At 37.1% G+C, this 69,632-nt stretch overlaps 4 protein-coding genes and 1 long non-coding RNA gene across 5 annotated transcripts in view; 4 read left to right on the forward strand and 1 right to left on the reverse strand.

Moving 5' to 3' along the window:
* LOC121739718 overlaps positions 1-11,658 on the forward strand; it is a 12,353-nt gene extending 695 nt beyond the window's left edge. Inside the window, exons 2-3 of the long non-coding RNA XR_006037485.1 lie at positions 10,497-10,500; positions 11,648-11,658. This is a non-coding gene — a long non-coding RNA (uncharacterized LOC121739718). The remainder of the gene's footprint in view (positions 1-10,496; positions 10,501-11,647) is intronic.
* Positions 11,659-42,121: 30,463 nt separating this feature from the next.
* LOC121739690 (histidine-rich glycoprotein-like) lies at positions 42,122-42,832 on the forward strand. The gene has a single exon (XM_042132225.1). The coding sequence runs from the start codon at positions 42,122-42,124 to the stop codon at positions 42,830-42,832; it is 711 nt and encodes a 236-aa protein (XP_041988159.1).
* A 2,194-nt stretch (positions 42,833-45,026) lies between these two features.
* LOC121739896 (histidine-rich glycoprotein-like) lies at positions 45,027-45,758 on the forward strand. The gene has a single exon (XM_042132495.1). The coding sequence runs from the start codon at positions 45,027-45,029 to the stop codon at positions 45,756-45,758; it is 732 nt and encodes a 243-aa protein (XP_041988429.1).
* A 2,529-nt stretch (positions 45,759-48,287) lies between these two features.
* LOC121739839 (histidine-rich glycoprotein-like) lies at positions 48,288-49,007 on the forward strand. Its single transcript, XM_042132426.1, has one exon. The coding sequence runs from the start codon at positions 48,288-48,290 to the stop codon at positions 49,005-49,007; it is 720 nt and encodes a 239-aa protein (XP_041988360.1).
* A 16,809-nt stretch (positions 49,008-65,816) lies between these two features.
* LOC121740048 (histidine-rich glycoprotein-like) lies at positions 65,817-66,596 on the reverse strand. The gene has a single exon (XM_042132761.1). It carries the CDS (start codon positions 66,594-66,596, stop codon positions 65,817-65,819), a length of 780 nt encoding a protein of 259 aa, XP_041988695.1.
* Positions 66,597-69,632: the final 3,036 nt, after the last annotated feature.

The following is a 69,632-nucleotide window of genomic DNA, read 5'->3' on the forward strand; positions in this document are numbered from 1 at the left end:
TTTTATCATCTACTTTGCTTTAACATCAGTTAAACCAAGAGAGTGACGATGAAAAGATTGGTAATTTGTTTTAGTTAATAAATGTACTTACATAGACTTATATACGAAATTTGTTGTGAGAGCAGTAAAATTATGATAGTAGCTAACACGGATTATGGTATATGAGTCGGCTAGAGTATGTCCATCATCTTTTTAGCTTCCACAAACGTTAAGCTAAGAGAGAACTTACAAAGCCAATGTAAACCTTGTTTGTAAGTGACTCAGGGTAAGTTTTGTGAAGTGTTAGGTGTCAATATCATAATTATAATATTGAGCAGAAAGTGTATTAGTATGTGAATAAAACACTATACTCCCCGGGTTTTTGCAGAATATCAGGAACAAAATTCATCCACTTTGATTTCGTAAAGTTCGTTAGCTTGCCGTCAGCTGTCACTTTAGAACTCCTTGGAAGTCCACATTAAAGTTCATTATCTAATAAAATTATTATTTTTTCTTGAAGTTTACACACTAAGCATTAGTTTTACAAACAATTTTAACACGAATTACTAATTTAAATAGTTTTATTACAATTTTATAATCGGGAGATACAATTTGGCGTATTGTCACAAATGTTGCCCAACATTTGTGTCATAATATAATGTACCATTGAAGAAATTGATCAATGACGGACCTGCTTTCTTTGGTAGGGTTATATTATATCAATTCAAAGTTAGCCGTATAGCATAGCGCGTCATCTGCCTATAAACCAACTTATCTGATAGTACACTCCGTTTTAAATTATTTTGGCCTAAATCGCAGCGTAGGCGGCTACTGTTCCACCAAAAGACTTCTATTTGTTTTAATAGAATTATATTTTGGTTCCACCAACTGAAATGAAATTAAATGTCACGTATAATACGTGACATTTAATTTCATCGCCCGCGCAATAAATAGTACATTGGATTTTTTTTACATTTAGATGAAAAAAAAATAAACGAAATGCACTTGATGTCTTATTTCGTGTGAAATAAAATATTGGCGCAGGATCTACGATCAGATTAATAAACAACTAGAGATCGCCCAATGGTCGAAATTCGACCTTAGTTTCAACGACATTAGTACTACCTATATTTTGTAAAAAATATTGACTATCATTTTTTTTCAACTCTTGTATCTGGGACTCAGCTGTCTCAGACTGGCCGTGTAAGCATTGTTTAATAGTATCTTAGATTCAATAAAAAAACTATAATCCATTTTTAATTTCTCAACTTGTTGTCAACATACTTCAACCATAAATAAAAGAGTATAATTCGTATGTATAGGCACGTATAGGCTTGTCATGGGCTTGCCACTCAAAAATCTGTTATTTCTCATGTGTGTGCACTGATCTCCATTATACAAGTACTCTGGATGGCTGGATCCATAAACTTATAATATACTGTCGTATAGACCACCTGACAACCCGAAAATGCGTGACCATTTTTGATCTGTCAATGTGTGCGTGTGTTAGTGATGTATATTTTACTATCGATAGTGTAGTATTTTGCTATCGATAATTTCCTGTCAAATAAAAGTTGTTACAATTTTCATTAGACTGCCTCTCTCTTTTCATCTTGTTATAATTCCATAAAGGATTTTCTTCTCTCTCACACTCTTTGTTGGTCTATGCATTATAAGTTTATGGCTGGATCCATGATACCCACTTTTTTGTGCCATTTGAAATGGAATCAGCGCCCCCATTATTAGGACCGAGAACTAAATTTGACGTAACCATTGGTAACCATGTATGTATTTTAATTCTCTATGGCTTAATCGTTCAAATTGTTTTCGTGTTCTATCGTATCGTAATCGCGTAAAACCTTTTAAAACACTTTAAAAAGTGTTTTAAAAGGTTTAACGCGATTAAGTAATATATAAATAAGTGGTGGTAGTTCATAGTTAAACTATGAAAGGGTGTATGCTATGTAAAACACGGTACAAAAAGGTATGTTGGGTTACATTTTCACAAGTAAGTGATTTTAACAGCTCATTTCTACGATATTAAACTTTTATTGATAATATAGGCACTTAAAAATGTGGCACTAATCTTATTATACCGTATTCACCACATATTTACCTTTGTTTTACCGATTTTTGATAAACAATAAAATTCAATAGTGCTGGAGTTTTCTGTCGATAAAACTTATCGATATCTATAAGTAATAATTGTATTGAAATCTCCAATAACCGATTTTTACTATAAAATACATATTATGCTCTTAAAATAATTGACAGGTTTCCGTCTGACGAAGGAAGACTAGAATTATGGTTGAAAAAAATTTAAAAGCCTGGTTGGCGTCCGAAAATTGCTACTACCGCTTGCCGTTACTATTAGAAGTGTACAAACGTTCTCTGTGAAAATACAAGGCGCAAAACTACCATTTGATCGTGATTATGTTTGTAAAATTTATTTCAGCGTCTACTCTTTCTTGACAGACTGTAACTGTGTAACGGTAACTAATAAAATATAATGTTAAAGTATCGCACATATATTTTTATAATTTATAAATACCTTACCTACTCCACCACAATAAAAAAATGTATTCAAACGTTCCATATTTATTTATGGATCGCATTATCCATTTAGTTAATTTCCCTCGCACTTCTGCAACCAGCGCCAAAATGGCGAAAATCAAATGAGATAAAGTAAATCGATAAAAATTGGCTTGCTAGATCCATAAATAAATAGGGAACTTTTATAATATTACTAGACTTTCCGCGCGGCTTCTCCCACGTAAATATCTAATTACACAGACAAATTGGTCCACAAAAAATAGGCTATATAATCCTTCACGTTATACATTCCCCCGCTTTTTCCACATTTTCCTCTATTTCTTAGCTCCTATTAGTCTCAGCGTGATAAAATATATAAAATGGGCTGTATAACACTGAAATAATTGTTGAAATTGGACCAGCAGTTCTTGAGATTAGAGCGTTAAAAAAAACACACTCTTCCGCTTTATAATATTATAATATGATGAGATTAATTAGGGTCTAATCACACAGAACACTTATTCAGCTTTGTTCAGCTTTAATACGATACACTGTAGCACTACTTTGACAATATTAGAATTTAGAAATGAAATTAGAAAATACAATACAACAAAGTTTTCGTTAGAAGCTTATCTTCAGTTTTGTTTTCAATTTTTCGTAGTGCTAACTGGTAAAAATAAATGAATTATAGATAGGTACTGCTACTTCACGTTATCTACGTATGAAATCGTTGTTAATTTATTACGCCTATCTAAATAACGGAGAGGAAGTCTGTAATCTTTAATACAAATATGTAGCGTTTGTATTATTCAATTTAATATTTTTGTCCTAATGGTCGACATTATCTGAATCTGGAAACATTTCATCGATAATAGAAAAGTCAGTTGTACATCACTAGTATTAGTTCCAAATACTCCCACTACTGCTATCAGCCAATATGGCGACATGATGGCGACTTTCGAACGTCATTTTTACGTCAAATTTAGTTCCTATCCCTAATAATGGGGGAGCTGATTCCGCTTCAAATAGGCACAAAAATAGCTGTCATTTCAAAGGGTATCAGCAGTCCAGCGTGCTTGTTTAATGGAGGTCAGTGTGTGTGTTGTAGTGTGTGTAATGTTTTATTTGTTAAAAAATGTATGATAAAAGCATAATTTCAAAATAATATTAGTTCGATGCACTCCTTCACCATATAAACTACAGCTGTGCAAAATGTCATGCACGTACGTTTCCCCATTTTTCGTAAAAAGGGTTAAGTACAAAGTTTTTCACTTGCGTATTAATATATAGATATTGTTTTGATTAGCTTACGTATTCGCCATTAGCGATGTTATAAATTATTCCAGATAAAAGAAATGTAAATATTTTTTGTTCCGAAAACTGTCTTGAATAAATATTTTTGTAGTGTTTAAATATAGCAGTGTTTATACTTCTATTTCGATATAAATAAAATATTCTGGTGATGTTATTATTCGCCGAGCGTGTGTAGTTTGTTTGGCCGATCTCCCCCCGGGGCCAGCCCGCTGCCTCAATCCAAAAACTAGTTTGCATACGATCCATGGACAATGATTTATAGTTCCAGAGACGGGACCTGAATGTACCACGTGCTTCTCGACCACACGGATAAAAACTTGTTAATTCTTATTTTAAATGTTGATGTTCTAACTCGAAAACTATAGTATACCGAGTTTAATTCTATTTTTGACCAAAAAGGAGTAAGTTCGGCTCTAGGTATTTTTAAGCCATCGTTATCCACTATAATTAATTAATAGCAGTAGTATGGTACAAAGAATGTTATATGTTTGCGTAGCTCGTCGTGCTACGACATCACGGCGTCGTAGACAGCGGCGTAGACAGCGGCGTAGACAGCGGCGTAGACAGCGGCGTAGACAGCGGCGTAGACAGCGGCGTAGACAGCGGCGTAGACAGCGGCGTAGACAGCGGCGTAGACAGCGGCGTAGACAGCGGCGTAGACAGCGACGTAGACAGCGGCGTAGCATAGGATAACGGAACTACGGACTTCGTTAATATTTTTAGTTTCAATTGAATGGAAAGCCATATTATAAGTTGAACGACATTTCTCTTCCGGTATTTTTATAATATAAACTTTTTTTTTGTTAAATAAAACTGTAATCCGTGTGCAATACAAACTCGTTGAGTAACTAATTTAGTTTTCTAGTTTCCACAATAATTGTCTAGACAGGAATCAATACATAATATTGTATGTATACAGTAGTCACCGGCAGCACTGGCGCGACGGGCGCTCGCTCACTCCACTGGTCCGGAAGGCACATATAATTGATTTGACTGTACGAAAGTGTAATCTGTCATGTGTGAATTGTTATAGTGACGTACAAAACACACTCCTATATTCCTTTTCCCCGACGGCACCGGGAATCATGGAGATTGTGTTGTTGCTGCCCAAACTTCTAATTTGGTTTCATAAAGAATTGCGTAAATAATAATAACTTTACAATCGTAACTCGACTTATGTTCAGTTTCAGAGGGTACTAGACTTAATCATTAACAAAACTTAAACCAAACAACGACGCTGAAAGATAAAGAAACAGATGTCGATACCTTCTCTGCACTTTATGTATTCCATTGAATTGATTCCTGGGAAGATTACGGACCTACGTCACTAGCGGCCAAACCGCAGCGGCCAGGTCGCGATGGCCATCGAGATAATCACCTTAGTATGAAACCGCCATAGACCACGCGCACCTGGCCGTACGGAGGCCAGCGGCCACACCATACTTTCAATGGCCGCTGCGGCGGCTGCGGCCTGGCCGCTAGTGCGGCGTCTGGTCTTGGGATTAACGTTAGCGTTTTGATCAGTCGGATGGGTTTGACGTAACGCGACCAAATTAATTAGGTCCGCCATCTGCCTAGGAATCAACTTCTCTGATAGTATACCAGTATATCGACTGTACTGTATACATTTTTTAATTTCGTTCTATGCTCCACCAAATAAAATATTTGAATTGAATTGACTGCTAAACGAATACATCGTGATGAACGAGAGCTGAGCTCAAATATGAAGTATAATGAGGGTTATATTTTAATCCTATTTTATGAACGTTTTAACGTAAGGCATTATAATTCGTAGCGCCGATCCCGACTCTGAAATAAATAAACGGAAATTAACATACAAACTAGGTATGTAAATAAGCTATACAATAATGGCGCAACTATTTCCAACAACTTAATTAAATTAGACCTCAACTTCGACTAATAAATACACGAGGGCTTTTTACAAATTAAATTATCGTTCGCTTCATGCTACAAGTGCGTTTTTTATGTAGGTCCTGTGGAGTAATGTTTACTATAAACTTTTTTCTGAGTTAATTCCTAGTGTGAGTGTTCTGTAATGGGTGAGTTAATAATAAAGGTAAACACTAGACATGTCGAGGCGAAAATCAGTGAAATAAATGACCCCATTACATAATCCTGCTTGGGACTATTTGTCCACACCACCGCCGCGAGAGATTTTTAATTACAATTCGAATATTAATGGGATGCATTTGACAAAAAATTAACTTTAATGGAGTCTACAAAAATATTTTATTACACTATTAAGTACACTTCCAAGAGACAGTTATTATTTTACGTCTACACAAACGCATTTAGCTAGCGTCTATATTTAAAGTAATCAGAAGAAAAGGCAGTGTTATAATTTTAATTCACAATTGTGAATCGAGCATTCGAGCACCTTTCTTTCCGGACTCATTAGGGGTATAAATGCGAGGTACCCCGGCGCGCACTCCTGCCCGCCGCCGCACCGCTCGCCGCGTAATTACACTAATTATGATAAAGTTTAATAATGATCGTCATCACTCTCGCGGATGCAGTGGAGTGAAGTCAGTAATGGTGAAACTTCGCGCCATTTGTCAAACAAAAAATATCGCCCAACTTTCTGGTCAGAAACGGCAGACGAGTTGTATAAATAACGTAGCACCGGCCCAAGATTTTCTTTATGAGACTACTTTTATTGAATACGAGTAAAGTTTCGGCGAGGCTATAACTCTGGCGCCTTCTGCGATAATAGTTGTAATTATGATTTAAACGTTCGCCCGACTCGTGTTTTGTGTTAGAAAAGTTTAGGTCGGGTCGTGAAAGGTGTTCTTTATGTCGCGATATCGACGCGTACTTTTCGCCATTTGTTTCTCCGATCTTTTTAATTTCGATCATTTTTCGCATTATTTTGATACATACTCATATAAAAAGACACAGCTTTATATTAGATTTTATTATCGTTCTGAAACAATTTTTAATATACTTATCTATTCATAAAACTCTACATACTATTGTAACATTTTAAATCTCGCCAAACTAATAGTTGTTTGACGGCGAGAGAGAAAGTGGTCCACAGTAATTGTGTATAATAGATATGTAAGTAAATATCGAAAACAAAATATTATATTATGCACTTAATTTTCATTCCAAATGAAATGTTTGCACAAAATAGGGTAAAAATTTATACTTAAACAAAATATGAAATAGAAATCAAAATCAAACACACAGTTTGTGGAATCACCTAATAACTCTCATTCACATATTGTTTGTAATCTAATAAACTATAAAATTCTCGTGTCACAGTGTTTGTGCGCGAAGTCCTGCAAAATGGTTCAACCGATTTTAATGAAATAATGTATGTATGTTCGTTAGGACTGAGAGTGGGTTTTTACCTACTTCTTGAAACTAGAAATAATTTATACGACAAAACAACGTTTGATGGGCAATGATGGGTCAGCAAAGCAAACAAAATACAAATTAAACGATGCAAATGATAATTTATTTTAACGATAAAATAAGGCTTCGAATCTTAGCAAATAAACTAGATAAATCGGGCGGGAGCCGGCGGCAATAATTCTTTCAAATATCTCCGGCTCAGGCTCCTTTGTCCTCATCTTTGATAGAAAGCCTCTCGGATTGATGGCCGCCATTTGCGATCGTCGATTGTTGCCGTTGTCATGGCGACGGGGATGTTCCTGTAACAAAACCTGCGTTCCACTAGCTATACAAACGCTAACGCTCAAGACCGTAGTTTTTCCCGTTCCACTTGCATGTGAGCGTCAGTGATACAAACCCAAGTGGAACGGATTATGGAGCGTTTTAGAAAAGTTAAAAAAAAACATAATATTAATATTTTTTTTATAGTATTGAACAGAACTTGGATATAATTACGATCCTTTTCTTGAATTACGATCCTTTTTTTGAAGTCGTAAATTAAAGTAATTGTTTAAAGTTAAGTACATTTCTTTAACAAAAAAAATAGTATTTGTTTCATTTTTAGTATTATTTTTAATGTTTACTCTTATTTTTACTAACATTTTTATGAATATTTCATCTTATTATTTTAATATAGTTAAACTTTCATCATATTATTTCACATTCAATCATATTTTAATAACAAAACCACATACTTTGCATATCTAATATATAAAATTCTCGTGTCACAGTTTTCGTTGCCATACTCCTCCGAAACGGCTTGACCGATTCTCATGAAATTTTGTGAGCATGTTGAGTAGGTCTGAGAATCGGCCAACATCTATTTTTCATACAAAAAAAAAATATATGGCAAAACAACATTTGCCGGGACAGCTAGTTGTCACATAAAAGTTAGGTAACAACACCGCGTAAGTCAAATTTGAAAAGTTTACAGGAGTGACGAAAATTATTATTTATAAGAAATCATTTGACCTTTCATTTAAAACAATTTCTTTTCAATTAAAATATTTGATTTAATTTTAGTTAATATATTTCAATTAAAATTATTATTTCTAATGAAATAATATGAAGTTTTTTGTCTCTACTCTCTCCTGAAAACTTTCCGAACATGGCTTTCGCAGTATTGTCACGTTAAAATAAAAAATAAAACTAGAACCAACGCTCTCTTCGACCCACCTTCTATGATGGGTCGTTTTGAGCGTTGTCTGAGCGAAAATGATGACGTCATGAGTGACGTATTCACCGCGATCAAAACGACCGCGGTCTGGAACGGCGGAAGGGGGCATTTTGAGCGTTTTGATCATTTTTATCGCTAAGTGGAACGCGGGGAAAAATTACACATGTACGGTATACGGCTGGCTAGTAACTGTAGGTTTAGCGGTCCCTTAGATGATTAATTTTATTGCGCAATATCACGTATTGTGCAATGTTATTGACAATCTAGAGTTAATATTGAACGCGCCCGACTTTCAATCTTATTGTCAAATAAATTGTTCAATAATATTGTTCAATGATATTTCACAGGAAAATTTATCCTCTAGGGGCCCACTAACCGGCTCCCAGTCAGGGTCAGTTCACAACGGAACGTGACGAGGCAATGCGATACATTTTTAAACGAATTTAAAAAAAAAGGTTACAAATTCGACCCTAGCTCAATTTTATTATTAATTATTAAACTGTAAAATTCGACCCGTATGTATGTAATATTTTCAGAACTGCCCAGTTTTCGTTTATCGACCGCCGAGACGAGCCAAGCGAAGCGCAAGGGCACTACCTACCTTTTCTCGAAGTGTTTCGTCGTTTTTTGAACCCTCATAGAGTTGGTTACCGATTGTATCAGATAGTTCATATTCTTAGGATATGATGTCATAGTAAACTAATTAAACATACAAAGTCTCAATTGAATTGCTCTTTTAATTTAGATTTTATTGATATCAATACACCGATTTCGTCATTGACTCACTGACACACTCATACACTGACACACTGATGATCATCAAAATGTTCGGCTACTTCCTAAAGTGTTAGAAAGTTGGGTATGTACCTAATCTAAGTTTAGTATATAACCAACAAAAAAAATTATAAACTTAACTTTCGCCCTCCATCCCCTAACATAGGGGGTGGAAGTTCATATGAGACTTTCACCAATTTTATGAATTAGGACATGAAAGTTTACTTGAGACTGTAGACAGTAACTAAATTTATATATTAATACGTGAGCGAAACACTTTGGATCCCTTTTGACGAAAAATTCGGAAACGTAGGTGAATGAAATTTTTCACAGTAATTATCAATCCCCAGTTCTTCAGCTACATTGTAACTACTATATGCCGATCTTGCTCCACTTTTAAAAAAAATGGCATCAGTTTTGTCCGTAACAGGGCGACCAGAGGACGTGCAACTTTGATATCAAAATTTCCGGATTGTAAACGCTTAAACCTGCGCTACTCTTACAGATACTGCATTAGGTCCATAAACATCACAATTTTTTTCGCGAATTGTGCGTTGTTACCTTTTTTGTAATAAAATTTTAAAATGTATCGAACTTCTTTACGGTATTGGAATCACTCATTTTAACAATAAGAAAAACAAATGAAAATCTCACATTTACCTAATTTGAATTTGGAATTGACTTCTATAAAATTAAAACTTTTTAACGATACCAAAATCAGTCAGATACAATTGGTATAGCCCAAGAGATTGTATGACAAGTTCATACATACTATAATGCGAAAAGACTTTTTCCCCAACCTATTATTTCCAGAACTGCCCACTTTTCGTATGTTATTCTATATCAGCGTTTGAACAAAAATGTACTTGAAATATTTTTGGTGGGATATGTCTGTTTATATCAGCTTCTGAACAAACGTAACCAAAAGTGTATGTACGTATGTTTTTATTTGTGTTCGCATATCTTCGGAACTACAAGTCCAATTTAAGTGATTCTTTTTTTGTTGCTCTACGTCAAAATCGGTTCAGTAGTCTTTGAGATAGGGAATTTTAATTCTTAATTATGTACAATTTTGAAGTCGGTTTTATCTTTTTAAAATACTATTAGGTATTTAATACACGACTTAAATGAGACGTTACTTTTATTTACATATATAAAATTTTCATAAATCGACAGGTACTTGAATTTAACCGGGTTAATTGTTAGTTAAGAGGGTGACTAAAGCAAAATTATATAATATTATAGAATATGATCTTATAATTCATTTTTAGGGTTCCGTAGGCAAAAAACAGAACCCTTGTAGATTCGTCATGTCTGTTTGTCTGTCTGTCCGTCCGTACGTCACAGCCACTTTTCTCTGATTATTGAAACTTGGTAAGTAGATGTAATCTGTGAACCGCATTAATATTTTGATACAATTTAAATGGAAAAATTAGTAAAAATTGGAGGGATCCCCATAGGTACAACTTAAACAACATTTTTTTTTTTTCATCTAACCTATGTGTGTGTGGTATCTATGAATATTGAATAGGTCTTCAAAAATCATATTGAGTTTTCTAATATCATTTTTTTCTAACCTGAATAGTTTGCGAGAGAGACTCTTCCAAAGTGGTAAAATGTGTGTCCCCCCCTCTAACTTCTAAAGTAGGGGCATGATAAGTCTAAAAAATATATGATGTACATTACTATAAAAACTACCAACGAAAATTGGTTTGTACAAAATAATATAAAAAAGGTTTTACAAAGAAGTCTAGTAATGTACACTACAAAACACACGTCTGACACTTGACGCGCACGTCCCGCTTTGCCGACGAGATCATCCCACGTTGCGGTCGCGCAGATGTGCACAGTGCCATAAGATTACATGGGCAGCGTCCGCCGCGCGGTAGACGCTCCCGCTTCGCAATCGCTTTGGTCGCGTAGGTTTGACCTAAGCCTTATTCGCCCTCTTAATGTAACCTTGTATTGCTTATATAACTATTACAATTAAATTAAGTATAATTTTACCCGAGAATATTTCTAAATTGAATTTCGACTCTTTATTAATGTTTATCTGAATTATTTTATTTTTAGGGGCTTCAAATGAAATTAAATATTATGACTAGGGTATATTTTACACAGTCCCTTCGCCTAAGGCCTTATACACGTAGGTACAAGTCTAATACAATTTTAATTAGAGCTAGCTAACCACAAATCGACCATTCATCCTTTCGACGGCTTAAAAGGAGAGTTCTGCTAAATAATTAATTTACTTAAAAAAATAATAAAAAAATCTCCACAGCCGAACATATAACCTCCTCCTTTTTGGAAGTCGGTTAAAAATGGAGACAAAGAAAGTTGGTCGTCGAGAACGGTCGAGAATTGAGATTAGAAGAGTCTCTTACATCAGCTCCAATTGAAAATAGAAATGTTGGATCTGTACCCATATAATATTATGTCACACGTTTTACCAAGTAAATATTGCTGTTGTAGTTTAATCAAACTTCTAACACCCCTTATTTAATCGGAGGTTAATTAAACATGCATATTTTTAAAGTGTATGGTAGGTATACTTTCTTCTTAAGCGAATTGAAACGCCAACCATCGTCACGTATTAAATCTTGTATTGCATTTTCAGTAGAATGTTCCTTAGTATAGTTTCAGTATTTTTAAGAGCTTATACTATCCCACTGCTGGCCAAAGGTCTCAGTTACCTCTGGCCCTGAAATTCAAGGAGAATAATTGAGTTAATCTAAAGACATTCAATAAAACAAATGGAGTTACAGAAATGTAACTCCGTGTCCTCGAGGCAGTGGCAGGTGTGTCAGCGCATTCAATAACTTGAACAAACATGTTGTTGTTATTCTATATCAGCGTTTAAACAAAAATGTACTTGAAATATTTTTGGTGGGATATGTCTGTTTATATCAGCTTCTGAACAAACGAAACCAAAAGTGTATGTACGTATGTTTTTATTTGTGTTCGCATATCTTCGGAACTACAAGTCCAATTTAAGTGATTCTTTTTTTGTTGCTCTACGTCAAAATCGGTTCAGTAGTCTTTGAGATAGGGAATTTTAATTCTTAATTATGTACAATTTTGAAGTCGGTTTTATCTTTTTAAAATACTATTAGGTATTTAATACACGACTTAAATGAGACGTTACTTTTATTTACATATATAAAATTTTCATAAATCGACAGGTACTTGAATTTAACCGGGTTAATTGTTAGTTAAGAGGGTGACTAAAGCAAAATTATATAATATTATAGAATATGATCTTATAATTCATTTTTAGGGTTCCGTAGGCAAACAACAGAACCCTTGTAGATTCGTCATGTCTGTTTGTCTGTCTGTCCGTCCGTACGTCACAGCCACTTTTCTCTGATTATTGAAACTTGGTAAGTAGATGTAATCTGTGAACCGCATTAATATTTTGATACAATTTAAATGGAAAAATTAGTAAAAATTGGAGGGATCCCCATAGGTACAACTTAAACAACATTTTTTTTTTTCATCTAACCTATGTGTGTGTGGTATCTATGAATATTGAATAGGTCTTCAAAAATCATATTGAGTTTTCTAATATCATTTTTTTCTAACCTGAATAGTTTGCGAGAGAGACTCTTCCAAAGTGGTAAAATGTGTGTCCCCCCCTCTAACTTCTAAAGTAGGGGCATGATAAGTCTAAAAAATATATGATGTACATTACTATAAAAACTACCAACGAAAATTGGTTTGTACAAAATAATATAAAAAAGGTTTTACAAAGAAGTCTAGTAATGTACACTACAAAACACACGTCTGACACTTGACGCGCACGTCCCGCTTTGCCGACGAGATCATCCCACGTTGCGGTCGCGCAGATGTGCACAGTGCCATAAGATTACATGGGCAGCGTCCGCCGCGCGGTAGACGCTCCCGCTTCGCAATCGCTTTGGTCGCGTAGGTTTGACCTAAGCCTTATTCGCCCTCTTAATGTAACCTTGTATTGCTTATATAACTATTACAATTAAATTAAGTATAATTTTACGCGAGAATATTTCTAAATTGAATTTCGACTCTTTATTAATGTTTATCTGAATTATTTTATTTTTAGGGGCTTCAAATGAAATTAAATATTATGACTAGGGTATATTTTACACAGTCCCTTCGCCTAAGGCCTTATACACGTAGGTACAAGTCTAATACAATTTTAATTAGAGCTAGCTAACCACAAATCGACCATTCATCCTTTCGACGGCTTAAAAGGAGAGTTCTGCTAAATAATTAATTTACTTAAAAAAATAATAAAAAAATCTCCACAGCCGAACATATAACCTCCTCCTTTTTGGAAGTCGGTTAAAAATGGAGACAAAGAAAGTTGGTCGTCGAGAACGGTCGAGAATTGAGATTAGAAGAGTCTCTTACATCAGCTCCAATTGAAAATAGAAATGTTGGATCTGTACCCACATAATATTATGTCACACGTTTTACCAAGTAAATATTGCTGTTGTAGTTTAATCAAACTTCTAACACCCCTTATTTAATCGGAGGTTAATTAAACATGCATATTTTTAAAGTGTATGGTAGGTATACTTTCTTCTTAAGCGAATTGAAACGCCAACCATCGTCACGTATTAAATCTTGTATTGCATTTTCAGTACAATGTTCCTTAGTATAGTTTCAGTATTTTTAAGAGCTTATACTATCCCACTGCTGGCCAAAGGTCTCAGTTACCTCTGGCCCTGAAATTCAAGGAGAATAATTGAGTTAATCTAAAGACATTCAATAAAACAAATGGAGTTACAGAAATGTAACTCCGTGTCCTCGAGGCAGTGGCAAGTGTGTCAGCGCATTCAATAACTTGAACAAACAGACGTCATCCCGGACCCCGGTATACCGCTGTAGATTTTTCACACTCACACACAACAAACATAAACCTGGTTAATGCTTATTTTGCGAGTTTTTTAGAGTAGAAACTTTAAATTTGAGTGAAATAATCGGCCAAGTGCTAGTAGGACTCGCGCACGAAGGGTTCCGTACCGTTAATATAGAGCAAAAATTGTGTTTTTGTATGGTTAATTATTTATTATATTTAAATTATATTTTTGATTAAATAAGTATTAAGGTAAAAGCACTAATAGTAGACTCGGAACTAATAGATGACACTTACGACAAAAATACCATAAAAATAAGAATTACTCTATTTTTTTTCTCAACACTATAAATTTTATAAGCTTCTCAAGCTATCTGTTGATGTGAAAAAATATATTTGGAACGCCTTCGGGAACAAAATTTTAAAATGGGATCTGTTTTCGTAAATAATGTGACCACGTTAACACGCGCTCGGCAATTCCTTAGCAAATAGGTTAAGGAAGGCGAAATTTTGCACGTAAGTTTTGAATACATTTATTTGATTTTTTGTAATTTCTATTGATTTCATTGGATTAATGATCATGTTGTATACACTAATTAATGTTTATTTATGATTTTTTATCCATTTTCCCTAACAATATAAAGGGTGTCTACTATTAGTTCTTGAAAATGTGAAAAACCTAATAGATGACATGGAACTCATATCATCATTTTGCAATACATAAGTACTAGAGTTATTTTGTAGTTTATTCTACTGCAAATATCATCAATACTCGTATTCTCTGAAAATATAATTATTTTAACAAGCCAACAAATTAGAACTACTGTACCTTAATATTGACATATTAGACCTTGTACTGATCTAAAAATCGATTGCTTTAGTTTTTTAGCAGTAAAAAGAAGAAAAAGGAGATCTGAGAAAAGAAAGAAGAAAAAAGAAGAGGCAAGAGAAGCATGGAGGAGAGAGAAAATAAATTTGCTAGGAAAAAATATATTAAAAATAAAAATAAAAGGAAAGATAGTTTTAGCATGGAAGAAGAATGGATAGAATCTGGAGACAACGTGGATAATATTTCATATGCATGTAGTTACTGTGATGAAGTAAATGAAATCTTTTGAAAAACGGCAAATAAAGACCTAATAATAGGAAAAATGTTAAATGTAATGTAATGTTTTATGTCAACTATTAGTTCATATTGGTGTATACTATTAGCGATGTTCGTTTTCTGTGATGTCATCTATTAGTTGTTATGACTAAGTTTACAAAAAGACCAATAATATATTTTTTAATTGATTTGTCGGTGAATAATTATAATAGTTTTATTTTGTAAGAGTTACTGAAGACATGGAAGAAGTTATCAATCCTTTGTTTTCATAAATATATATTTTACAACATAAAAATGTTCTATGTTTCCTTAAAGCGTCTGCCATTAGTGCTTTTACCTTAATACAATTGAACATTTTTTTAACATTTCAGGCTTACCTGCTACCCATCACGTTTGTTGTATAGGAGCCCCTCTTAAATATTTTATTTATTTTGTTTTTGGAACGAAGTTTCTTATCGCGCGTTCGGCGTAAATCTGAAGATTAGACCATAAAGTTAATACACCTAAGGTATATTAACTTTATGGGCTAGACAGAACGATATTTGACCTTGATTTGACGTCGACACTTTTTTATTAGTACCTGCGTCCTGCATATTAGGGGCAGAGGGCGTTGATAGTAAGTATTTTTGGCGTTTTTTTTTTTAATAAACAGCGACGCGTTGTTAATATTCCTTTGCGTCAATAGATGGCGTTTATCGTAAAAACTTCAGAAACAGATTGGTCATGGGTACTACGGAAACATTAAAAAGATAAAAATATGTAAAGTATGTAGTATAAAATATTTTGATTGTATCATCATTCATAATATTTAGATGTCATAAAAAACAGCTTTTGTCAGCGACAGACGATACGATATAACGGACACGCGTCCAATGTTTTGGCTCGTATATTTTAATTTGTGTATAAGTGTTGACATAAAGTTCATTGTGCTATGTACAGTTTCGTTTCAAAAACGACACTTCTAGAATTTTTTTGTATAATTTAATAAAATACTAGCTATTTGACCGAGCTTCGCTCGGTATTCGATACAAGAAGTTTTCACTTCAATACACATTTGACAACTTGACGCAACTTGACGCTCCGTCATTGACGCGTAGGTTTGTTCTAAGCCTAATTGTCCTATATAATAATTCATAATCTATACTAATATTATAAATGCGAAAGTGTGTCTGTCTGTCTGTCTATTACCTCTTCACTCCCAAACCGCTGAACCGATTTTGCTGAAATTTGGCATGGATATACTTTGAGTCCCGGGAAAGGACATAGCATACTTTTTGTCCCGGAAAAATGTACGGTTCCCGCGCGAATCGCGATAAACGAGATTTGGCGCAACGGAGTTGCGGGCGTCATCTAGAAACGAAATACGGCAGATTATTTTAGTAATGGCGATTTTGCTGTCAAATTGATTTTTTATTTATTTATTCATGACCATGGATACAAAGTCCTTCAGCAGTATACAATGTCGAATTGAAACTCTTTTCAGTGTTGTCAGTACAAGGAAGTTCCAATTTTATTACACATCAAGAGGGGATGATTTTTTTTCGCGTCCACCCGACTGTGTGGGGTGTCTAATGTCTTTGAATAGGTTTCTTAAAAGTATTACAAGTATTCATAGATCATTTTCCGATTTAGGGATGCATTTGTGAAATATAAAGTTTTAAAGTGGAAAAAATCGTTCCTTCCTTCCTTCTCCCAGCTAAACGGGTGCTTCTGGAAATGTGAAAAAATCCACGGGAGTACGAAATATTAGGCTGAATTTAAAACAAAAATTATCATAGCTAAGAAGACTTCATAAGTTATAGAGTAATAGTCGATCAACTAAAAAAATATTCCGAGAAGTATTAAAGAACTTTTCGTTCGAATTCCTTTGAAAGTAACAGAGATGATGTTGTTAGTAGTGTAAAACACGTTATATAATATGTATATGTACATTCATTGACCATAAAAAAATATCAAAAACTAGCGGTACTATGGAACCCTATATTGCGCGTGGCCCGACACGCACTTAGCCGGTTTTCAAATCTCGTTTGCAGACTCAATCATTTACATATTTTTAAGAAACGTTCCAGGTTGCCCATTATGTTAAATAAGATTGTTTTGCGAAGTTTACAGAATTTTTATCAGCTACCTTTAACAAGGAGCAACAGTATTGTTGAATATTAATATGTTTGTAGGATCCTTGTAATACATCACAGGAGTTGCGAACTATGTCAGATTATATTTCAGTAATAGTGTACTGTGTATCGCATCTACGGCAAATGAATACTATGGAAGAATTAGTAAGGAAAAAAAATGTTTTCACAATATGCACAGCTATTATTATCGTATTCCCGAATCTTGTCCGTAGCCGCGGTCATTGTCCTGTTCAAAAACTTGCCATATTATTTCATCGTTTTCTATACAAACCGCGATTGACAATGAAGTGACAGATGTTTCTATGGTGCGACTAGTTTAGTCTCGTAGCATACTAAATGTATGCTACGAGAGTCACGCTTTAATTGGTCAAAGTAAGGGCGATATCGTATTTTGCATACTCGATGAAAACTGACCATGAAGTGTATCACTTCGAACTCATAAAAAGTTGAGATTATCATTCTAAGAGTTACCAAGAGATTTTCCGATGAATCTATAATAATCTGTGTCGTTATAATAATACTAGATGTCCCGCGCGGCTTCGCCCGCGTAAATTAGGAATTTTACGGAAACCGTACATTTTCCCATAAAAAATAGCTCTTATGTCCCTACACCCTTCACTTGGTCTACTCTATATCTGTGCCAAATATTGCCATCAAATTGCTCCAGTAGTTCGTAATTTCTAATATTTCCCACGTTTTTACCACATTTTCCTGAGTTTCTTCGGTCGCATTAGTCTTAGCGTGATAATATATAGCCTATAGTCTTACTCGATAAATTAGCTATCTAACACTGAAATAAGTTTCTAAATCGGACCAGTAGTCCCTGAGATAAGTGCGTTCAAGCAAACATACTCTTCAGGTTTATAATATTAAGTATAGATTTTTTTCAATTATCGCTTGACAAACTCGAGTCTCGATCTAAAATACTATGAAAAGTACCAATGACAGGGTCATTATAGGCTCATAAGTCATACCCATGGGACGGTATATAGTATAATAATATGGTAGTGATGATGATGATGATGATGATGAATGTAATTTGCGTAGTAGCATATGCTTTCCGTTCTTAAAACAACGCCGAAACTCCCAAACTTGTATCTATAAAGAATCAGGAGTTCTCTCAGCACCTTCCGAACCACGGTATACCAGGTATACCTCGGTGCAAAATCTTTCTTGTTGGTAGCATATGCTTAGAATACTTCTCAGGAAACCGAAGTCACCACAGTTTCCATGTAAATTTTGAGGAGTTCCCTCGATTACTTATGCATCCTTCATCAGATCACCACTTTCGTGAATATAATACCAAATTGGGATGATACCCTACATACCAAAAGAAAAATTTTGAAAATCGGTTAACAAACGGCGGAGTAATTGTTGAACATAAGAAAACGAACATAACACCTCCACCATTTTGAAAGTCGGTTAAAATTGTAGCCTATGTGTTATTCTGATGAATAAGCTATATTGTTGTAAAGTTTCATTAAAATCCGTTCAGTAGTTTTTGCGTGAAAGAGTAACAAACATCCATACATCCACACATCCATACATCCAAACAAACTTTCGCCTTTATAATATTAGTAGGATTATGAGAGTTCAATTTTTTTCTTAAGTTAACTGGATACAGTTCGAGCATTTTTTATAAAACTCCCAGACTAAAAAGGTCAATGACCACTGCGGACATCTTATTTCATTTTGACTATATGTGTCCATTTCGTGGAACGTTCGTGCTTTCGGTTGGTGGTCAAATGCAAGTCGATCATATTTTAATTTTTGTTGTCCTAGCTGCGTATTTATGACAGCAACTGGAGCTTATATTTGAGTAGACAAAAGTGTCCTGTTCTATACTGTATTATATTTCGATGTATTACATCTATCAATTGACGTGTTACAAAGCGGAAAAGTTTGCTGCAGTTACAAATCTGCCTCCAGGGAGTTACCGCGGCAGATGCCTGCATAGTTTAATACACTTACTTCGTTACGTCACTGTTGAAACCTCAGAACAGGGTCGTTACCACAGTCGTAACAGATTACTGATTAGTAAAGAAGAACAGAACATGTTCAGCAGAACTGACAAAAAGCTGAAAAGTGAATAATTTGATTGAATTTTATTAGATTTATACTTTACAACGAGATTGTATTTTTTAATCTGTCCCGTTTCATTTATTGACAGTGTACTATAATATATGTATGTAGGAAACTGTAGGAAAGTAAAAATATTTTGAAACGTCAATCAACAATATGAAGGATCACTTATGACCTGATTCTCATAAAACGACACTTCAATCAAACTTCTTCGAATATTGCTGCGATTATAATATCGCAATAAGATCGAAAGACTATTGCAATAAAAAGACTATAGTCTTTTTGAGTTTTAGTCTTTTCCGAATGGCTATTCGTGTGGCGACTCATTACACTACACATTAGCAGCTGTAAGCGATACCGGCGAGAATCAGGCCACTAGTTAACTTAACGACTGAATATATTATTACGCTATGCTTCAGGTAAGGAACTCTGTGTGTATGAAATGAATATTTATTAAGCGAGAGCCACTTTTCACAAAAAGATAGCCTCTATTCTAATTCCGGTAACTTAGAACTTCAGTAGAACCTGTCAGATGAAAGCGGTATGATTTTAAATGCATAAAACATAAGTAACTTTTTGACAATAATAAACTGAAGCTACAGTTTACACTTAGAAGTCACATTTAAAATAGGCACTACATAATACATACAGCCTTTATAAATCTTGTAGAATGTATAAAATATTTACCAAAATGCGGAGTGCGGTTTATTAAGAAAGTTTTTATACAAGTTGGAATTTTTAAATCTTATAAAAGGCAGTGTGTGTTCGCGCTAGCCCGCCTTTACCAATTTACGTATAGCGCCGCAAGAAAAAACTGTGCATTTAACTTGCAAGCCGCTGCAATATTGCTCATAACACTTTGCCTATTTCACAGTAAATAAAACGACGTTGTTTAAACTATTATTATGAGTTTCGTTAGTGTCTGCGTTGACTATTAATTTTCTCATCTGTACGGAATTACCATTCAGACTGTATTTATCTTATCTTATATCTTTAAACGAGCAATTCTTGTATATATATAATTGGAATCTCGGAATCGGCTCCAACGATTTTCATGAAATTTAGTATATAGGGGGTTTCGGGGGCGATAAATCGATCTAGCTAGGAGTCATTTTTAGAAAATATCATTTTATTCGTGTTTTATCGATAATCGATAAACTGAAAAATATGACTCTTCCTGACATCTATTGGCGAATAATAATACTATTTTGTGAGCAACTAATTGCTTTAATGACACAACATTAGCTAAAGCTATTCCAACAGATGGCGTTGTTAAGTAACACGAAGTCAATGAGTGTTTGCTATACCGAGCAAAGCTCGGTCATCCAGGTACTTCCAATTAAAATAAGCAACAAGTCATTCTGATGCATTCATCATTCAATAAATTATAAAAATGTGATTAGTAACTTTCAAGCTCATGATCAGCTTCAAACTTAACTCAGAAACGCTATTAAACGTGCATTGTTCTGGAGAGAGACAAATCATTATACAGGATACAAAGTATAAAATCCGTTTTCCAGTTTATGTCCTACTAAAACACTTAACCACCTAAACTTTATACGATTCCCGAATCCCGATTTTCACGAGTGGGCGAGTGCAGGAACGACAAGGAGACATTATCGCCTGTCCCACTTACAGTTTGTGTGCACTCCAGATGCGGGCATTGCCTGCTCGTTACAGACTCCGCACTAAATCTTCGACATCTTGAAATAAAGAACAACAGTTAATTAAGACATTGTTGTGCTTTGGTTATTATAGTACTGGTCATAAATAATTTGAAAGTACTAAACTGTCTACTACTTTTTAATTTACTGACAATCAAGTCAAAACCAAAATCTTACTAATAAATGTAAGGTATAGAAGAAAATATAAGTCAAAATTTGACATTTCTAGTCAAGGAACGTAGTTCATACGTGGGAGAGCCATGCTTCGGCACGAATGGGCCGGCTCGACCGGAGAAATACCACGTTCTCACAGAAAACCGGCGTGAAACAGCGCTTGCGCTGTGTTTCGCCGAGTGAGTGAGTTTACCGGAGGCCCAATCCCCTAACCCCTACCCTATTCCCTTCCCTACCCTCAACTATTCCCTTCCCTTCCCTTCCCTACCCTCCCCTATTACCCTATTCTCTCTTAAAAGGTCGGCAACGCACTTGCAGCTCTTCTGATGCTGCGAGTGTCCATGGGCGATGGAAGTATCTTTCCATCAGGTGACCCGTTTGCTCCTTTGCCCCCTTACTTCATAAAAAAAAATATATGGATATAGATTATAGATATGAATAAGCCGTCTAGCCGTTTTTAGGGTTCCGTACCCACAGGGTAAATACGGGACCCTGTTACTTACGGCTTATTCATATCTATAATCTATATCCATATAATATTTTTTTTAATGAAATAAGGGGGCTAAGGAGCAAACGGGTCACCTGATGGAAAGCAACTTCCATCGCCCATGGACACTCGCAGCATCAGAAGAGCTGCAAGTGCGTTGCCGACCTTTTAAGAGAGAATAGGGTAATAGGGGAGGGTAGGGAAGGGAAGGGAAGGGAATAGTTGAGGGTAGGGAAGGGAATAGGGTGGGGGTTAGGGGATTGGGCCTCCGCTAAATTTACTCACTCGGCGAAACACAGCGCAAGCGCTGTTTCACGCCGGTTTTCTGTGAGAACGTGGTATTTATCCGGTCGAGCCGGCCCATTCGTGCCGAAGCATGGCTCTCCCACGTATATAATCTCTCCCGCCCCGCTGCCCGCTGGTTTCGAGACTGAAGCCTAGTGTTCTGAGAACGCTGTTTATACATGTGTTAGTTGTTAGAGCATATTTTATTATCTCGGACTAAAATCAGAAAAAAAGTAAAGAAATAGAACGAATAACTATATGCTTTCTTTAGAAACGAAAAAAAAGCCCTAGCAAAAAGCCATATTAACGTTGTAGAGATATGATGGTAATGATGGAACTCAATGAAAACAGGGACGAGAAATTCTTGCGAAACGAATAAATATAGACGAGCAATTAATTAGGAAAATTATTAATTAGCAATTCACTTTATAGCGAAATCCGTTTGAATTTTAATAAGTGTGCAGCCATGCTTCCCGTTGGAGAAATGCTTTGATAATATTAATTTACACTCAAATTCCGCTATGTCTACGCTACGATATAGATTTTATTATGAACTAGACGGGGCTGTGTAATCAACACTGAGTTTACTACTAAATAGAAAATGAAACATTCGTCGCAGCTCGAACTATCCTGTAGTTTTGGTTGCTAGTGGTTGCTATGGTAGTTAAAATATTTTGCTGGAGTTTTTGTCCATTTTTGAAGTTTAAACTTTACCTGACGTACCTACTGAAAGAAAATAAAATAAAGCTGATCGCATCCGCAAAACGAATTCAGATATCGAATACGGAAAACGCTTGTTAGCGGCCAGCTTTATACAAACTAGAGATCGCCATGTTCGAAATTCTACCTCAAATAAAAAATTAAATTATAAGTTTCAAACAACGCTTTTCTATTGATATTCTATTGACAAAATAATATAGACTTTATTATTTTTTTGACATAATTCCTGCGACAGTCTCAGATTAATAAAGTCAAATGATGACAGACTGGCCGTGTAATAATTGTCTAACAGTATTTATCTTCTCTTATATATAAAATTCTCGTGTCAGAATGTTAGGCCGCGTACTCCTCCTTTACTGATTTTAACTAAATTTTATATGCATATTCAGTGGATCTGAGAATCGGCTACTGGGTACTTTTTATATTGATAAGTGCATTTGTTGAATAAATAATAGTAAATTATTACAACTCGAGACTGACGGCGACCATAAGTTTCAATTTTCAACGCTTTTCTATTGATATTCTATTGACAAAATATTGACTTTATTATTTTTTTGATATAATTGCTGCGACAGTCTCAGATTTATAAAGTCAAATAATGACAGACTGACCGTGTAATAATTATTTTCTAACAGTATTTATGATTTAATAAAAAAAACTACTTAAATCTATTTTCAATTTGACAATGTCAGACTTCAACCATAAATAAAAGAGTACAATTCGTATAGCCTTGTCAATCAAAATCTCTCAGTGTGTTTGTTGTAGTGTGTAATAAATAACGTTTTAGTTGTGAAAAATGTATGATAAAAGCATAATTTCAAAATAATATTAGCTCGATGCACTCCTTCACCTTATAAACTATAACTGTGCAAAATTTCAACCACCGAAATTTCCGCATTTTTCATCAAAAGGAATCCAAAGTTTTTGGCTCGCAGATTAATATATAGATACCCAATATTAATTATAGACTTAAAATAGCCCTTTGTGATAGATTTAAAAAATCGCCCAAGTGCGAGTCGGACTCGCGCATGAAGGGTTCCGTACCATTATAGAGCAAAAATTGCTTTTTTGTATCCCCCCCTTCATAAATATTGAAGGGGGAGATTATTTTAATTTTATTATTAATTATTAAAGTACCGATATAATTGAAGATTTTGTGAGAATTTCCAGTGCCTACCTGTTGCCATAATTGATTATGAGCAAAAAAAGGTAAAAAAACACGTTTGTTTTATGGGAGCCCCCCTTAAATATTTATTTTATTTTTAGTACCTACTTGTTGTTAAAGCGACATCAGATATACATAATCTGTGAAGATTTCAGAAGTCTAGCTATAGCGGTTCCTGAGATACTGCCTGGAGACAGACGGACAGACAGACTGCAGACATCGAAGTCTTAGTAATAGGCTCCCGTTTTTACCCTTTGGGTAAGGAACCCTAAAAATTAACTCTTCAAAGGGAAACTATGAAATACCGAATTTAAGTCGCTTTAAAAGTTCGTCGTCCTACAATGGCGGCGCTGGAAAAAATTCTAATTACTTTGGCGAGTTGAGTTGAGATTTCCAAAGTTCCGCTCGTTAGACGGGACGGAATTTTATAAGCGAATATCTTGTATTGGGCACAATCAATAATGTATTCATTGCTCGTTGTTTATTCACCAGTTTTCTTAATCGCTTGGGAGGAATGTTTACTTGAAGACATTCTGCCATGACGTCACGATGGATAAGTAACGTCTTATATCTGACAGAGGTTATATATGGTGGTGTGAGTGTCTCATCTTTGTATGCAATACTGTCTAGTAAGTGAAGGGTTGCCACATATTAAGTATCAAGCTAATGTCAATATATTAAGATCACTCAACATAACGATTACCTACATTAACAGTTGAATAGCAATAGAAGTTCAACTGTTGGATATTTTTAACTGCAGGCGCACGTTTCGCTAATGGATCTAGTGCTTTACCGTTAAAATAAGTTTAAATTTATTTTATTGTACACAAAATACTATGCAATGTTCAAACTACAAGTTAGAAAGTAAATAAAATATTATAATAGGTAAATTAAGTAGATGACGGCCGCAACGGAGTTGCGCTAAAATTCGTTTCTTGTGCGTACGTGACGTTTTCAAGAATTAAAAGTATCATAACATGTCCTTGAACGGAACTTAAAGTATTTTATACCAATTGAAAAATGGGTTCAGTGGTTTGGGCGTGAAGAGGTAACAGACAGACAGATGAACTATGTTCGTAGTACTTTATGACCTACGAATAATAAAAACTAAGGAAACGTAACTCCCATACTATTACCATCGAACTGTCAAGTGTCATGTAACGTCAGCCTGATACCGCTCAAGGTCACCTAAATATTGCAAATGTATTGAAATGTGTACCTTAGGTACACATTTTTCATTTTTATTTTAGGTCGCTGTACACATTTTTGACAAGTATTGTAGAACATGTTTTTTGACGGAGTTACTTTTCCTAGTTTTTATTATTCGTAGATTGTGAAACAGAAGTTAACGTTTTCGACTGGTGGAAGGTCAGTAAATCTCGGCTAAGCAGTAGCTAAACGTGTTAGTTAGGGCTTAAGGGATAACAAATAATGAACCCAGCTGAAGTGCGAAGTCGCGGGGAATGCTGGCAATTCGATACAGCCGGTGCGCTTGTTGGCGTTTTTCTCGACGTTTTGTTCGGTAAATGCTGGCCCCGAGCGCCATTCTATACACGGTATTTTTCTAAAATTACTCTTAATGTTGACTACCAGCTAAGCATTGTTTTGTTTCCAACTTTTTGTGCTTAATTAAAATTAGTGTTACATAATATTATGTACTGAGAAAATATTATAAGAATTCGATAAAATCTACAAAATTACTTCAATGTTATTAAAGGACTTTGAACAGTTTTGTTTCAAAACAGAAAGAGATTTTGAAAAAAATTCGAGAAGGGGTTATTCTTTCCAAAATTGTATTTTGCCATAAACGTATTATGTGGCTCAGCCCTACGCATCACATTTTTTGTGTTGGTGTCAAATGAAGGGCAAAAAATAAAGAAACAAAAGATATATTTTTAAAGCTCAAAACTCTACATAATGAAAGGGCATTTCTTACAAGAAAGGAATTCAGGGCGAGAATAACGGTTGTCCATAGCATCGAGTTCTTCTGGTATACAACGCTTTGTACTAATAAAAATTTAAACTGCCTTCAAAATTCCTTATCTCAAAAACTACTGAACCGACTTTGATGAAATTTGCAGTATCCCCTAAGTTGAACAACACCTAGTACAATCAAAGCAGGTTTTTTTATTATTATTTTTTACATAAGTACACACACTTTTCAAATAAATTTAATACATGAAATAACTGTCTGATATATTATCATTAAATTCATATTATACCAGACATATCATATCATAATTTGATATTATATATTCTGTATATACAGGGTGTAACAAAACTAAGTGATAATACTTTAGGGTGTTATAATATAAGTCCCCTGTAAAAGTAGCACCGCTGAAAGACCAATTTTTTTTCAATGTGGCAACTCGTTAAAAATATTGGTCTTTCAGCACTGCTACTTTCACAGTGAAATGTCTACAAGGAACACATACACACCCTGAAGTATTATCAGTCAATTTTGCTACAACCTGTATATGTACCAGACAATATTATACTATGACATTGTCTGTTCAATCCATTTTCCAAATCCTTTGCTTACTGCAACTTATATGCAAAACGGTATCATATCAAGCAATTAATACAGATGAAAGATGTAATCGCGATTGTTGACAATCAGGAGAGACTTTTTCAATTCCACACGAGGTACAGTTAATTCTCCCGTCGCCGGCGAGCGCGGCGTGGCGCGGCGGTGTAATCAGCCGAGAGCTCCGTGCAATTGCTTTGGGGATGCAATTCCCCAATTGCAAAATTATATTGGCTATAACTATACCCAGGTACAGTCACCTTCGCTGTTACAGCCCTAGGTACTGTCGTCTACACTATAACTTTGTGAGGGACAGTCGCCTTGACTAAAACCATAGTATAAAATAATAAGGAAAGATTAACGAATCTCTGAGCCATTTTCTTGAAAGCAATTCGTGTAACTAGAGCTAAGTTTTACTCGCGCGTATTGAGTTAGGTATCTGAGCTTTTGTGGGCACGCATTCAATGGTGCCCATAATATCTGGGATAAAAACTAACTCCATACCAAATTTCATTGAAATCAGCTCAGCATGTAAAAATACACTTTCGCATCCTATAGATAAGACTATAACATATTACTATCCCAGGTACCTACAGTCGACGGCGCATGCAGCACAATAATTCTTCCACTGCGTATTCGACGCTGGCAATGTGCCAGAATGAGATTAAAGTTATGCAATTATTGTACATACTTAATTAGATCCCTATTCCCTGTGTTGTCTAAATATTATGTAGCCTTAAGGTGACGTCGCGTTAAAGTAGAAAACCGTGTTGGATATATTTTAGATTGAAGAAATGGAAAGGGCGTAAGCGACAAAATGGTTTTTGTCGCGTGATTTAAAATGCATAAATATATTTCATATAAGCTATGGGCAAACTAAAGTGTATGCTTGAACCAATTTATGTACAAATTTTGGAAGCTTAAATCACTCTCAGAGGTATTATTATTACAGAGGTATTTTTGATTGATTATTCTGTGTTATAAAAGTTGACCAATCGTGTTTTGCTAGGGGTAATTCAAAGACAAAGACATGATGAATACTGACAATGAACTTTAATTTCTTAGCTTTAGTCATTGCTGAGAAAAATCGATACAGCCAAATTATCAAGCCGTCGCCTTAAATAGGCATTAGTGATGTGTGGGCGACGACGGTTCCTTTGCAGGTTTTTCGTAAAAACGTAATTTTTTTTCTTGTTAAATTATAGTTTTTCGATCAAGAAATATTTAAATTATCTATATTATATATATTTCATCATCTGACGCATCGTTTCTAATATTGATATCATTTTATAGGAATCTGGCATAACCAACATTAATGCGAAACTTTACAAAAACTCAAACTATGCATCTATCTTACATGTATCATCAAAGTAGTTAAGTTATTTTTATAAGCACACGTATGATAAACCGAAATCTGATAATACTTCCCCATTTTCAATTTCCACTACTGGTTGACGTCAGGAATTCACATCCCCGCGAATTTTCCAATTTTCCCCATCCTAAACGATGCCCACGGGCGAGAACAGCATTTTCAATAACGAAGAATAAAACACTTAAGGAAAGCAGGAAGCCAGCTCGCCCAATATCCGGTGGAACTAAACTCCACACTCTAATTTACCGGGGGAATATCTTGCGTTCAGTGTGCGCTATTTGTTTATATTACTTGTCTAGATCCATGGATGTACATTGTACACTTGCCTAACTTGCCTTTGCCCACTAGTGTGACTTTTGGTGACACGACTTTTGGTCGGATTATGTCAATTCAATGATAGTTGTGGCCTGCAGCAGAGTAGACAGATAGAGTATGCCGACTTAGAACTGATGTTAAAATTTTTAAATTTGACGCATTATGACGAAAATCGTCGCAAGGGTTGTTAACTTGTTACCTACGAATTTAAAAATATGACATATTCGATGGACGTGTTCCTCTTTGGTCGTATTGTTGTTTGTGTTTTGGCACATGTGATTAAAATTGTCAGAATCCAAATTTGAAACCCGACGAATTTGACAGATATTGAAACCTGTCCGTTTCTTTGCAGTCGAACTACTGGTAGTTATGTCTATTGTGCCTGCAGGCTGGGTTTGACATACCGCGACCAATTTACGTAGGCCCGCCATCTGCCTATGAAATAACTTCTCTGATTCTTTAATTTATGCACCACCAAAGATTTTTTTTCGAAAGTTAGATTGTGGAGCTACGTAATTTAGTCGGACTCAAAATCAAACCAAGTTAGGACGTGGATCGGAAATATCGCACCTACGTAACTTGCTCGGGTTTTGCTCCGCCATAACGATGACGACAAACGTTGACTTGACATAGCCCGAACGCTTGGCCGATTATTTATGAAATTAGGGGGCAAACAAGCAGACGGGTCACCTGACGGAAAGCAACTGCATGCCGTCGCCAATGGACACTATAACATCAGAACTCGCAACTCGCAAGTGCGTTCCCGGCCTTTTTATGAAGGAATACACTAAGGGAATACGCAGAACAGAATGGGGATAGGAAATAAGGTATAGTGCAGTTGGGCCCCCGCCAAACTCACTCACTAGATGAAACACAGCGCAAGCACAGCTGTTTCACGCCGGTTTTATGTGAGTCTGTGGTCTCTCAAGGCTAACACGTATTTTTAGGGTTCCGTACCCAAAGGGTAAAAAGAGACCCTATTACTAAGACTTCGTTGTCTGTCCGTCTGTCTGTCTGTCGGTCTCCAGGACTCTATCAACTCAAGAACGGTAATAGCTAAAGAGTTGAAATTTTCACAGATTATGTAAGTATATCGGTTGCCGCTATAACAACAAATACTAAAAATAAAATAAAATAAATATTTAAAGGGGACTCTCATACAACAAACGCGATTTTTTGGCCTTTTTTGCTCTATATCAATAATGATAACAGGTACTTGATTTTTACTCAAAGTCCTCAGTTATATGTGTACTTTAATATTTTTAATAATATTAAAATAAAATAAAAAAAATTAGGGGGACTCCCATACAAGAAACACATTACTTGACCTAATTTTGCTCCATAATGGTACGGAACTCTTTGTGCGCGAGTCCAACTCACACTTGACCGATTAATTATTATTTATGTCACAAGAAGTATTTTATACTATTTTTAAATTTGTACCTAGCACAAGAAACGGTGGTATCGCAGATGGGTTAGGTAAGGTTGGGTTTATTCATTTTTTTGTTGTTTTTGTAGTAATATTCTTATTCTAGAGCTGACGTATTCTTTACCCCGCATACCTACTACTTTTAGTTTAAATTTTCCTCTCTCGTAGGGTTGCCTGGAAGAGATCGCTCATAGCGATAAGGCCGCCCTTGCCCACATTTATGTTTTTTGTTATGTTTAGTTTTAGTAACATTATTGTATTATTTAGTTAATGTGAGCAATAAAGAATCTATCTATCTATCTATCTAATATTATGTTAAGTACATACCATGTGCATGGTGCCCTTGCGAGTTGCGCAGTGGGCTTCGCTTAGCTCGTCTTGGCGGGGTCACTACCGTGCTCCCAGATTTTATTAAGACCGGTCTAGTATTTTCTAAGACTATGCAAATTGCAATACATTTTACAACCAACGAATTAATCAATTATTATTTATATATTAGTCAAAGAACTAACAATAAAAGCTTAAGCTTACAAAGTAATAACTCCATATAAATAAAACCTTCCTCCTTTAATAAGGCGTCGATAACTATGGCAATAAAATTGTGTCAATATTTTCTGAATAGGATAGAATTAGCTTGGAATAAAAAGAGTTTGGGTTAAAAATAGCGATATTAGTTCCACAGAGCTCCTGTAGGCAGCAGCTGCCAGCTGATCAACACTAAAAACTCATTACTGTCACAGGCGATTAGTTCAATTCGATGCCATACAAATTCTATTTTTGCTCTCTCCCGTTCTAGTTTATTTTTACTTTGGTGCTGTCAGAGAAATTGAAAAGCGGATTGCGTACCTCCGTATTTTGGTTAGGTTATGTCAAGGAAAATGATGACTTGAACATTGACTTGATGTAATACGATTAAAATATAACGTATATAAATTATAGCTGTATATATACGGCTATACGCCAAAATAAACTCTACGATTTCTGTTATCGTAGAAGATCGTCTTATTTCTTAAAACTATGTCTCTATTTCGATTAATTTTTATCTTAAACATACCTATGATATTTAGACAAGCCACTATTAAAGTAATATTTTTGTATCCCACTATCAAAATAAGTACTGGAAAAAATATCAAAATTTACAAGTGGCTATAGTGTGTGCCGGCGGCAAACACGGCTACGTTGCTGCACCACGGCGTCGCTCGGTTCAATATTTCCTATAATTTTTATTTACGGTTCACGTTTCACTTCACCGGAATTTCAGCTTCGTACGTTATAACGAGTGAAAAAAACATTAAGTTCAATAAAAATACCTACCTATTTCCATTGCGACTGAATTGGTATTTTGTGCTGATATTGTGAACTACTAATTGACTTATTTATGATCAATAACTGAACTTACCCCTGTACACTTATGATTATTATATTTTTCATATTTTATATATTATTATAATCTAGCACAATTTTTATGTTTAAGGTTTTATGGCAGAAAGTGTTTTTACGGAAAATGTAAGCTATTAAATCATACGCTGTCGTTAAATAAAAAGCTTTGATGAGATAAAATATTTCGCTGAGCATATTTTATATTTAAGCTATAGGTGGTGGTTTCAGCGAGCAGCTATAAAATAAAACCACCATCTTATCTTGGGAATCGGTTAAAAAGTAATCTGTATCATTATGTTCATGTTAGATTAACTACATAGTTAGTAGTAAGTTCTTTGTCACTGTGCAGCGTACACAACTACAATTTTCTCATCTGAAGTGGATGAAATTTTAATTTTGTAATACGAGTCCCAGTGTGGTGTTTAGACAACTCGCATCCCCAGTCGCGGGGAGCGGGAAGCGGGGAGTGGGGAGCGGTGTTCGGGGAGCGGGGATTACCCAAGTGGGGAACGCTACGTATGCTGCGATTAATTAAAGCAATGTTGTAACTTGGCGAAAAATGAAAACTTCAACCCCCCGAGGCGAAACTTTTATCGCTCAAAATATCTCTGGCCTAATGAAACCGGAACGAAAGGGAAAACTGAATTTGCAATGATATTCTACTTATACAGATCTATTACGAAAATAAGTGACATCAGACGTTTGGGCAAAAAAGCTGAAGGCAAAACAAGACCAACCTTAGTAAATCTTACTCTGGCATGGCGGAAAAGAGAAATCCTTGCTAACAAGAGGAGAAGAAAAGATAGAGGAATACCCAGACTTTACCTTTTTCCATACATACGGCACAAAAGGAAAAAACGGAGTAGGATTTTTAATTAAGAAATATCTCAAGAATAACATAATTACTACAAAAAGCTTTTCAGACCGTGTAGCGCTACTAGAAATGCAGGCCCCTGACAACTCTATATGGTCCTTTGTGCAATAATATGCCCCTACAGAAATATGCACTAAAGAGGAAATAGAAATATTTTACAATACAGTACAGGCTGCTCTTGACTCCATCCACACTAAAAATATCATCTTACTAGGAGATTTAAACGCCAAAATAGGCAAAGCTCAAAAGAATGAGGAAAAGAACGTAGGACCACACGCACACGGGAAAAGAAGTCCACACGGCCAGAAACTAGTAGAGTTCGCCTTAGAAAATAATTTTTCCTTCATCAACAGCATATTCCCCTGCAAACCCCACAAAAAATGGACATGGCGTTCCCCAAATGGCCTACACCTTAACGAGATCGACTACATACTTACAAATCAACCACGAAGCATAAAAAGTTTTGACATAATAAAAAGTCTGAACTTCAACATTGATCATCGAATGATTAGATGCGAAATAATATTAAGTACAAAACCTCGTAGGAAGTTTATAAAACCCCTCAACTACTCGAGAAATATACATACTAATATGTCGGAAAGTTCTGGAAATATTACATACATACGCGTCGAATTGATAACCTCCTTTTTTGGAATTCGCTTAAAAATCAGCTGGTTAGGGTTCCGTTTTAGGGTTCTGTAATCAACAAAACTTGGTTGACTATTATTACTTGGTTGACTTATTTTTAGCATAATATAGTAAATATTTAGCAACTAGATGACCCGTGAATTTATTTTGTCACTATAATATAAGCCTTCCCTGGATTTCCAGATAGTAGCAAGGAATCAGGTCAGCCGTTCTCGAGTTTAAACAAGACTAACAAAATTTTTAATTAATTTTCATTTAAATAGATTTGTGGCCTCAGTTTGTGTTAAAACCCGAAATGTGGATACATAAGTTATCTAAATTATACAGGGTATAACAAAACAAAGTGATATTAATACTAAAGGCTCTATAGAGCTCACCTGTGTTAGAAGCATCGGTGAAAGAGTATTTTTAACACCCTGTAAAATGTCTCGTCTACGTTTGAAAAGTGGCTTGATAGGCAAAACATTTTTTTATGAAATAAGGGGGCAAACGAGCAAACGGGTCACCTGAAGGAAAGCAACTTCCGTGGCCCATGGACACACGCAATATCAGAAGAGCTGCAGGTGCATTGTCGGCCTTTTAAGAGGGAATAGGATTACAGGGTAGGGGAGGTAAGGAAGGGAATAGGGAAGGGAAGAGTAGGGAATTGGGCCTCCGGTAAACTCACTCACTCGGCTTTCTGTGAGCCCGTGGTATTTCTCCGGTCGAGCCGGCCCATTCGTGCCGTAGCATGGCTCTACCACGTAAAAATAAAAATGCTGATTTTTATAAGTAAAGGAGTACTATAAAGCCGTAATAAAGCTAAGAGTTATATACAGTAGAGACCGCGCGTGTGCAATGTACCGGAACTGTGACGCAAGAAATGTATCGAACTGTTTGTTTTGCGGCGAATAACGAGAGATTTCACACCGCGGCCGTGACACCCGCCGCCGCCCTTGACTGCGGAGAAAACCGCTAACTTGATAAAATCCGAAACAACTATCAATTTATTGTATTGTAGAGCATTCTGTTTGTTTTCTCATCTTCTATGGCAGTCACTCTTAAAGTGTGCTCTGCCACCTGGAGCTCTGCAAAGGACTTGTAGCCTGAAGGCTGTAGGAGCCATAAAGTTAATATACCTAGCGAAATATATTTACTTTATGGTATGAGCTCCGCTTGTTTTTAGAAATGTCATCAAACTTAAGCATGGAGACAATTTGTTCTTTTTGGGGGTCCGTCAAAAATGTCACCAAAGAGTTCCACCACCAAAAAGTTTAAGAGCCGTATTATCAAACCCGCGCAGTTTTCATTCCACTATGCAGCGGAGAGCCTACGCATTTTTTAACATTTATCCACATTTAGGATAGAATAGGCTACTTGACTTACATTCAATTTCATTGAAAAAATGCATATTTCTAGTAGTACTTGGCCTAGGAAACCGCATTTCACCCTTATCATCAAATAAAAGCTTATGATTGATAAATAAACTCGATTTAAAAATTTGATTTTATGAAAATATGATTTGTACTGACGAAAACGCTTTTGCGTTTCTTCCGATTTGGATGTGACGTCATCATACTCGTAATTTAGTAACTTTTTTTATCGCGTTCGTTTTATGTAAGTTTATTTATACATAAATAATAAGAATAAGCCTAGAAAGATTTGTAAAATATATTTTGTTGAATAATTGAAATAAATTATCACTTTTATATATTATCTCCATTTATTGTAGACGGGAAATGAAAAAGCCAAAACTTTTCTCCAAAAGTTTTCAACATTACAATAATGATTTCTAACTTCTTATTTAATTATTTTTTAATTTTTGGGCACTTTTAGACTCGTACATTTAGCACATTAAAAAAATTTCAATAAAGAGAGTTTAAAATACAAAACGTCACACTATACTCATAGCGGACAGTGTTTTCAGGGCCATTTAAAAGGCATATTTTTCAATCAAGATTTTTATGGGTTTCTACTATTTAAAATATCAAATTATTAGTTTTTTTGGTGAAAATAAATGATTGAGAAGCGATTAGCATGAAGAAAAAAAATAGCTCAAGTAGCCTATTGACATCAGCTGCTAGTACAAACGCGAAACATTAATTGTACTGGTCATTAAAGTGCAGTATGTTTCTAACCCAAATAAATAACAACGCTTCATACATTAAACACGCTATATCCTTTTTAATTGCGCTCTGAAAAAAAATGATGACGTCACAGGGAACGCAAAGGGCCGCCGTTGGCACTTGGCGCTATATGAAACATCGATCTCGAAATTGTTTTCAAGTTTACGCTCTGTAACAATTTACAGCTTTTGTGCAAAAAGCTGCACGATATTTTGTACACTTCAAAGAAAAATCGTTTTTATGCGTCTAGACTTCTTATCTTTAGGGTAATATTTCTTTTTAATCTTAATACCACTTTGCTTTTAAAGTAAAGTAAAATCTAAGATAATAAAAATTAAAACTAGATGCAAAATATTTTGTAACTTTACTGATTTAGTTTAATAATATAATATTGCCAGCATATTCATTGCCTCGAAATTTGTTTATCGCACAAGGAAGTACAATGTAATTAAGTATTTTTATTTTTTATTAATAACTATATTAGAAATAGTAAGTCCTTAATTAAATAATCTCTATACCCGTAACTGACATACAGGTACACATACAAACATAGCCTACAACATAGCATATTTTTAGGGTTTCTTAGTCAACAAGGTACCCTATAAGGGTTCCTTGTTTCGGTCTGTCAGTCCGTCTGTCTGTCCGCGGTTTTGCTTAGAGACTATATGACCTACAAAGCTGCAATTTGACATGAATATACATATTAATGATGCAGACAAAATGGTACATAAAACCTTTGAAAAATATAGTATTTTTTATGGGGATTCATCTCCGCTTGTTGTATAGGGGAGGTCCCCTATACAACAAGCGGAGATGAATTTTTTTCTTCGCATCCACCCCATCATGTCGTTGGAAAGGTTTTTCAAAAATATTACAAGTATTCATAGATAATTTTCCGATTAAATTCATTTGTGAAATATTAAATTTTAAAGTGGAAAAAATCGTTAGAGTCCAGTGTCCCCCCCTTCTCCCAGCTAAACGGGTGTTTCTGGAAATGTGAAATAATTCACGGGAGTAGGTAATATTATGCTGAATTTAAAAAGAAAACTATCACGGCTAAGCAGACTTCATAATTACTTATTGAGTAACAGTCGATCAACTAAAAACATGTATTCAGTGAAGTATAAAGGAACTTTTCGTTTAAATTCCTTTGAAAGTAACTGAGTTGATATTGTTAGTAACGTGTAAAACACGTTATAAATGTACATTCATTGACCATACAAAAATTTTCAAAAACTAGCGGTACTACGGAACCCTATATTGCGCGTGGCCCTACACGCACTTGGCCGGTTTTATTATTAGTACGAAAAGCTGTTATTAAAACAGCACCCTAAAAATATTTTATTATTAAAGGTTCCAATTAAGTGGACCGTCAAGCGTATCACGTCGTCGCGGACGCCAGTCGCCGCGCTCAGTTGTCGCCAGATACGGGATACCCCTTCCGAGTCATTAGAAGCTGCCTGTGAAATGTTGCGGGTTCGAATCCACATAATAAGAAAAACTTATGAATTATTATGACGATTGTTTTATATTTTTTAGACGCACACAATATATTTATAAGCTATTACATGGCTTTTATGGCGGGCTTTGAGCGTGGCGATCGAATCAATAAACTCCGTAACGAAAAAAACCTAACGCGGCGGGTGTTACGTTAGGTTAGTACTCTGACGTTGCCGCACCGCTATGCCGATGCGGTGCGTGCGGTGTTGCTGTGCATCTAACGTCGGTTCAGTTCGGCAGACTTCGGCACGGTGTTTGTGTGCGTGCGGATAGGCGTATGCGAATTATAATTCCATACTAGCTGTTGCCCGCGACTTCGTCCGCGTGGACTTCAGTTTATAGCGCGCGGTGTCAATAAAATTGGTGTCAAAAGCTTTTCGAAACCCTGGTACCCCTTAAATCAAAATACCCAAAACAGCCGTGTAGTGTGCACATAATATGTTTTTTTTTTAATTAAACTTTTTTATACCAAGCTTATTTACCGTTACACAACTTAGCTGCATAATGCATTACACAACTTTAGCTTTGCCCAATACCCATAAACTATTTAGTATTTATTATTGGTAGACTGTTGTTTCTGATATCTATGTTGGTACGTGAGTTATTTAATAACATACAATAACAATCGAAAGAATCGAAATTTAACTCAACATGGTACCACCTCTTATAGAAATACATAAGAGCAAGCGATAGCGCGATCTAGGCGACTCTTGGCGCCATCTGTTCTAGTTTTTGGAACTAACTTAATTTGAACAAATTTACGCATAAACACCCCCTTATAACCCCTTTTTCCAGTAAGAAGTAGCCTATGTCCTTTCTCAGGCTTTAGACTATCTGTGTACAAAATTTCATTACAATTGGTTCAGTAGTTTTGGCGTGAAAGCGAGACAGACAGACAGACAGAGATACTTTCGCATTTATAATATTAGTATAGATTATGATGATAAAAAATGCTACGAGTATTACATTCGAACCTGTGTTTCTCAGTTTAACCATTAGCTTCAGTCCCCGAAGCTTTTCTTTTCACTTATCAAAAAGTTGTATTTACAAACATGTTTAACTTTAATGGTGATCAACTATTTTCGTTCGAATCCAATTTTAATTGGCAAGGCTTACCTAAAACAATGAGGTATCAAATCACCCTTCCGAGTTCCCCCCGGCCCAAAACCTTAACAGTTGTATAGCTGTTGACGTTCGAAGTTGGAAATAAAAGCGGTGAACAGAACATGCACTTACAGCCACTTTATACCTCCTCAAAGGCTTATACAGGTTCATGAGTGTTGAAAATTGTGCTACATATTTTTCGTACTCGATATTTTGCTTTAAATGTTTCGTGAAATTTCATACATCTTTTCGTTAAAGTGTCCAATTTACGGATTTATAGGAAATAAGTTTATTTATATTATGTAGACATACACTTAAGGTGCGTCCACATTTGTATCATTTGCGCGATCAGATCTCCGTCGCGATCATCGCGCCGTATCAAGTACGCGTATCATAGTATGGACGCCTATTAGATCAATCTGTCGATCATGCGGGTATTTGATACGACACGTATCAGAGGCCACACCACGAAACCGTTTTGAGACTCAAACAATCGTACGAGAATGCCGCGTCCCACTCTAACAAACATGAAACGACGTTGTTAGAGCAGGACGCGGCATTGTCGTCCGATTGTTTGAGTCTCAAAACAATTTCATAGTAGGCCTACAGATACGCGGCTAATAGCGATCGAGGCGTATCATGATACGTGTATCATTTTGATACGCTTCGATGATACGCGACGGAGATCTGATCGGAGATCTGATCACGCAAATGTTATTTTATAATATAACCACAACTGCGAATAAGACTATCGCACGTAGTTTGGTAGGGTTATATCAAGCATACCCGAAAGATCACGGGCAACATTAATGACTTCACATAATCCTACCAAATAACGTAGGCCCACTATGTGCTTATGTAACACAATCTGTAGACATTTCAGAAGTCTAGCTATAGCGCTTCCTGTGATACAGCCTAGAGACATACAGACGGACAGACAAATGACAATGAAGTCTTAGTAATAGGCTTCAGTTTTTAGGGTTCCGTAGTCAACAAGGAACTCTTATAGTTTCGGTCTGTCCGTCCGTCTGTCTGTCCGAGTACTCAGAGACTATGGTATCTGTAGAAAATCTTTAAATAATATATTTTTTTGGCGTGTTGATTGTCGATGGATAGGTTTCTTAAAAATATCACGAGTATTCATAGATCATTTTTCGATTTAGGGATCCATTTCTAAAATAAGAAGTTTCAAAGCGGAAAAAATCGTTAGAGTCCAGCGCCCCCCCTTCTACCAGCTGAACGATTGCTTCTGGAAATGTGGAAAATTTCACGGGAGTAGGAAATATGCTGAATTTAAAAGAAAAATTATCACGGCTAAGAAGACTTCATAAGTTATTGAGTACTTATAGTCGATCAACTAAAAAAAAAAATTCGGAGAAGTACAAAGAAATTTTTAGTTCAAATTCCTTTGAACTTAACTGAGATGATGTTGTTAGTAGTGTAAAACACGTTATAAATAAATGTACATTCATTGACCGTACAAAAATTATCAAAAATTAACGGTAACTTTATGCGTGGGAGAGCCATGCTTCGGCACGAATGGGCCGGCTCGACCGGAGAAATACCACGTTCTCACAGAAAACCGGCGTGAAACAGCGCTTGCGCTGTGTTTCGTTGAGTGAGTGAGTTTACCGGAGGCCCGATCCCCTACCCTATTCCCTTCCCTACCCTCCCCTATTCCCTTCCCTTCCCTACCCTCCCCTATTGTCCTATTCCCTCTTAAAAGGCCGGCAACGCATCTCCAGCTCTTCTGATGCTGCGAGTGTCCATGGGCGACGGAAGTTGCTTTCCATCAGGTGACCCGTTTGCTCGTTTGCCCCCTTTATTTAATAAAAAAAAACTATGGAACCCTATTTTGCTCGTGGCCCGACACACACTTTGCTGGTTTTTACCCTTCTGGTACGGAACCCTAACAAAAAAAGTCACTGAAATAGTTTCTATGCTAGGAAAGAACTATTCCAGGACCCAGCTCATCGGGGCTCATCGCAAAAATCCGCCTCCATACAATTTGTATGGAAGCGGAAATCCGCTGCGCCCCGACACAGTGCATACATAATTTTACAAATATAATATATTACAGTACATAATATTACAAATGCGGAAACTGTTTCCTATACAGGGTGTAACAAAAATAAGTGATAATACTTTAGGGTGTGTACGTGTTCCTTGTAGAGAGTTCACTGTGAAAGTAGCAGCGCTGAAAGACCAAAAAATTTTTTCACTTTTGTATGGGGAAACTCGTGACGCTCAGGCCCTTGCCCATACAAAAGTGAAAAAAAAAATTCGTCTTTCAGCACTGCTACTTTCACAGTGAACTCTGTACAAGGAACACGTACACACCCTAAAGTATTATCACTTATTTTTGTTACACCCTGTATATTTTATATCCTATTCGTAATAATCCGTATTAAAGTATATACATCCTAATATTATCACTAGTAATATGAATGTAGCCACTAATACGACTTACATTATACATTATCTATTATGTCCGTCTTTTAATAATATACACTTATAACTTATTTCTCTTTAGTTAATCCGAACAGAGGCGAATGGCGATAATGTCACTACATTTGACGAAGGATTCTTAATCTAAGACTTTCGTAATCTCTTATCTTAAACATATTAAATTAAGAAATTAAAAAAAACCCCCGCCAAAAAACTTTAAAAAATAATGAAATTCAAGTTCAAATAATTCCTAACTTGTGTAAAGTAATATTTTAGTCCATAATTGTTGTCACGGTGTGTCGGGGGACCGCCAAGTAAACTACAACCTACAACCGCCAAGTCGCTGATTATCTCTATTCAGTTCGCTGTGAATTGATCCTTAAACTTGTTATGTGAAATCAAACATCTACATTAGCGGTCCCCCGACACACCTTGACAACAATTATGGACTAAAATATTACTTTACACAAGTTAGGAATTATTTGAACTAAAAGGCAGTAAATATTATTTCATTACTTTTTAAAGTTGTTTTGGCGGGGGTTTTTACTTCTTAATTTAATTTTATTTCATACTTTTTAAAGTTGTGTTGGTTATAGTGCAGAATAATTCCTATCAACAGAATCATATTCTCATGATTACCATCTATCAATGTCCTTTTCGATGAGGCCGTTAATATGGGCCCAAACATGCAACCTCCACTTTGGGTTCATACGAAGTTCGGTTCCTATAGAATCCAGGTGATGCTGCAGTAGCAGCATGTAAATATTTAGTGTTTATCTACTTCTTACTGTTTGTCGCAATCAAAATGAGCCCAAACACGAAACCTCTGCTGTAAGTTGGCGAGGAGTTGGATATCCTATTGATTACCAGGTTATGCTGCAACACCAGGTCAACTTTCCATTATTATGTGTATACGTTCACAACTAGAATGAAATATAAAACCCATCAAACGACTACAAGTTGCTAACGGCCTTTCATGAACCAGATAAACCCTGGTTGTCCAGCACTGAGCAGGATGATGATGATGAATTATAGCTAAGAACACTCTCGATCATGCCAGCTTTTAAACAAAAAAAACTAGATCAAAATCGGTCCACCCGTTTGGACGCTACGATGCCACGGACAGATACACACACAGACAAACAGACAGACAGACACGTCAAACTTATAACACCCCTCTTTTTTGTCGGGGGTCAAAAATTCTCGTGTCACAATGTTCGTTCCCGTACTCCTCCGAAACGGCTTGACCGATTCTCATGAAATTTTGTGAGCATATTGAGTAGGTCTGAGAATCAGCCAACATCTATTTTTCATACCCCTATATCGATGTTCTTGAAATGATCTAAAAAGTATGAAATAATTCTTATTCTTCATGTAGTGCCTTTTTGGGAAAATTCGATAAAACCTCAACTACTTCTGCACCCAATTATCATTCTTCTGAAGTATGTACCTACCGGCTAAGTACTATGTCAATGATCTCAGTTCTGAGCTCGTACCGACTTCAAAAGAATGAAAATTAAGTGCAGAACTTCATTTTTGTCTTTGAAGTCAGGTTATTTTTTTTGTTAAAAAATAATAATATAATAAACTCTGCTAGCTTTTGATAATTTTCAGCACATATTAAATAACATTTTGTGGGGGTCCCTAAAAGGGTGCTGAAATCATCTGTTACATCTATACTAGTCTATACTAATATTATAAATGCGAAAGTATCTCTGTCTGTCTGTCTGTCTCGCTTTCACGCCAAAACTACCGAACCGAATGTAATGAATTTTGTATACAGATAGTCTAAAGCCTGAGAAAGGACATAGGCTACTTTTTTACTGGAAAAAAACGTTGTAAGGGGGTGAAAATAAGTAAATTTGTTAGTTCCAAAAATGCATAATAGATGGCGCCGTGCGTCTCTTACATCGCGCTAACGCTTGCCCAAAAGCCTTTCTATAAGAGGTGGTATTATCTTAAAGTTGATTTTAGCTTTCTTTATTGTTATTTCCTTTTTTACCGTTATTTAATATAATATCAGTACTTACATAACCTTAATCCTATCAATGATAAATAGTTTATGGGTAAAGTTGTGTAATTGCGGGGCTAAATAAGCTTAAAAATTTGGCATAAAATATAAAGTTTAATTTAAAAAATTGAAATATTATGTGCACACTGTTTTGATTTAAGTGGTACCTACCAGGATTTTTTTATAAAAGCTCTTGACACCAATTTTGTTGACATCGCGCGCTATAAACTGAAGTCCACGCGGACGAAGTCGCGGGCAACAGCTAGTAAAATAATACATTGGATTGAAGCGCTTAGCTTATGTCAAAATTTTGAATTAATTACATGTTTTAAGCAATGAATGTTCCACTCTGAGTGCGGCAGTAAGATACAGGCAAAAAATTTATCAAAAATGATATTCAGCAAACAATAGAAGTAATTCGGGTCACCGCGCTGACGGCGCGGCGGCCGGCGGCGGGCGGCTGTTACCCTGACATCGAACGCACTATTGCCAACACTATATAAGCGGTATTGCACCAGACGTGAGTATCATTCGGTGACCAGTGACCACATCCCGAGGACGATGAGGACCTGCGTGCTGCTGTGTGCCCTGCTCGCTGCCGCCTGCGCCCGCCACGTGCGCCGGCCCAGGAGCGCCGACCTCGAGCCCGCCGCCTCCCACCACTGGGAGAAGGGCGGCGGTGGCGAGCACCACGGCGACCACCACCACGAGGGCGGCGGCCACAACGAGAAGGGCTACAAGGGGCACCACGAGGACCACCACGGCAAGCACGGCCACTCCCACCACGAGGGCCACAAGGGCCACTACGACGAGCACGGCGGCCATAAGAAGCACCACCACCACGACGACGGGTACTACGACGAGCACCACCACGGCGAGAAGGGTGAACACGGCCACGGGTTCGAGGAGAAGGGCCACTTCCACAAGGGCCACTCGACGAAGGGACACCACGGCGTCCACAAGGTGGACGAATTCAAGAAGGACAAGCACTTCCACGACAAGCACGGGGAGTCCGGCTTCGAGGAGGGCTACGGCGGCCACCACCACGAGGGCGGGTACAAGAAGGGCGGGGAGTTCCACAAGGGCCACAAGGAGGGCGGGCACCACGAGCACGAGCACGGCGAGAAGGGCCACCACGAGAAGGGCGGGCACCACCACAACCATAAAGGCCACCACGACGAGGGCGGCCACCACGAGCACCACCACCACCACGAGGGCCACGGCAGCAAGGGCGGCCACGAGGACCACAAGCACTGGGGCTGGAAGCACTGATGAGATCGACGCTGTAGACCAATGTAATTTGTTATTGTTAGTTACTTTGTGATATAATATTAAAAGTTGATAGTCAATATATTAATTATTTTATTTAGTAAAGCAAAAATTATGGCATTGACGAATTATTTCTAGAATAATATTTCATGACCAAAAGTTACAGTTACATGGGACTTTTCTGATCATACCTACGTAAACTAAAATAGTATTTTGTATGAAGTACTTCTTAATAGTATACTTCCAAATGTGCACAAAAGTGATGCAGCTGCTAGTCCAGGTATATAACATCTACCACGACTGCCAAGCGAAAAACGCTCACAAAAGTCCGTTAACGATACGATATAATAATATATCCCAGCGTACCTAAACGATTTTTCGGTACAAAAGGGAGTCCCAGGGCTCCGGGATGAGTTCGGACTCATCATCGCGACCACACAAACTTGGTTTCGAGAGTGGAGACGAATAAAATGTGGGCTAAGGTGACAGATGTCAAAGTTGCTGAAGTTATTTAAAACTACCCGATTTGGCTCCGTGGTTCAATAAATTGTGTGTTTAGGCTGTGCGGTAATACTTAATAGATAATATAATTATCTATACTTATCTTATATCTTTAAATGAACAATTCTTGTATATATATAATTCGAATCTCGGAATCGGCTCCAACGATTTTCATGAAATTTAGTATATTGGGGGTTTCGGGGGCGATAAATCGATCTAGCTAGGAATCATTTTTAGAAAATGTCATTTTATTCGTGTTTTATCGAATACCGAGCAAAGCTCGGTCAAACAGCTAGTACTTATTAATATTATAAAGCGGGGGAGTTTCTTTGTTTGAACGCGCTAATCTCAGGAACAGTAGCTAGATAACGCATTTATCGAATAAGGCTATAGGCTATATTTTATCACGTTAAATCATTCGAATCAAAATAAAGAAACAGTGCAATAACACCACGTTCACAATAGTTTTAATGTATAAACGATTTCACCCCTTACTTTGTCTGTGGTACGGGAATATTCACTTTTTATTCTTCCCCAGGATTTACCCTCCTGATTAAGGCTTTGCGCGCCCTGGGGGCTTCAAAACACTGGTAAAGGGATGTTTCATAAATTTTATCGTCGGCTTTTTCAATTTCTATGTTGGCGTTTTTTGTCTCGCTTTGCCGTCGTCTTTTATAAAGTTGGGAGCTATTAAAGTCTGTATTATGTACTATAGAATCGATACCTTTTGATGGAATTATGGCAAGCATATGACGTGACTTTGTTTTGCTTAAAATAAAATCTTTGAGTGTATTTACTATCTTATATTATATCTTTAATCTGAATACCTCGATCGTGGGAATGGCAGACACAACAGATTTCCAATTGTTATGCGACAGCCGGGTGCCGCTTGGAGATTGATGGGTTAATCTGTGGCAAAAGGCAGGAGTAAGAAACTTATAAGTTCAAACCACGATGGGCACAAAAAATCATATAAATTTTGGCATTAAGTATGAGGTCGTGTCATGATCACGATTCGAGACCACACATTATTTACAACTTTAAAAAGCGTTTTTCCTCAGATTGTCATGAGTAAGCGCACCATTAAAATGCCATTGTTAATATCGTTAAAACGATGCTCAAACGTTCACTATCACAATAAAATTTGTGAACAGTGTTTTTACGGCCAGTAGATCCATTCAAGCTCGTGAATAGGAAATCGAGTGTGCACTACATTATAACAGTAATCTTGAATAGCAACCATTCACTACTGAATAGAGATCTATGTGAAAATTTTATTTTAGGGTCATGTTATACAACTGTTTAACAAAGTGTTAACAATATATTTTATAATAATAATTATACTTACAATATATAACGATATTGTTAGAATATGTTACTTGAGTTTGATTTAGCAGCTATAGGGATTACTTATTATGGCATTGTTGAGTATATAATATTATGGTATGAAATAATATAAGGTATGAAGAATAGTCTGATAATGTTGCCTATTTATAATAGGCATTTTAGTCTCCTAATAACTCTGTTGGTGTAAATCTTATCACTTCAGTAAATCTAGACACAAATTAGAAATCTTTAGTGTCGCTCGTATCACAGCCTTGACACTACGTAGAGACTCCGAATTTCCTAACCGCTTTTATACTAGTATAAATGATCTCGGGCCACCGGTCCAGGCATCACTCTCACAGGTTCCACCATGAGGAGCAGTCTGCTAGCGCTGTGCGGGCTCCTCGCCCTGGCGGCCGCCGCCGTCGCCCGGGACATCCCCGCCGCCCCCGCCGCCGACCTCGAGGTCGCCGCCTCCGGACACCACTGGGACAAGGGTGGCGGCCACGAGCACCACGGGCACCACCACCACGACCACGGTGGCCACCACCACAAGGGCCACAAGGGCCACCACGAGGACCACCACGGCAAGCACGGCCACTCCCACCACGAGGGCCACAAGGGCCACCACGGCGAGCACGGCGGCCACAAGAAGCACCACCACCACGACGACGGCTACCACCATCACCACCACCATGGCGAGAAGGGCGAGCACGGCCACGGCCACGAGGAGCACGGCCACTGGCACAAGGGCCACGACACGAAGGGCCACCACGGCATCGAGAAACACGACGAATTCAAGAAGGACAAGCACTTCCACGACCACCACGGCGAGAAGGGCCATGAGTCCCATCACGGCGGCCACCACCACGAGGGCGGGTACAAGAAGGGCGGCCACTTCCACAAGGGCCACAAGCACGGCGGCCACCACGAGCACGAGCACGGCAAGAAGGGCCACCACGAGAAGGGAGGACACCACCACCACCACAAGGGCCACCACGGGGACGGCGGCCACCACGAGCACTGGCACCACCACCACGACCACGGCAAGAAGGGCGGCCACGAGGACCACAAGCACTGGGGCCACAAGTCTCACCACTAGAGACCACTCGACTGTTAATTATGTAGTTGTTGTTGATATTTTGTTACTATGTTTTTTAACAAAAAATAAAACGGTTCCCTAGAAAAACTGCTACATTTTGTATTAAATCCCTCTATAGCTCCGTCGTTATTGGTTCTCCTATTCCCATAACGACCCATAAAAATAAAGCGACGGCTTTCATTTCCGCCCTTTGTGTTGTCTAATTAAAATAAATATTATCCCGAGTTAATAACATAAACATTTATGTCCCCTCAATAATTCTAATAACATCTTTTGTTTCTAATTTTCTTATAATACAAAGGACGCCAGCCTCATTATGTAATTAAGGTCTGGCAGATAAATTCAGGACTTTAAGCATGTGTCTGTCTGGTCTATTATAAGATATTCCATTAGGTAGTAAAAATTATGGCATTTGTATCCATTGTGCATTACACCATTAATTTTAATATTATTAAATCATAAATTCAAAAACAGAATTATTCTCCGAGCGAAATAAAACACTCTTAAAACACTGTAGAGCCAATAGTTTCACTTTGCATGACATGGAACAGGTTTTTATAAAATTCCGTACTATGTAATGAAGTATCAGAGAAGTTGATTCCTAGGCAGGTCATCATCAGGATCACAGAGTTAACATTGAATTGACATAAGCTAGGACCAATTAATGCCGTAGCTGTCCGTCAACTGCTTAGGAATCAATTTCCTTGATACTATAAAGTTACTTCATAGGCCGATGGCGTACTGTATACATAAATCGGTCGTGCTATGTGAAATCCAGTCTACAGATTACGACCAACATTAAATTGACATAAAACAACCAAATAACATAGGTCCATCAACTGCCTTTGAATCAATATATTCGATGGTACATACGGCATTCTCCCAACATTGTCGGTCAAGTTCAAATGAAGTAAACAAACTGGTCAATACGTCTAGGATATTTAACAATGTTACCAAGATTTCCAACAAGTTCTAAAAAACCGTCACCAATTCGCGCTTACAGTAACAATTTGCATATAACTAATAGATACTCGCTGCTCTACGACGCAGAACTTGCGCAGAACATCTAAAATCTAGATTTGATATTAGACGTGAAATTGATGAATTCCCGCCTTCGTGCATTCGCAGGGCAGTCACGTCCGTGTCATGCTGGGACTTACGACGTGTCACGCTCGACGCCCCGCCCAGCGTCACGCCGTGAAACGACTCGCTTATCTGCTCGCTGAGAATTAGTCGTATAAATCAGTTACAAATGCCGCACAGCATAAGCGACGTGTTTCACACGGAACACTTCAAAACTTATGACAAAGCCGTTGCACTAGCGACCCAGTTGTATGTAATGTCAATGTGTGCACAGCAAAATTAAAAATTATTATTTAGGTGTTGTTTCCTCAAAAAAGAATCTTTAATTGCTTTTTAACAGTTTTCAATGATTAAAAGCTTCCACTTCTTAGTAACACGACACACAAGGAATTATGACACCCGGTGTTTTCAACACAGAATTAATACTGATTGAATAAGACAAGTGGAAGCTTCAATTTATACTTTTAGTAGAGTCATATTGCTATACTGTGGTAGAGTAGTAAAGTAGAGCACTTAAGTATTTTTTTACATCCTGTTTGTCTATGATGTTATCATAGATTTTTAAAACTATATCACTGATAACATTTTTCTTCGCGGATTATGTCCCATGCTTCACCAAATATTTCAGGTTCTGTGTGTCAGAAAAATAACACGTCGCAGCCATGAGTTTAAAGCTCAGGCTGATTTAGTCCTTCCATGAAGATATTTTATGAATTATTTAAAATTCCTTTTTCATTTTAATATATTTAAACCTTCGAAATTTAAAAAGCTAATTAGCAATGACTAATGAGATGCGCGTGGCCGACACTCCCGTAATGTGTTTTAGATTACTTGCCTTAGATATTTTATTTCAAGAAGGATAATTTAAATTTCAGGCTTCCACTAAAATTACCTGCATTTTTAATGAGCAGTTGAAATATTTCAGTCCCGGCGAGGATGACGCTTTTAAGCGGCCGTAAAGCGAGCTGCATTACTTCCCAACCTCAGCGCTTTCTAGTTTTTACTCCTTTTACATTAAACTCTCGACGTTTCTTTCGGCACGTAGCGACCATTAAATATTTTTGTTTTATACACAACGTTACGACTCCATCGTGCTAATGAACTGACGTTGCGGTCTATTTTTTAATCGTAATACACACTATAAATGAAGAAATATTATATTTAGGTGCGCACTAGGTGCACCAAAATATAAAAAGGTCCCTGATATTGACGGAGCCGCTACGCGAGGGGGAAAGTGGAGAGACGTGTTGACGATTTGACAATCGACCGCTAATGGCAAAATTAATAATATTATCACAGTCCAGTGCGCAGCGCCTCAAAAATTAAATGCTCGACCTTGCCGGAGTACGAGCGACGTTGCCCAACAGCGGCGAGGAGAAAAGTGTTTATAAAACCCGTCGCCGTCACGTCCCAGCACAAGCGACGCGGCCGGGGGCGGGACACGACATGAGAACCCTAGTGCTGGGATGTTTGATGCTCTGCGTAGCTCTCACCTACGGCAGGGAGATCGGGAAGCGGGAGGCGGACCTCGAGGGCGCCGCCTCGCACCACCACGAGAAGGGCGGCGGCCACGAGCACCACGCGCACCACCACCACGAGCACGGCGAGAAGGGCCACAAGGGGCACAAGGGTCACCACCACCACGAGCACGGCAAGAAGGGCCACCACCACCACGAGGGGCATAAGGGCCACCACGGCGAGCACGGCCACCACAAGAAGCACCACCACCACGACGACGGCCACCACCACGAGCACCACCACGGTGAGAAGGGCGAGAAGGGCCACGGGTTCGAGGAGAAGGGCCACTACCACAAAGGACACTCGACGAAGGGCCACCACGGCGTCCACAAGGTGGACGAATTCAAGAAGGACAAGCACTTCCACGAGAAGCACGGGGAGTCCGGCCACGAGGAGAAGCACGGCGGCCATCACGAGGAGCATGGCCACAAGAAGGGCGGCCACTTCCACAAGGGCCACAAGGAAGGCGGGCACCACGAGCACCATCACGGCGAGAAGGGCCACCACGAGAAGGGCGGCCACCACCATGATCACAAGGGCCACCACGACGAGGGCGGCCACCACGAGCACCACCACCACCACCATGACCATGGCAGCAAGGGCGGCCACGAGGACCACAAGCACTGGGGCTGGAAGAAGGGACATTAAGCCACTAATGTCAGTAGTCACGAGTAGTCTTTGTTGTCGAGTTAGTTTGTTACTTTTATATGGAGTTAGATATGTGAGGAGATTTAAATTAATAAAAGTGTAAACCAAAGAAGCCATGAAAATTGGTTTAAATGAGAAAGGAGTCACTTGTTATTTTAAACTAGATGTTCCGCGCGGCTTCGCCCGCGTAATATCACGGAAACCGTACATTTTTCCGCAAAAAGAAACCTATGTCTTTTCACGTGGTCTATTCTTCATGTGTGCCAAATAACATAAAAATTGTTCCAGTAGTTTCTTAAGCAATTTTTAATACCTAGATGTTCCGCACGGCTTCGCCCGCGTAATTTAGGAATGTCATGGAAACCGTACATTTTTCCGCAAAAAAGAAACCTATGTCCTTTCACGTGGTCTACTCTTCATGTATGCCAAATAACATAAAAATTGCTCCAGTAGTTTCTTAAGATAATAAGCATTTTTAAATAATTTCCTCCGTTTTTTCCACATTTTACTCTATTTCTTTGCTCCTATTTGTCTTAGCGTGATAAAGTCTAGCCTACTAGATGTCCCACGCGGCTTCGCCCGCGTAAATTAGGAATTTTACAGAAACCGTACATTTTCCCATAAAAAATATTTCCCCCGTTTCTCCCACATTTTCCTGAGTTTCTTCGGTTGTATTAGTCTTAGCGTGATAATATAATATAGCCTATAGTCTTACTCGATAAATTATCTATCTAACACTGAAATAAGTTTTTAAATCGGACCTGTAGTTCCTGAGATTGACGCGTTCAAGCGAACAAACTCTTCAGGTTTATAATATTAGGTAGGTATAGATTTTTTTTAATTATCGCTTGACAAACTCGAGTCTCGATCTAAAAGACTATGAAATGGTATATAATATGGTAGTGATAATGATGATGATTGTAATTTGCATAGTAGCATATGCTTTCTGTTCTTAAAACAACGCCGAAACTCCCAAACTTGTATCTATAAAGAATCAGGAGTTCTCTCAGCACCTTCCGAACCACGGTATACCAGGTATATCTCGGTGCAAAATCTTACTTATTGGTAGCATATGCTTAGAATACTTCTCACGAAACCGAAGTCACCACATGTTTGATGTTTCCCTATACGTTTTGAGGAGTTCCCTCGATTACTTATGGATCCTTCATCAGATCACCACTTTTGTGAATATAATACCAAATTGGGATGATACCCTATATACCAAAAGAAAAATTTTGAAAATCGGTTAACAAACGGCGGAGTAATCGTTGAATATAAGAAAACAAACATAATACCTCCCCCATTTTGAAAGTCGGTTAAAATTGTAGCTTATGTGTTATTCTGATGTATAAGCTATATTATTGTAAAGTTTCATTAAAATCCGTTCAGTAGTTTTTGCGTGAAACAGTAACAAACATCCATACATCCACACATCCACACATCCATACATCCAAACAAACTTTCGCCTTTATAATATTAGTAGGATAGCCTTCCTCGATAAATGGGCTATCTAACACAGAAATATTTTTTCAAATCGGACCAGTATTTCCTGAGATTAGCGCGTTCAAACAAACAAACAATAACAATTAATTAATATTATTATATTATACTCGTAATATAAAGCGGAAGAGTTTGTTAATTTAACAAACAAACTCTTCCGCTTTATAATATTAATATATAGTATAGATAATTATGGATCTTCCTTTACTAGTTTAGTTAGTAAAGTCGCTTTTCTTTTGTATAATTATTAGGAAATCAAACACATTTTTAGTCCGTCCGTCTGCCTGTATGTCCGTCTGTCTGTCCGCGGTTTTACTCAGAGACTATAGGACCTAAAAATAAAGCTGTAATTCAGCATGAATGCACATATGAATGATCTGCCCTGTTACGACAAAACTGAAAACAGTGCAACCCGGGTTAATGTAGTTTTGTAATAATAATATAGTCTTTTATCTACTTGATGTAAGCTTTGTATTTATTGGAACCAAAAAATGAGGACAAGTTTTTAGCCGAAATATTCCATGTATCATTTTGCTGTAACCCAAAATGTGGATGAAATATTTTGGCTAAACACTATAAGCTTACAGTGTTTTGCAAAAATATTAAATACTACATATTGCCCGCAACTCCTTTGCGCCAAAACTCCTTTATTGCGCGGGGACCGTACATTTTTTCGGAACAAAAAGTATCCTACTTTGTATTGGCTCCGTGGTATCCTATCTCCTTTCCCGGGACTCAAAGTATCTCTATGCCAAATTTCAGTAAAATCGGTTCAGCGGTTTGGGCGTGAAGACGTAACAGACAGACAGACAGACAGACACTTTCGCATTGATAATATTAGTATGGATCGCAGCGTTTTGTACCCGTAGTAGGATAACAATCGCCCAAGTTTGAGCTTATTAATTATTGTACTCGTATTTTTGCAAAATGCTGCAAGCTGATTTACCGTCACGACAAAACATGTTTTTCTAGTATTTTATAATAATGTTCTAATGAAAATTTGGAAATATTATAAGTAATCAGCTCATGCCGACAAAATGGTATAATTTTTTTATGGAACCACCCCTACACATCAAGCGGGGCTGATTTTTTTTTCGCGTCCACCCTACCGTGTGGGGTCTCGTTGGATAGGTAAAACGGGACCCTATTACTAAGACTTCGTTGTGTCCGTCGGTCCGTCTGTTTGTCTGTCTATCTGTCTGTGTGTCTGTCAGTCTGTCTATCTGTCTGTCGCCAGGCCGTATCTCAAGAACCGCTATAGCTAGACTTCTGAATTTTTGATTTGTGTTGCCGCTATAACAACAAATACTAAAAACGTAATTTAATATTAATATTTGCCATACAACAAACGTGATTTTTTTTGGTCTTTTTTGCTCCATATCAATAATCGTAAAAGGTAGGTACTTGAAATTTTCACAATGGCCTCAGATATAATATTAATAAATAATAATAATATTTAAATTAAATAAAAATTGAAGTCCCATACAAAAACACAATTTTTGGTCTATTTTTGCTCTATAACGGTACGGAACCCTTCGTACGCGAGTCCGACTCGCACTTGGCTGATTATTTAAAATATTACGAGTATTCATAAATCATTTAGGGACCAATTTAGAGATCCATTTGTGAAATACTTATGAATTTTCAAAGCGGAAAAAATCGTTAGAGTGCCCCCCCTTCTACCAGCTAAACGGTTGTTTCTGGAAATGTGAAAAAATTCACGGGAGTAGGAAATATGCTGAATTTAAAAAGAAAATTATCAGGGCCAAGAAGACTTTATAAGTTATTGAGTAATAATTAGTCAATCAACTAAGAAACAAAATATTCGGCGAAGTATAAAGGAATTATCTTCTTCAACTTCCTTTTAACGTAAGTGAAATGATGTTGTTATTAGTGTAAAACACGCTAATAAATGTACATTCATTGACCATACAAAAGTTATCAAAAACTAGCGGTACTACGGAAGCCTATATTGCGCGTGGCCCGACACGCACTTGGCCGGTTTTATTTCAAAAGTAACACACACTTTTTGTGTTTTCAACATTTTATACTGAAAAATGTTGAAAACACAAAAATAACCGTCTCAATTCTGCGGTATGATATTGAGAAAACGTCATTTTAATATCAGCATTAAGTAGTAATCCTCACAAAATACATTATGCATTAAAGCCTGCTCCAAATCCACTACACACTGAAAACCTCGCGGCAATTTCCCTGACAAGAATACCTCATAACAAAAACTATTAGAATACTCTGCATGTACTTAATACTAGTTGACTTTCCTTTTAAATTATTTAAAGCTATAAATAGTCCAAATCCTGAAAACACATGATATTAACGCCCGTGTACAAAATATTTCATTATCCCAGTGAGCGAATTTCAGACAATTTTCATTATCCGTACAGATTGACATTTTCATGCGGAATTTTAATTATAACTTAGTGTATTTTGATTTTAAGCGCACAGCTTGCTAATGTATAAAATATAATTAAATATTATATCATACAAGCATAGCTTAACAGAGAACACCTTTTGTACTTAGGTTAGGTGGTGAAAATAGTTTATTTGTTTGTACGCGCTTACGTTATGATTTATGAACTACTGGATTGATTTTTATGAAATTTGTCTCAAAATAATTATATAGAGTAGACTACAGGCCGGATGGACATAGTTTAGGTACTATTTTGCAGGACGATTACCTGCATTTCCTGCGAAATTCCTTATCGAGTATTGAATATAACGCAAAATCTTTTATAATAAAATGTATCAAAACTTAGTCAAAATAGGTTTGTTACAGAATTAAGCCAAATAATACCGTAAAATGTTAAATAAATCAGTCCTAGGTACACAGAATATTTAGGTAATTTTTTATCATTCAGAAACAAAGATATTCCTATTATACATATTTTAGAAGGCTCTTGTTACCGAGAAGGACCGACAGGTATAGACTCGAGTTATATTATTATTCAAAGTTCTCCTACGTCACGTATTGGACGATCAACAAACGATTCTAACAAACAATGAAAATTTTAAAAATAGACTAGAATTTGTTTAAAAAAACTTCATTACTTGTTTGCATTCTTAAAAATAAAAAATTAAATTTGTATAATATCCAGATAATAGATTATTATTTTTAACAAAAAATTAAAACCGACTTCCAAGTTAAAACAAAAACATTACTTATAGTACACCCAGATAGCACAAAGGCTATGTAAGATATTATTTTACATCGCTTTTAGCCATATTAAAGTGATGTACAAACAACACAAACAGCCGAATAGCGGCATATTACATAGTCAATTATAATTTATCATTAAAAGCTGTGAAAAATTGCGCTGTAAACGTTTATACAGCGTTTTTATACAGCTGTCATATGAAAGCTCCTAATACAGCAATTTCAAGCCGAGTAAATTCCATCTATACTGCTTTTAGAAGCTATTAGTATAGCTACTAATTTGCTGACTGACATATAATTCACCTTTCATGACTGTTTTCTTTATAAATTCTGAGTACTTTGCTTTGACATAGCTTTAAGTGTATTTAAAAGCGTTACTAGCTGTTACTCAGCTTCATGGAAATTGTCATAAAGAAGGCCGAGTAAATCGATTTGATATAGCTTTTAGCCGATTTTTTTGGCTTATACATCTATAATATACGGTTAATTGTTTGTCGCCAATTAGTTGCCAATTACCCAAGTAATTGCCAAATAACAACGATTCCTATAAAAATAATGGTTTGCTCACCTTGGAAACATTTATTTTAATGATAATATGCAATTATAATAATAGAACTCACTTTTTCAGCTATTGTCATACGGACTTAATATGGCTGCGTATTTACTTATTTCATAACTAATAGCAATTTAAAATCTAATTACATTGCTTTAGTTCATCGCGAGTTTACATATCAGATTATCGCTTTCAGCCTCAAATTAGATTCTTAAATACCAATCGGCAATTTAAAACACTTTTTTTGCAATTCAAGTCGCGTCGCCATATTATTTTTTTTTTGACATATTTTCAGTTTTATGAATTATTATCGATTTTAAAGTACAATTTATGTTACCTCTATTTAATATATTATTTTTGACTGTAGTTTTTTGTAAACCGAATAGGTTTTAAGACTTTTAGGAAACTTAATTTCAGCTTCTAGTGAGAAATAAAAAATAAAATATTGAAAAAAATGTGTTTTAATAATAAATACAATTTATGAATGAAAATTAGAATCGCTTTAAAAAACTTATGATTCATAGATACATTAACAGTAAAACTTAATTTGCATAATATAAAATTAGGCTCATATATGGCGTGTAACAATTTTCATTAAATATATGTAATACGTCAATGTTTTAAAAAGCCACAGCAATTTTACTGTATTAAGTGTACTTATGTATAAAAACCGCTAAATAAATAAAGATTTAAAAAAAATTGGCCATACAGTAGAGGTTAAGTAAAAGCTTATATAGCAATTTTTCATAGTCAATGGCGATTGAAAATCGGCCAAGTGCGAGTTGTACTCACACAAGAAGGGTTCCGTACTATAATACAGCAAAAATAGTAAAAAAATTGTTTTTGTATGGGAGCCCCCCTTTTTTAATTATTTTATTTAAATTTAATTATTAATTATTAAAGTACAAAAATAGCTGAGTATTTTGTGAACAGTTCAGTTACCTACCTGTTGTCATTATTGATACCGAGCAAAAAATGTTTGAAAAATCATATTTGTTGTATGGGAAGCCTCCTTAAATATTTTATTTGTTTTTAGTATTTGTTGTTATAGCGGCAAAAGAGATACATAATCTGTGAAAATTTCAACTCTCTAGCTATTACCGTTTTTGAGTTACAGCCTGGAGACAGACGGACAGACATCGAAGTCTCAGTAATAGTATTCCGTTTTTACCCTTTGGGTACGGAACCCTAAAAACGTGCTCAAGCCTTTACTCAGCAATTTTGTGCTACCTGGGCAGGTTCCTTAGAACATTTTTTTATTACTATCAAGCTAATTTTTCTTGAGTAGATTCAGTTTGATAAGACTAAAAACAATTTCCTCTGCAAAAATTCTCGAAAGTGGTAGTAAACACTGCTAACAGAGATAGAAAGGATTTAATATTTCGATTTGGTGGTCCTAAAATATGGATTGTTCTATTTATAGGACAATGTTACTCTTAAATTATATATATTCTATTAACCTATCAATATACAAAATATCAGCTAGTTAGGGTTCTGTTTTAGGGTTCCGTAACGAGGACTTGTTGATCGAATGAGAACTAAATCGAAGTTAATGAATTTTCATACCGTAATACACACATAAGCGTAAACAAACTTTCAAATTCATTACATTATATAGGATTATATTATTATGATGAATACTGAATACTCATGAACCTACATAATTTTTAAGCTTGCACGTGTGTGCAAGTTCTTAAAAGTAGAGACGCCCAAACATTTCTAGTTCATTAAAAATACTTTTGTGTACGAAATGTGTCACCTCATTTAATTTAATTCGGCGTTTATTTAACGTTGTATTTACTCAAATCATAACGCGTTCGCAGTAATAAAGAAATTAAATATCACACGGACGAAATTCAGATAGTAATTATTGTGAGCGTGTATAACGCGACTGACGTAATTAAATCAGATTAAAGCAGAGCGCACCCTCTAGTAGACATGACGTGATGAAAGGTAAAAGGAAGATTCATACTTTGTCCACGCTGTGCCTTTTTATGTTCGTCAAGGGCATGCGTTATAGCGCAGTCAACAGTGAACGTGAGGCAAACCCGCGACGCATGCCCTCTGAGTTCTGACCGTATCCAAAACTTCAAAAATGACAATATTGGCGTTGCATTCCTTGACGCATTCAATTATTAAATGCGCCAATATGAAAGTTGATGACGAAAATTGAAGATGAAAGTGGACAGCTATTGTACGCCTAAGGTGACGCCTTGATAATTTGGCTTCAGCGATATCGATTTTTCTCAACATGACTAAAGCTAAGAAATTAAAGTTCATTGTCAGTATTCATCATGTCTTTATCTTTGAATTACCCATAGCGATTGGTCAACTATTATAACACAGAATAATTAATCAAAAATACCTCTATAAAAACAGGGAGTCTAATTTTGTCAACAGAGGAGAATGATTTTAGCTTTCAAAATTTGTACATAGATTAGTTCAAGCATTCCATATAATTTGCCAATAGCTTATATGAAATATATTTATGGTTTATAAATTACGCGACAAAAACCATTTTGTCGCTTACGCCCTTTCAATTTTTTGCTGTTCCATTTCTTGTTTTCATAAACACCGATCAAACAAGCGATCTAAAACATATCCAAAACGATTGTTTACTTAAGCGTGGCGTCATCTTAAGGAAGTCCCTTGAGCAAAGCTATGAAATAGCAATGCAGCGCAGTTCAACAGCGCTGTTTAGAATCTAAGGCGTCGTCATTACTAATAAATATTTAGTCGTCATTACTAATAATTGATACAGTTATAGCGGGCGCTGTCACTTGGCTCCTGTTTAAAAAACACATTTTCATTGGTAGTTAAATATATACTAGCTAAAAGCCGAGCATTGTGAGGGCTCGCGTCGTCACACCTTGACTGACTGATGACGACACATCTACATATAAAAAACCTTGACTGGCTGAAGATAACACATCTACATATAAATAAAAATTACTATGTTAAAGCACAAATAAATAGGCGTGTTAATTTTTCCGTAAAGTGTACCAAAAAAGGTACAGGTTGTGAATTATGATTATTTCAATTTCAAAACTTAAAGCGGCTTGAATGTTTGAGTTTATACTTCTTACTGTGATTTGCTTCAATCATTATTATTAAAACCTTAGGTGCTTTTAATATTTTTTACTTTTTGATGTACTTACAAAAAAGATATCCTATTCACAGTAAATAAACAAAATTCTGACTCTTAACCAATCTAAGTTCTAACTCGACTAGCTTATATCTCGAAATTAAAAAACAGGTCCTATTTATTATATTACTTTCTTCGCTCTTTGGCCACTAGGGACACGTGGGGTGGAAAATGGCTGAATGAAAACTTTAATATCATTACGAGGAAAATCATATTACTATGTTTGTTGGAGCCTCTCTATCTGTGTCTATTGTATAGAATGTACGTACAATATCCTTTATGATACTCAAGTAGAAGTCCTAAAACAAAATTTATAAAGAGTATTTGTATGTCCTTGTTTGTTAATATAGCTTACGTCATCAAAATCTCATTCTTCATATTCCTGTAAATAATCCGGCCAAAATTCTCATTCAGTTAGCGATTGAAATTAACATTAGTTTAAGTTAATATTGCAATTTTCTATCTATTGAGTAAACGATGGCCCCGGCCGAGTTTCTTACGCCGGTTCTTCTCGCCGGGTTAGTTAGGTTAGTACCCGGTGCTTCTCGCCGGGTTAGTTAGTTAGTAGGCGGTAACCGGTGGTAGGCGGTAGGCCTCATGTAGACGCGACGTTCTAAAAGTGTTAACTTTGTTAACCTATTTAGAAATAAATATTTTGGTTTTGATTTTGAAACTACTTCTAGTTTAATTAAAATAAAAATAACATTCTGTCAGTTCATCAGAAAGTAATTGGCTTTTAATTTGTATTCCCCTGAGTGTTTCCGTCACTTTCGGTGGTATAATACATTTGGTACAACTGTAAATTGAGTCTAAATTAAACGTTAAAACCCTCCTACATCGTGTAGGCGGCTTTATTTTCTCGCCCTGCTGAGTATTATGTCTGGTCTCAATATCTGCTTAATGGCCCAATTACCTTAATGTAAATCAATAATATCGTAGACCATTGTCTAGCTTTGTGTTGTAGTGTGAACTACATAATATTATAATGCACAGTATAATAACATTAATATAAAACTTAACTACAATAGCTTTCACCATCAAAATAGCAAAGATGCTTAGACAACTCAGCTCCTTATTGATTTGATTTTGAATAGGCACGGGGGCCTGTCGATTTGAAGAGAATGAGTCGTCTGCCAAGCCTTTTATGCCTTTCATATTTTAATAGAAATATTATGTTGAGAAATTCTTAAGGGCTATACGGTCCCAACTCCCAAGAATAGCCCATTATGGCATAAAATATACTAAGTATATACTTAATATATTTTAATAATATGTAATTAGGTACTTAGTAAGTATTATCTGAAATAGCATCAGCATTAAACGCTCAAGTCTACTCAAGTCCATCAATATTTCAATGACAGTCGATTTAAACCTTATCTTCTTGTTTATATTTTAAGCAATCAATTAAATTGTGTCCGTCGTGTTAATGACAATTTTCGCCACACGAAAGTCCGCCGTGTTTCAACTCCGGACGCCATTTTGATTACATTCTTAATTTAAAATTTAAAACACGCCGAACAATAATATACTTAATTGCAAACGCGTTTTGTCCTACCGTATACTTGGGTTCTTTTGCTAAAAATGGCTTAGTTTTTTCCTATTTTTTTCGCATGAAATACAAATTGCTTACCTATTTGCAGCCATTAGTCAAAAAACAAAGAACATAATTAAATTGCCTCCGAGATGGTAGACATTACGAGAAGCTGCGCGAGGCTAGGCCTGGCCGGGCTTTCAGGGAAGCTCCGAGTATTGTTCTAATTTTATGTGGCGTATAATTTGATAAAGGCGCGGATACACAACCTTATCATAACAATAAGGCTCGTCGGCCGTGAAATGCGAAATGTTTACGGGCTTTATTTACCGCAAGAAAATGGACCGTACTTCAAGATTGTGTAAGTAAATAGCCATGTTTATTCTGCTCTTTCCACTTTATGGCGCGTTCATATTTGATAAATTAAGGCCAGATAGAACGGTACACACTAAAGCCTTAGGTACTTATTTACATGTAGTGCTTATAAGTCCTATTTTATTCTTTATGAGTTATTACTTATTACATTTATAAACGAGCATGATATTTTACTTTAACTACGACTATAAGTACTAGTTGCAGTCGCCTGCTGAAACTACTAACTAGCCAATAAAACACACGGTTACCTGGCAAAATAAATCAGCAAAGTTACATAATTGCGATCTTGCATTCTTAATAGTTAACTTCTAGTTAGATGTAGCAGAATGCCTTACGGATTGTATCTGAATGAAATATTAAATTTTGTAAGGCATTCAGCCTAAACGGTCTCACACGGTTAAAAAAATCGAAAAAAAAAAAACACCTCACGTAATTTGTGGACGCCCCCTTACCCACCTTCGTGTCTCGTGACTTTAACTACGGTAGATGAGGTCAGTTTTATATCTACGCATGTAGGAGTTTCCCTTTGACAGAACTTGGGGCTTTTCACTTTTGTAGATAATGTCGAGGTTGGTGACAACGAAAATTATTGTTACGTCCGACAGCACATAGCGACACAGAAGCGATATTTTATAGGTGTAGCTAACTAGCTTTTTTTTATGAAATAAGGGGGCAAACGAGCAAACGGGTCACCTGATGGAAAGCAACTTCCGTCGCCCATTGACACTCGCAGCATCAGGAGAGCTGCAGGTGCGTTGCCGGCCTTTTAAGAGGGAATAGGGTAGGGATGGAAAGGGAATAGGGGAGGGTAGGGAAGGGAATAGGGTAGGGGATTGGGCCTCCGGTAAACTCACTCACTCGGCGAAACACAGCGCAAGCGCTGTTTCACGACGGTTTTATGTGAGAACGTGGTATTTCTCGGGTCGAGCCGGCCCATTCGTGCCGAAGCATGGCTCTCCCAGTATGTAAAACGCTACGCTACGCAATGCACGATTACAAACAGTGTGTTTTGTGCCGACTGCCGGAACATTGTTTTATGTAACCGTTTCCTCTACTCGCACCTGTGCAGTGCCGTAAATAGGGCGGTGCCACCGGTGTCCAGGCACAGGGCGTAGACTCTGGGGGGGCGCAAGAATGGCCAGACCAGCCAGTACTATTATTTTTTCGGTTTGCTCCTGATAACTGATAAGTTCCCGCTGCGCCCCTAGTGCTCGATCCCAACAATACGTTATACTTACATGCCAGACGCCAGTAACATCAAAAAGTCTATTAAATTAGACAAAACATTTTGAAACATTGTTTTTAATACTTTCTTAATTACATAGTATTGCTCTGGGTACCTATAATACCTAATTTAAAAAAAACTAGGGCGCAGTTATGAAGCTCGCACAGGGCGCAAAAAAGGCTATTTACGGCACTGCACCTGTGTCAACCTTAATGTACCATGGATTATTATTATTTAGGTGTATTTCCATCCGACTGTGCATCAGTAATCTCCAGGCGGAGGTTTGATTGTGTTGGCACGGCGTGCCCGTCGATCAGGTAATAATCCACTCAATGGAACCCCGACAACTACGATGATGTTCGGCGATAATTCCACATTGTGTGTGACGGAGGACCCATTGTCGTAAACAGTGATATGTATTTATAATTAAACCAATATTACGTCAATAGAACAGTAATTGGGATTTGTAGGGACTGTTTTGAATTGTCAGTAGATCACACCTTCTTGAGTAGAAATTATCGATATGCTATATGCATGTGACCTCAGAACAGGGAAATAAACATGTGACTAAATGCCTGAAAAAAACGTGAGAGGTGTCAAGGGACACCGGATGGAACGAAGTTATAAAAAAATAAAAATAATTAAGAGTACCGCCACCCCACCCAGCTAAAAAAATAAATTTTCCCGCCATAGAGGAATGGTAGAATTTTAAATTTCCCGCCAGTTGACGTCATCGCCACGTCAACGTCCTCTGTTTACTCGCCTACTTCGCAGGTTCTAAAATAAGTATCGGTCAAAAAATGTCGTTATAACTTTTTCCGTCTAGCCCCCTTTCTCAACGCGCTATAAGGAACTTCGTTAAAAAACGATTTTAAGAGGAGTCCACACCGCCCTTTTTTCCATACAAACGTTGTCCCCTGTTTCCTCCCTGGATAATGCTAGTAGAGTTATAATTTTTTTCCTGAATATCTACGGCCACTAATACAATGTCCCTATGTTTTCTTTTTTTTTCATAATTTAATTATTAAATAAGATATGAACGTTCTAAAACCCAAAAAAATGGCCAGATTTTCCGCTGTGTTCAAACGTCCAGAAAACTGATTTGGCTAGATTATACAAAAAAAGCAAAACATAGGAACACAGCTCAAGCCTTTTTTTAATCCTTAATGAAAAAAGTACTTAAATCGGTTAAGTTTTGGAGAAGGAATCAGGGGACAACGAATCGTTGATTTTCTGGATTTTCTGCAGTTGTCTCTATCGCGTTCTGCGGTATAGGCTTGAGGTAAGGGAGACAGCTATAGATATTACACGTGCTTTTTTTTCATTTCTCTAGCCCCTGGTGTATCCTCTTAAACTGTACAGTCTGTCAAAAAAGTCATGAAATTAGAAAGTGGCAACATCGTAGTGTCATCCCTTTTTTCTTATATTGATTTGAAAGGGATGACACTACGATGTTGATACTTTTTAATTTCATGACTTTTTTGACAGAGTGTATTTTCTTATCATGAAATCCGACAATTGAAAATAGGTTTTATTTCCAACAAAAAAATTTGAGTAAAACAAAGTAAAATATAAAGAATAAGCAAAATTAAAAGGCATATAATAAGCACAATAGACATAACTAGTAGTTCGACTGCAAAGAGTCGGACAGGTTTCAATATCTGTCAAATTCGTCGGGTTACACTAGGATTATGAACGGATTGTGCCTCGCGCTGGCTGATATAATTTGTTTTTTAAATATTTAAAATAAAGATTTCAAAATTGGATTCTGACAATTTTAATCGCATGTGCCAAAACACAAACAACAATACGACCAAAGAGGAACACGTCCAGCGAATATGTCATAGTTTTAAATTCGTAGGTAACAATTTAACAACCCTAGCGACGATTTTCGTCATAATACGTCAAATTTAAAAATTTCAACATCAGTTCTAAGTCGGCATACTCTATCATTCTGTCTACTCTGTAATAGGTATACGGTCGAATTGGGAATCCTCCTTCTCGAAGTCGGCTAAAACTCCTCAGCTAGAAATAGATTTCTCGGTAAGTCTCAGCGCTTAGAGCACATAGGAATTCGACAAGTCGGGTATTATATCAGATTAGAGCTCCGGCCGTACCCGTATCAGTGCTCGCTAATTATTGTTTCTGCGAAAGACATCGTGTTAATTAACGCGCTAGTAGAGCTTAGCGTGTCACCGTGTCACCGGGGTGACACTCCGCGAGATATACGGCTGTGACACCGGCTAATCCGACGGTTGTGAACGTAAGTGCCCGTGCTCACTGGGTAAAGAAACTAGTGGCTTTAGAGGGGTACTAGTGGCGCTGCCAAGGTAGTGCAACTCCTAAATTCTGGTGCTTGGAATCTGGCCCTGGTCCGCATGGTTTTCTGATTTTCAACCCGCGTCTATACGAGTTAATCAGCGCATTTTTCGCACCAACATATGGCATATTTTATGAGTAACTTACTGGTTAGTTGCTGACCCTACAATTTGTGAACAACTTAACTAAGATATTTTTTTCGCTATCAAGTGCAGTACAAAATTAAAAAACGTTACAACTTTTTGTTCTTAACTTTTTCCGTCTAGCCCTCTTTCGCAACGGGCGATAAGGAACTTCGTTCCAAAAAAAACACTTGCAGATAGTGCAACTGCTCGCGCCGCTGCGATAGCCTGGTGTGCAAGGACCCTTAAGTTTAAACCTATCTAATGCCAGATAATACCTACGATTGCTGGGCGTCTATCATCCGTGTACTGAGAAACTCGAACACACACTATATTGTAGGCAAATATAGGCTGCTACATAAGTATTAAGTATTAGGTAAAGACAGTCGAAAGACTAAAAAATTTAATTCATTCAATACCTGTCTGTTATAGTAATAGTAAAACAATATTTTGTCCCGGGTCTGTTAGGGCGGGGACACAAAAACACGATACGACGTCGTGTCTTAACACGACGCGGCGTCGTTTCACGATGCGACGTCGTGCCGTGGGAATCCACGACGAGCATCGTAAAAAACTACGATGCGACATCTTCTACGTAGAAACGTGAGTTTCAAACGTGAAATTCAAAAGTGACGTATCGGGAGTTTCTACGACGCGATGTCGTGCCGTGTCGCGTCGTAGTTTTGACAATGCTCGTCGTGGATTCCCACGACACGACGCCGTGTCGTGGTACGACACGACGTCGTATCGTGTTTTTGTGTCCCGGCCCTAAAGCAAGAAAAGTCACTTGACAATAAACATTGTAAAACTAAATTACGTCTGACACACTATGGCACTAAGATAGTAAGAAGGATCATGTTTCAGATCTGAAACTTCTGTACTGAAAATCACAATGTTTGTTCAAAAAAGGAACACTTTGTACATTTTCAATTCTAATATTACGAGCGTATGCAAAGTCCCTTATCAAATCCGAAACGGCGAGATAGCACGCAAAACAACAATTTCCATGCATTTGTTGTTGTTGCCTGTGTCGGTGTTGTTGTTGTACAAGTATGACGGATGTGCGAGCATAAATCGTTTATCTAGACAACATTAGCCGCTTTGGACCTTAAACATGTCACTTTGTTTCGTGATGCCACGACGTTGCCGGTTGCATTTACATTGTACTTCTACAGGCGAACAAAATCGACGGATGTGTGATGTGTCATGAGACTTCGTAAGTGTTTTGTGACTTTCATCACGTTTTTTGGCTAGAGAAAGAAAAATGTTTGCGGTTTTATCGCATATTTAACAACATAAAATTTTATTTATAAAATTCTCGTGTCACAATGTTAGGCCGCGTACTCCTCCGAAACGGCTTTACTGGTTTTAACTTTTTATATTATGCATATTCAGTGGGTCTGAGAATCGGCTACTGGGTACTTATTATATTGATAAGTGCATTTGTTGAATAAATAACAGTAAATTATTACAACTCGAGACTGACGGCGACCATTGTTTGTGCGATGGGATAGCGATGGACGTTGCCATGGTGACATACCTACTTATTTAATATTTACTTCAATAAAATAATACGGGCGAAATACTTTATAAGTTTATATGGCAAAGCATCGTTTGCCGGGACAGCTAGTATTATATTATAATAAAAATTGTATGATGAAATACAAATATTACAGTTTATTTCCACATTTGATACAAAAAAGCAAAAACTCAACAGCTGTCTATCAGCGAACAGTCAGTGTTGCGGTAGATATATTTACTTTAAGTTTAATGTGACGTGATTGTTTTTTTATAAAAATATTGTGTTCAAAATTCAATTAACAAATTAAATTGTTTTGTAAGTATTATAGTTTGGGACTTTGTTATATTTACCTATATAATATAGACTATTTACAAAAAATGACAATATCTACCGTTTAGAATTAGATTTGAAGACCTCTATGTTCATTACTTTCTCTATCAAAACTTTCCCAAACCCAAAAGTATTTACCTCAAAGCCAAATTCTATCAAATAGTCTTTTCAAACTTATCACGAATATAATGTTATGTTCACAAAGATTAACCTGTATCATGAAGCTCTAGAAAAATTAATTAGTTTCCTCCCTTGCTTTTTTAATATTTCTCTTTAACTACCATTAGCTACTTCTTTTTCATTAGCAAAGGGCTACTTAAGTCTTCGCCGATGCGAAAGCCGAGCTTGCTTCGGATAATTAGATTCCTTTTAAATATTATTAGAAAAATTACTTGTAAGTTGGCAAGCGACTGATAGCAAAATAACAAAACTTATGCATAAAATATACAATTTACCATCGAAATATGGAACAATAACCCATACATTTGACCATCCAAATGTGGCTTAGTTACTGTTAAAAAGTACTAGGCCAGTGAAAATTATTGTATGACCGATTGAAGTTGGTCCACCAACTGCGAAAAAACTACAAAAGTACTAAGAAATAAAAAAGGGCATTTGGTAGATCTTTTTTTTTACTCGGTTCGTCTTCCATCATGGCAATTTACCTTATTAATTTGCAATGGATCGAATCGATCAATGGCAAATTAATAACCGTTTTATTAGATTCTTTGATTAACTAACTACCTCGACATAGATCTTCGTTATTTTCTAAAACCTTGACCTATGTAGCTCTCCATCGTGGGTATCGCAGACACAATCGATTTTCAATTGTTATGCGGCAGCCGGATGCCGCTTGGGGATCGATGGGTTAAATGAAAAAAATGTATATTTCCTTATCATTATAACATATAATATACTCAGTAATTTGACACACTTATCATTAAAAAATAAATAAACCTGCGCCCACAGTGAGCGCAGAAATCCCGAGCTCGTCCTCACACCGACTGCGACACTAGTGTCCGTGCTTGTAGCCCCACTTCTTGTGGTGGTCGTGGCCACCCTTCTTGGCGTGGTCTTGGTGGTGGTGGTAGTGCTCGTCGTGGCCCTTGGCGTCCTTGTGGCCCTTGTGCTCGTGGTGGTAGCCGCCCTTCTCGTGGTGGCCCTTCTCGCCGTGCTCGTGCTCGTGGTGGTCCCCGTGGTGGTGGCCCTTGTGGAAGTGGCCGCCCTTCTTGTGGCCGTGCTCCTCGTGGAAGCCGCCGTGCTTCTCCTCGTGGCCGGAGTCGCCCTCCTCGTCGAAGAACTTCTTGTCCTTCTTGAACTCGTCTAGCTTGTGGATCTCGTGGTGGCCCTTCGTCGAGTGGCCCTTGTTGTAGTGGCCCTTCTCCTCGTACTTATGGCCCTTCTCACCCTTCTCCCCCTTGTGGTGCTCGTGGTGGTGGCCGTCCTCGTGGTGGTGGTGCTTCTTGTGGCCGCCGTGGTCGTCGTACTCGCCCTTGTGGTTCTCCTTGTGGTGGTGGCCCTTCTTGCCCTCCTCGTGGTGGTGGTGGCCCTTGTAGCCCTTGTGGCCCTTCTCGCCGTGCTCGTCGTCGTGGTGGGCGTGGTGCTCCTTACCGCCGCCCTTCTTGTACTCCTCGTTGTGCTGCTTCTCCTTCTCCTTCTTGTGCTCGGAGGCGGCGTCCTCCTGGTCCACTATGTGCACTCTCTCGGGCAGGCGCTCGTGCTTGCGCGGGAGGCGGCGCGGCTCCACGGCGGCGGCGAGCACCAGCAGACCCAGCAGCGGCGCGAGCTTCATCGTGGTGTCGTCCGGCATTAACGTCGTAACGGATGGCGCGGCAGTTTTATATAAGCCGTTGTGTAACGGCGCGTCCGTCGCAAGAGCCGGCGCGCTGGTTGTCGCAAGCGGCGCGTGGCGCGCGGTTGCAGGTTGTCGGACTCGCGGAACGTTCCAGCGGCCCGGCGGCGTGGTCCGGTCGATCTGAGCCGGGGTAAGTGAGTTACGGCGCACTTATCTTCCGGCACGTCTCGCAAATTCGATTTCCATTCCGTATCAAAGGCAGGTACGACCCGCTAATGGAGGAGCGATATCGCTTTAGTTAATTTTCAACTGAATTACTCTAATTATATTAATCTTACATCAGCGCACTAAATCAAATTATTAGGGGCCAATTACGGGCTTATTATGCCGTTAATGCTCCCCGAATATTGTTTAATTATACGGTAGCTATATTGTTGGTAATAATATCGTCAGACGGGGAGATGGTGATGGACGATTTACGAACCGCCCGTTAGGTTTTAACTCATGAAGACCACAATGAATGAATTTCACAATTTCTTAAACCTAAAAGCAGTAATAATTTAAAAGCTATACTAGCTGTCCCGGCAAACGTTGTTTTGCCATATATATTTTTTTGGTATGAAAAATAGATGTTGGCCGATTCTCAGACCTACTCAATATGCTCACAAAATTTCATCAGAATCGGTCAAGCCGTTTCGGAGGAGTATGGCAACGAAAACTGTGACACGAGAATTTTATATATTAGATGATAAGTACTCATTCAATATTAATATCAATAACATTATAACGTAATGTATTACTACAAACAGAAACCTCGGCGAGCACATAATACGTACTGGGGCCACTTATTTACTGGTTATTAGGACCAGCTTCCCCCGGGGCCGGTCTCCTAATCAAATGAACGTCTCGCGGGTGTTGTGTCGTCCAAATCTTATTTTATTCTCCATTCTCCGCTAGATAAGATGGATAGAAACGACTGAAATTATCTACTTACTTTGTCTGGAGCTGTTTGTAGGCATAGGCATACTGACTAAACACACGCTTCATAGGCATTTTTATAAGTTTATCTAACTTTTAATTAATTACATCTGACGCGGGATTCCAAAAAATATTGTGATGAAAAACATTTGCTAACACTACTTATTGACTTGAAAAACTAGAACGAAAATAGATAGAAACCCCAAGTAGCAGATAACAATGTAGGAAGCTAGTGGCATGCAATTGAAGTTCTCGGTAAGTCGTATTAAGTATATTTCCCGCAGTCCTGCTGATTTACCGCTAACTTTGAGACAATAAAGCGCACGAGATGAAGGTACTCGTGAGAGATACTGTAAAGAACTACAGTAGTGTGCACACGGCACGTATGTAGTAGTGTACAAAGTGGTAATTGTGTGCAAAGTGGTAATTGTGTGCAAAGTGGCAGCAGTGTGCAGTGTGACAGTAGTGTGCAATAGTATCGAGTTTTCCATGATATATTTTTACAGGGTGTTAGACTTTAAGAGGATACCACAGCGGCTAGAGAAATGAAAAAAAAGTACGTGTAATATCTATAGCTGTCTCCCTTACCTCAAGCCTATACCGCAGAACGCGATAGAGACAACTGCAGAAAATCCAGAAAATCAACGATTCGTTGTACCCTGATTCCTTCTCCAAAACTTAACCGATTTAAGTACTTTTTTCATTAAAGATTAAAAAAAGGCTTGAGCTGTGTTCCTATGTTTTGCTTTTTTTGTATAATCTATCCAAATCTGTTTTCTGGACGTTTGAACACAGTGGAAAATCTGGCCATTTTTTTGGGTTTTTGAACGTTCATATCTTATTTAATAATTAAATTATGAAAAAAAAGAAAACATAGGGACATTGTATTAGTAGCCGTAGATATTCAGGAAAAAAATTATAACTCTACTAGCATTATCCAGGGAGGAAACAGGGGACAACGTTTGTATGGAAAAAATGGCGGTGTGGAATCCTCTTAAAGATTATATAATATTTAAAGTCTATGACATGTAATTACAGGATATAGGTTTGAAGCCTTAAATTGCGTGGTTGCTAATATTGTTTCTATAAAAAGTCCGAATTCGTCAATTTGGAATGTATTTCTTTAATTTCCGATCCGATGAGTGGTTGAAAGAATGATTTCAGACAAGACAAACAGACAAAGGCATAATATAAAATATAACCTTTTTAGTTGGTCGGTTCAACCACATCCATGTGTTGATATTTTGAAGAACCAGAAATATATTATGTCTAAATTATAATTAATTAATTTGATAAGTAAGATTGTGTCGTTAGTTGGTTTGGAAGAGTCATGGTCATGTCCTCTGTATCTCCCGCCCCCGGTTCGCGACTAAATGACGTTGTTTTTTTTCAACTGTTTTTGGCTCAGCCTGTATAGTGTATACAGTAGGGACGAGTGTTGTTTCGCTGTTGAAGTTTGATGAAACTTTCGTGTTCGAGCTTAACCTCGCGAGCTTGAGCGCTGTTCATAAGGTTTCTTAGCAATTTATAAATACAATAAACATTTTATTACCGTGTATAACGTGTTTTATGCAAAGAATTCTATTTAAACTTTGGTTTTATGTGATCGTTTAAAGATGACTTACACGTGATTTACATGATACTTTGAGTCCCGGGAAATGAGATAGGATACTTTTTATCACAGAAAAATGTACGGATCCCGCGCGATAAAAGATTTTTGAGCAACAGAGTTGCAGGCATCATCTAGTCCTACGTCATATTAATATTATAAATGCCAAAGTTTGTATGTAATAATATGTATGTATGTATTTAAGGATGTTTGTTACTCTTTCACACAAAAACTGCGGAATGGATTTAATGAAACTTTACAATAATTTAGCTTATACATCAGAATAACACATAGAATACAATTTTAACCGACTTTCAAAATGGGGAAGGTGTTATGTTCATTTTTATATGTTCAACGATTACTCCGCCGTTTGTGAACCGATTTTCAAAATGTTTCTTTTGGTGTATAGGGTATCCTGAGTCATCCCAATTTAGTACTACATAATA

The sequence above is a fragment of the Aricia agestis genome, chromosome 2, assembly GCF_905147365.1.
Source record: "Aricia agestis chromosome 2, ilAriAges1.1, whole genome shotgun sequence".
Taxonomy (NCBI): Eukaryota; Metazoa; Arthropoda; class Insecta; order Lepidoptera; family Lycaenidae; genus Aricia; species Aricia agestis.

What these genes read in the sequence shown, in the direction of transcription:
- LOC121740048 (XM_042132761.1), bottom strand. Translation starts at nt 66,596, where the DNA reads ATGAAGCTCGCGCCGCTGCTGGGTCTGCTGGTGCTCGCCGCCGCCGTG.
- LOC121739896 (XM_042132495.1), top strand. Translation starts at nt 45,027, where the DNA reads ATGAGGAGCAGTCTGCTAGCGCTGTGCGGGCTCCTCGCCCTGGCGGCC.
- LOC121739839 (XM_042132426.1), top strand. Translation starts at nt 48,288, where the DNA reads ATGAGAACCCTAGTGCTGGGATGTTTGATGCTCTGCGTAGCTCTCACC.
- LOC121739690 (XM_042132225.1), top strand. Translation starts at nt 42,122, where the DNA reads ATGAGGACCTGCGTGCTGCTGTGTGCCCTGCTCGCTGCCGCCTGCGCC.